The following is a 70,926-nucleotide window of genomic DNA, read 5'->3' as shown; positions in this document are numbered from 1 at the left end:
AGCCAACATGGGTATCCAGATCCCGCTGTTGGTTATTGACCGGAGAGGCGTCTCGGTCATGTCTGCATGCCTCCCGAACCCGTAGGGTCTACACACTTAAGGTCCGGTGACGCTAGGGTTGTAGAGATATATGTATGCGGAAACCCGAAAGTTGTTCGGAGTCCCGGATGAGATCCCGGACGTCACGAGAGGTTCCGGAATGGTCCGGAGGTGAAAAATTATATATAGGAAGTCAAGTTTCGGCCACCGGGAAAGTTTCGGGGGTTACCGGTATTGTACCGGGACCACCGGAAGGGTCCCGGGGGTCCACCGGGTGGGGCCACCTGTCTTGGAGGGCCCCGTGGGCTGAAAGTGGAAGGGAACCAGCCCTTAGTCGGCTGAGGCACCCCCCTTGGGCCTCCCCCCATGCGCCTAGGGTTGGGAACCCTAGGGGGGAGCTTCCCCCTTGCCTTGGGGGGCAAGGCTCCCCTTTCCACCCCTTGGCCGCCGCCCCCCAACCCTAGATGGGTTTTGGCCGGCCCCCCCCTCCCAAGGGGGCCTATATAAAGGGGGGGAGGGAGGGCAGCAACCTACAGCCTTGGGCGCCTCCCTCCTCCCCTGCAACACCTCTCTCTCTCTCTCTCTCGCAGAAGCTCGGCGAAGCCCTGCCGGAGAACCGCTACATCCACCACCACGCCGTCGTGCTGTTGGATCTCCATCAACCTCTCCTTCCCCCTTGCTGGATCAAGAAGGAGGATACGTTGCTGCAACGTACGTGTGTTGAACGCGGAGGTGCCGTCCGTTCGGCACTCGGTCATCGGTGATTTGGATCACGGCGAGTACGACTCCGTCATCCACATTCATTGGAACGCTTCCGCTCGCGATCTACAAGGGTATGTAGATGCACTCCTTTCCCCTCGTTGCTAGTAGACTCCATAGATGCATCTTGGTGAGCGTAGGAAAATTTTAAATTATGCTACGATTCCCAACATCCCCCCCTAGGGCGCACCCACCACCCTTGCCGCCGCCTCGTGGCTCTTCTGACTTGCACTCCTAGTCCCCTGGGTGTCTTCTGGTCCAAGAAAAGTCATCATGAAGTTTTATTCCGTTTGGACTCCGTTTAGTATTCCTTTTCTGGGAAGCTCAAAAACAAGGAAAAACATAAACTGGCACTGGGCTCTAGGTTAATAGGTTAGTCCCAAAAATAATATAAAATAGCATAATAATGCATATAAAACATCCAAAACAGATAATATAATAGCATGGAACAATAAAAAATTATAGATACGTTGGAGACGTATCAAGCATCCCCATGCTTAATTCCTGCTCGTCCTCGAGTAGGTAAATGATAAAAACAGAATTTTTTATGTGGAATGCTACCTAACATATTTATCCATGTAATTTTCTTCATTGTGGCATGAATGTTCAGATCCATAAGATTTAAAACAAAAGTTTAATATTGACATAAAAACGATATTACTTCAAGCATACTAATAAAGCAATCATGTCTTCTCAAAATACTATGGCTAAAGAAAGCTATCCCTACAAAATCATATAGTCTGGCTATACTCCATCTTCATCACACAAAGTATTTAAATCATGCACAACCCCGATTTTATCCAAGCAATTGTTTCATACTTTAGTATTCTCAACATTTGTCAACTTTCACGCAATACATGAGCGTGTGCCATGGACATAGCACTATAGGTGGAATAGAATATGGTGGTTGTGGACAAGACAAAAAGAAGGAGATAGTCTCACATCAACTAGGCGTATCAATTGGATATGGAGATGCCCATCAATAGATATCAATGTGAGTGAGTAGGGATTGCCATGCAACGGATGCACTAGAGCTATAAGTGTATGAAACCTCAAAAAGAAACTAAGTGGGTGTGCATCCAACTTGCTTGCTCATGAAGACTTAGGGCATTTGAGGAAGCCCATCATTGGAATATACAAGCCAAGTTCTATAATGAAAAATTCCCACTAGTATATGAAAGTGATAACATAGGAGTCTCTCTATCATGAAGATCATGGTGCTACTTTGAAGCACAAGTGTGGAAAAAGGATAGTAACATTGCCCCTTCTCTCTTTTCTCTCATCATTTTTTTGGTGGGCTTCTTTGGCATCTTTTATTTTATTTGGGCTTCTTTGGCCTCTTTTATTTTGATAACCTCGCATGGGACAATGCTCTAATAATGATGATCATCACACTTTTATTTACTGACAACTCAATACTAGAACAAAGGAATGACTCTATATGAATGCCTCCGGCAGTGTACCTGATGTGCAATGATCTAGCGTAGCAAATGACATCAAAAACGGACAAGCCATGTAAACATCATGCTAGCTATCTTACGATCATGCAAAGCAATATGACAATGATGGAGCGTGTCATGATAAACGGAACGATGGAAAGTTGCATGGCAATATATCTCGGAATGGCTATGGAAATGCCATAATAGGTAGGTATGGTGGTTGTTTTGAGGAAGGTCGGTGTAATGCACCGGCGAAAGTTGCGCGGTACTAGAGAGGCTACCAATGGTGGAAGGGTGAGAGTGTGTATAATCCATGGACTCAACATTAGTCATAAAGAACTCACATACTTATTGCAAAAATCTATTAGCTATCGAAACAAAGTACTACGTGCATGCTCCTAGGGGAAGGGTTGGTAGGAGTTAACCATCGCGCGATCCCGACCTCCACACAAAGGATGACAATCAATAAATAAATCATGCTCTGACTTCGTTACATAACGGTTCACCATACGTGCATGCTACGGGAATCATAAACTTTAACACAAGTATTCTTACCAATCCACAATTACTCACTAGCATGACTCTAATATCACCATCTTCATATCTCAAAACAAATGCAAGGAATCAAACTTCTCTTAGTATTCAATGCACTTTATATGAAAGTTTTTATTATATCCCTCTTGGATGCCTATCATATTAGGACTAAAATCATAGCCTAAGCAAATTACCATGCTGTTTAGAGAGACTCTCAAAATAATATAAGTGAAGCAAGAGAGTTCAATAATTTCTATAAAATAAAGCCACCGCCGTGCTCTAGAAAGATATAAGTGAAGCACTAGAGCAAAATTGCCTAGCTCAAAAGATATAAGTGAAGCACATAGAGTATTCTAATAAGGGACAATTTCATTTCTCCCCCTAACTTGAGCCACCACCTGGCATTAGCCCCTAATTTTGCGGTATGCTCAAAAATACCCCTCTGCCGTCAAGTCACCTTACAGAAATGCCCTTCTGTGCCGTTACCGTCCGGTCAAAGGGGTTTGATCGTCTGGTGAATAGTAAATTCAAAAAAATAGCAAAAAAATCTGAAATTTTGTGGGATCGAAGATACTCAAGGGAGCAAGGTGTGTGCAAATTTTTGCGCAGTTTGGACATTCCAGCAGCTCGTGCCAAAGGAAAAACTTTAAAATCTACGCTGTGAACAGTAAATAAAAAAATAGCAAGAAAATTCGAAAAATATGAAATTTTTTGGCATCAAAGAGGCTGGGGTGCGCAAGGTGCGTGGAAATTTTTGTTGTGTTTCGACACTGTATGAGCTCGTGGAGAAAAAAGAATTGGCACAGAAAAAAAACTTTGTAAAAAATGCACTATTTTGTTTTTTTGCTAGAGCACCTCGCATGTCATTTGATCACAAAAATTTGCAAGCGCCTTGCGCACCCAAGCCTCTTTGATGCAAAAAAAAATCATATTTTTAAAAATTTTCTTGCTATTTTTTTGAATTTACTGTTCACAGTGTATAGATTTACATTTTTTCCTTTGCCACGAGTTCCTGGAATGTCCAAACAGCGCGAAAATTTGCACGCACGGTGCACCCTTGAGTATCTTCGATCCCACAAAGTTTCAGATTTTTTGATATTTTTGCTATTTTTTCGAATTTACTGTTCACCATGTTACTATTCACTAGACGGTCAAAGCCCTTTGACTGGATGGCAAGGGCATTTCTATAAGGTGACTTGACGGAAGAGGGGTATTTTTGAGCATACCTGAAAATTAGGGGCAAATGCCAGGTGGTGGCTCAAGTTAGGGGGAGAAATGGAATTGTCCCTTCTAATAAATCACGATTCATGCGTGTCCCTCTCAAAAGGTGTGTACAGCAAGGATGATTGTGGCAAACTAAAAAGAAAAGACTCATATCATACAAGACGCTCCAAGCAAAACACATATCATGTGGTGAATAAAAATATATCCTCAAGTAAATTTACCGATGGACGAAGACGAAAGAGGGGATGCCTTCCGGGGCATCCCCAAGCTTAGGCTCTTGGTTGTCCTTGAATATTACCTTGGGGTGCCTTGGGCATCCCAAGCTTAGGCTCTTGCCACTCCTTATTCCATAGTCCATCAAATCTTTACCCAAAACTTGAAAACTTCACAACACAAAACTCAACAGAAAACTCATGAGATCCGTTAGTATAAGAAAGTAAATCACCACTTTTTGGTACTATTGTGAACTAATTCTTTATTTATATTGGTGTAATATCTACTGTATTCCAACTTCTCCATGGTTCATACCCCCCGATACTACCCATAGATTCATCAAAATAAGCAAAGAACACAAGAAAAACAGAATCTATCAAAAACAGAACAATCTATATTAATCAAGAAACTTCGCATACTTCTGTAACTCCAAAAATTATGAACGATTAGGACAACCTGGGCAATTTGTATGTAAATCTTGTTTAAAAAATTTAGTTCAAAATCACGCTTCTGTGAATAACGAAAATTATTTTACTGGGTGCAAAAGTTTCTGTTTTTCAGCAAGATCAAATCAACTATCACCGTAAGCCATCCCAAACGTCTTACTTGGCACAAACACTAATTAAAACTTAAAAACACATCTAACCAGAGGCTAGATGAATTATTTATTGAAAACTAGAACCAAAAAAGCAAGAACAAAAACAAAATTGGGTTGCCTCCCAACAAGCGCTATTGTTTAACGCCCTTAGCTAGGCATAAAAATATAGATCTAGGTATTGTCATCTTTGGCCCTTATCTTTTTAGTGGAGTTATGATCAAATCCGGGAGGTTCTTTGCGTTTCCCATCATCTTCAGAAATCTTTTTATCTAGAGCATCGAACCATTTGTTGCAAAGAGTGATCAACATATTCATGCGGTGGAGATTTCCACTAATATTTTTGAGAGGTTCCAAAGATTTTTGCAAATCAACCAGGTTTTTCTGTACTTCACACAACTTTTCCAAAACTTGTGTTCCCTCTTGGGTATGATGGAATCCCTTTTGTGAGGGTAATGTTCCTACCACACCTTCTATTAGTCAATAAGCAAAGTTGCCATCAATCTCAACAAAATTCTCTTTAGCAGCGAAATCCAAAAGTTGCCTATGGGGCATGGTTAGCCCAATATAAAAATTACGAAGTAAAATCTCAATATCCCCAGTTTTAGTACAGATGATAAGATTCTAACATCCTATACCAAGCATCCATTAAATTTTCTCCTTGTTTCTGTTTAAAGTGAAGGACTTCAAAGTCTGGAGACAAAGGAGGTGTTGCAGAGCTAGTCACAGTGCGAAGATAAAGACAAGGCAAACGAAAAGACGAATGGAAAAAAGGGCGAGTAAAAAGGCAAATCTTTTCAAAAATCATTTTAGAAGTGGGGGAGAGGAAAACGAGAGGCAAATGGCGAATAATGTAATGCAAGAGATGAGAGTTTTATGATGGGTACTTGGTAGGCTTGACGTAGATCTCCCCGGCAACGGCGCCAGAAATTCTTCCTACTACTTCTTGAGCTTGCGTTGGTTTTCCCTTGAAGAGGAAAGGGTGATGCGGCACAGTAGAGATAAGTATTTCCCTCAGTCAAGAACCAAGGTATCAATCAAGTAGTAGAAACGCGCAAGTCCTCAATAGATGCACCTACACAAGCAATCAAACACTTGCACCCAACACGATAAAGGGGTTGTCAATCCCTTCACGGTCACTTGCAAAGGTGAGATCTGATAGAGATAGATAAAACTAAACAAAAGATAAAATATTTTTGGATTTTTTGGTTTATAGATCTGAAAATAAAAGATTAAAAAATAGTAGATCGGAAACTAATATGATGGAAAATAGACCCAGGGCCATAGGTTTCACTAGAGGATTCTCTCATGAAGGCAAATAATACGGTGGGCGAACAAATTATTGTCGAGCAATTGATAGAAAAGCGCAAATTTATGACGATATTCAAGGCAATGATTATGAAATATAGGCATCACGTCCGTGTCAAGTAGACCGACTCCTACATGCATCTACTACTATTAGTCCACACATCGACCGCTATCCAGCATGCATCTAGAGTATTAAGTTCATAAAGAACGAAGTAACGCTTAAGTAAGATGACATGATGTAGAGGAATAACCTCAAGCAATATGATGAAAACCCCATATTTTTATCCTCGATGGCAACAATTCAATACGTGTCTCGCTACCCCTACTTTGTCACTGGGTAAATCGTGCAAGATTGAACCCAAAGCTAAGCACCTCTCCCATTGCAAGAAAAACCAATCTAGTTGGGCAAACCAAACCCATAATTCGAAGAGAAATACAAAGATATCAAATCATTCATATAAGAATTCAGAGAAGATTCAAATAATATTCATAGATGATCATAAATCCACAATTCATCGGATCTCGACAAACACACCGCAAAAGAAGATTACATCGGATAGATCTCCAAGAACATCGAGGAAAACATGGTATTGAGAAACAAAGAGAGAGAAGAAGCCATCTAGCTACTAGCTATGGACCCGTAGGTCTGTGGTAAACTACTCATGCTTCATCGGAAGGGCAATAGAGTTGATGTAGATGCCCTCCGTGATCGAATCCCCCTCCGGCAGGATGCTGGAAAAGGCCCCAAGATGGGATCTCACGGGAACAGAAGGTTGCGGCGGTGGAAAAGTGTTTTCGTGGATGCTTCTAAGGGTTTTGGAATATATGTGAATATATAGGAGGAAGATCTAGGTCAAGGAGTCACCGAGGGGCCCACAAGGTAGGGGGCGCCCCCCCTAGGGCGCGCCCTCCACCCTTGTCGCCGCCTCGTGGCTCTTCTGACTTGCACTCCAAGTCCCCTGGGTGTCTTCTGGTCCAAGAAAAATCATCGTGAAGTTTTATTCCGTTTGGACTCTGTTTAGTATTCCTTTTCTGCGAAGCTCAAAAACAAGGAAAAAACAAAAACGGGCATTGGGCTCTAGGTTAATAGGTTAGTCCCAAAAATAATAAAAAATAGCATAATAATGCATATATAACATCCAAAACGGATAATATAATAGCATGGAACAATAAAAAATTATAGATACGTTGGAGACGTATCAAGCATGAACACCCTTCAAGACCTTGTGAGCCTTGTCAAGTGTATCAAATTCTTCCTTGAGTCTATCATGGCCAGCCCCAAGTGCGACTTTCTCGGATTTAAGCACACGAGTAAGACCAATAGCATGATCAAGATCTTTTTGCAATTTAGCATGATCAACATTGTGCGACTCCTCAAGAGTCAAACGAAGATCTCGCTCTTCATCTAGAGCAATGGAAAGATCCGCAATCTCATCGGCATAGTCATGACTATGCCCCTCCAACTTGGAGATAGTATCCTCATGCGACTCAATGATATCATTGGCCTCGCCAAGTTGTTCCAAGAGAGCAACAAAGTGCTTCTTGGACTCATCCTTGAGCTTGCTCACAAACTTGGTGAACTCATTCTCATCAACTCTCTCCACCTCACTGTCATCAACACAATCTAACAATGAAGGAGTAGTAATGATGGTGGTTTTGATGTTATGAGTTACCTTGTTGGTACCTTTGTCCATGAGACACTTGGCAATGGTGTTTTCGTTGGGGGCGCCTAAGAGAGAGACCTTGGAGGCGGAAGATGTAGCAATGGCAATGGTTGTCGTTGCCATTCCTTCTCCACTTGTATCTTCCTCATCATCATCGGAGGGGTACTCTTCATGTGCCACCAAGCCCTTTGGAGGAGACTTCTTGGTGAAGTTGTTCTTGCTAGGGAAAGACTTGGCTTTGTCTTTGCGAATGAGTTTGCGACCATCGTCTTCCCTCTTCTCGTAAGGGCACTCCGACACAAAGTGACTCACATTGCCGCAATTGTAGCAAGTCCTTACTCGTTCACTGGTACGCGTCGGTGCTATACAAATGGTTTTTAACCACTTTCCGTGATGGCATTTGGAACCGTCGCTAAGTGAGTGTGGGCGATAGGGGGGTCCTTCCCACACGACCGAGAAATCGTCACGGATAGGCCCTCCTGGGACACCAAATGAGCTCGTGTGCGATCGGTGAGGCATCGAAACCCAATCATTTCCGTAGGTATGTACATCCCACACGGTGAATCCCAGAAAAACATTTCTAGGTATGTATATCACACACAGTCGATCCAAGGAATATGTTTCCGTTCTTATGTACATCCCACACAGTCAATCCATGGAAAACGTTTCCGTTTGTATGTATATCACACACAGTCAATCCAAGGAATACGTTTCCGTTCTTATGTACATCCCACATAGTCAATCCAGGGAAAAAGTTTCCATTTGTATGTACATCCCACACAGGTTTATGTGTAGGCTTGTGTGTGAAAGGTGTAACTAGCACACACGCTCTGCCTTGGTTAACTGTTTGCTTTTATCAACTACATCACACACGATTTGATGAAGAAAACTGTGTGGCATTGGGCTATCCATCACAAGCGCTTTTACTGCTAGAACTGTTTGCAAAGTTCCATGACACATTTAGCAGGTTTATTAGTTTACAATTAATAATTCCAGTATTACGCAAATTCATATTTCATATCGAACAGTTGTTTGCCAATTTCATATCAGGCACACAAATATATTATAACATCACAGTACGATAGCTACATGAAAATAGCACAATACAACATATAGCTAGTTCAACTTCATAAGAACAATATTAGAACAATATATTCATTTCCCTAGTCGAGACCATCCAGGCTCGTCTTATCCACCTCTGCTTTCAGTTTAGTAAGAACATGTTTTGCACTGGCCAACTGGTAAAGTGCCTCCTCCTTCGCCAACACCATCTTAGCAAAGTCTGGTTTAAAAAATCTGAGCTCATTCTCCACCTTCCACTTTTTATCCCGCATCTTCAAATATTCTTCAGCGTTGACAACAGTTTCTCTAAGCCTACGTCTGTTCTCTTCCTCATACACGCTCCAGAGCTTCGCCAGGCACATCTTCAAAGACTGTGGCCACTCTTGATCAACCCACTCCAGGTAAGATCACTTCCGTTCATCCTATAATATTTAAAACTAGATCAGTAAAAATTGTAGGGGAAATGGGTTTATAGCAACATAGGAAATCACCAATGCTTATTTTGAAAAACTGAAGAAACATGTTAATTATGACATATCTTCTAAAAAAGATCAATGTGCAAATGAATTAATTGTTACTGAGACAACAACCAAATTCTGGAACATCAGAAGCTATAATTAACTATAACAACGCTACAAGTTCTTACTCATGTACAATAAATAACAAATTGAACATTTTATGAGGAAGGTAAATATAACTGCAACAGCATAGCGACAGTGTTTGGATGACAGCAAATTGATACTAACAGGTGTGTACATGCACAAATTTAGTAACATATAACTAATAGCACTAAGGCCGTCCACTATGTATGCCAAAACTGGTGTAAAGACAACTGTTGCTACATCTCGCACCGGTGCCCTGCACTGGCGAGCCGATGCAGCGGAAAAAAATCAGGGACCCGTACTTCGGAGCATGTAGTTGCTCCGATGCCCAGTTCCCTCGTGCCATAAAGATTTAGTATTTTACTGCTTGGCTACTCGGATGTGTGGACCAAAGTTGGCTGCACAAACTGCTGAAGCGGTGCCAAATAATTTTCTAATGGCACCGCTGATGAGATGGCAACAATTTAAGATACTAGTTACAAATTGTGATACTGTCTTAGGATGTGTTTGGTTGAAGGTGTGGTATGAATGGGTTGGGACCGTGACAGTGTATGAATCACATCTAACAAATGATTTGTAACAACGAAAGAGAGTCTAACCTTCTCTGCACATGCAAGAAACTTCCTCCCACTGTCCACAGATTCAAACGCAACTAGCTTCACGCATGGAGATTGATGGTGACAACGAGCAGATAGATCTTCAGCCACCCTGCTCCATTCGTTGCCACTGATGGTCCTAGGGAGCTACAAGAGGAAGAAATGACTCAAATCGACCGTTGAGTAAAAATCCTTCATTCCAAGTCATAGCCCGAGAGAGAGAAGAGAGGCATACCCGGGTGGTGAAGGAGTCGTCGCCGGAGGAGGAACCGCTGGAGAGGTCTTTGAAGAATACCATGGCGACCCCGACGGTAGGATGCGAGACGGCGAGAGCGAGGAAGCGGCTATAGCGTAGGAAGGAAGGAAGAAGGAAGGAGGAAACAGGGGAAATGTGACTTGTGGTCAGGGAGAAAAGGGGGTGAGGAAGGGGGAGGGGCGGGGGTAGATATTTTGGCGGTAGGCCAAAATTTTAACAATGTCGAGGGAAACTTTGCGCGCGGTGCCGCTGGACCATTCACTTTGAACGATTGTGTGCATCGCAAATGATTCTTCTGCTTTACGCGCATGGGATGAGCTTGATAATTCAAATTTTGGTGGAAATTTCCCCGGGTACGTCATTGCATAATTTAAAATCGCTTGCTAATTTGGGCACACAAAAGAGCGTACAGCAGACAGAGCACACTTACTGAATCGAGCAATTTTAGTAATTAAATAGAGCCAGTTGACCTTAACATTGCTCTAACAAAAGACCAGCATTAAAAACAAAGCCTAAGTACGCATAATTTTAAAAAATCCGCCGCCGCGCCGGCCTATGCATCGCCGGTGTGAGATGAGACGTCGATGATTTCTCCTGGCGACATGCCGCCGTTGGTGGACTCCGCGTCCCCCCTGCTGAAGTCGACCGCATCCTCGTCCTCGTCCTCGGCGCCGCCCTCAAGGTTGTAGTCTTGTAGTAGTGGTTGCGCCAGAGCTTGCGTTGGTACTCCACCACCGATTCCTCGACGGACAGACTCTTCTCTACCTCGACCTCGGCCACGCTCAACTCCTCCTCCCGGCGCTCCTCGATCTCCGCCGCCTCCTGCATCTCCAGCTCCCGCTCAGCGACCTCATGAGGAAGTAGGTGCTTCATGGCCACCGCCGCCTTTTCGGACGTGGGTTGCATGCTGGAGTCCGAGGTGGCCTGGAATATCTTGGCGTGTGCATCCTCGATCTTGGCATGGATGGCCTCGACCCGGGCCAGGGCGACATCGGCGGCACGGACGGCATCTCGAGCGCTCTTGGCGTTTGCAGCCGCCGTCGTAGCAGCAGCTGCAGCCGTCTCAGCTGCTGCAGCTGCCCTGTCGGCTGCCGCAGACGCCCTCTCGGCGGAAGCGGCCGCGCTCAATGCGGATGCGGTGGCACTTTCGGCATAGGTGGCCGCGCTCTCAGCGCGGGCGGCGGCGCTCGGGGGGGGACGCGGCCACTGTACGGGCCTTCACGAAGCGTTTCCATGGCATCATCTTTGCAAGAAGGGGGTGCGGGAATGGGGATCAGGATTCATGGATTCGGGGGTTGCCGGCACTGGAGCAGACGAGCCGGCAAAGCTTAAGGAGGGAGACTTAAATAGACCCAGATTTTTTCATCGCAAACTGTTCCTGGAAAGCAACTGTGTGATGTTGTAGATATTTTTTATTTGCTGTGAAAGACGAATTTGGAGTAAAGTGGCAACGGATGGTGTTTTAAATGTACGAGAAATTTTGTAGTACTAATACAACTGTCATGTCAAATTTTGGAAAATTTCAGGGGTCATTTGACCTTTTAAGACATTTAAGTGATTTTCTAGCCATTTAATGACCGTAATTGAAATTTGAACTACATGTACATGCAACAGCTAACCATAACGGTTTGAAAAGTCATATTTTTTGTACTTGTGTGCGATTTAATTTCATGTGCAGTAAATTGGAAGGAATTTTCAAACATAATGGTCTAACGACTATGACACAATTAAGCATGGAGTGCCATGGCATTGAAATTCCAAAAAATTAAAAAATATCAGAAACACATGAAACCTTGGTTCATGTAATGTCATGCCACCAATATGATGTGGTAAAATTTTTGGCATGTGTGACGAAAGTTTGGACACACACCCCTCACAAACCGGAGCAACTCACTAGAAGGCTCATGGTTCCCAGAGGGAACAATGCATGTTTGATGATGAACAGGAGATAGCTTCCTCTTACAGCCTTCAAATTTTTTCTACGTGTAACATGCACTAATACAATTGTCATGTGAAAATTTGGAAAATTTCAGGGGTCATTTGACCTTTTGAAGACATCTAAGTGATTTTCTAGCCATTTAATGACCGTGATTCAAATTCGAACTATACCTACATGCAACGGCTAACCATAACCGTTTGAAAAATCATATTTGTGTACTTGTGTGCGAGTTAATTCCATGTGCAGTAAATTAGAAGGAATTTTCAAACATATTTGTCTCACGACATGGACACATGCATATGTATGCATGGAGTGCCATGGCATTTAAATTCAAAAAAAATAAAAAAAATATCAGAAACACATGAAACCTTGGTTGATGTAATGTCATGCCACCAAGATGATGTGGTAAAAAAATTGGCATGTTTGATGAAAGTTTGGACACACACACCCCTCACAAACCGAAGCAACTCACTGGAAGGCTCGTGGTTCCGAGAGGGAACAATGCATGTTTGATGACGAACAGGAGATAACTTCCTCTTACGGCCTTCAATTTTTTTCTATGTTTAATGTGCACTACTACAACTGTAATGTGAAATTTTGGAAAATTCTAGGGGTCATTTGACCTTTTAAAGACATTTAAGTGATTTTCTAGCCATTTAATGACCGTAACTCAAATTTGAACTACATCAACATGCAACGGCTAACCATAACGGTTTGAAAAATCATATTTGTGTACTTGTGTGCGAGTTAATTCCATGTGCAGTAAATTAGAAGGAATTTTCAAACATATTTGTCTCACGACATGGACACATGCATATGTATGCATGGAGTATCATGGCATTTTAATTCCAAAAAGTTAAAAAAATCAGAAACACATGAAACCTTGGTTGATGTAATGTCATACCACCAAGATGATGTGGTAAAAAAATTGGCATCTTTGACGAAAGTTTGGACAGACACCCCTCACAAACCGGAGCAACTCACTAGAAGGCTCGCGGTTCCGAGAGGGAGCAATGCATGTTTGATGACGAACGGGAGATAGCTTCCTCTTATGGCGTTCAATTTTTTTCTACGTTTAACGTGCACTACTACAACTATAATGTGAAATTTTGGAAAATTCTAGGGGTCATTTGACCTTTTAAAGACATTTAAGTGATTTTCTAGCCATTTTAATGACCGTAATTCAAATTTGAACTACATCTACATGCAACAGCTAACCATAGCGGTTTGAAAAATAATATTTGTGTACTTGTGTGCGAGTTAATTCCATGTGCAGTAAATTAGAAGGAATTTTCAAACATATTTGTCTCACGACATGGACACATGCATATGTATGCATGGAGTGACATGGCATTTTAATTTAAATTTTTTTAAAAAAATATCATAAACACATGAAACCTTGCTTGATGTAATGTCATGCCACCAAGATGATGTGGTAAAAAAATTTGCATGTTTGACAAAAGTTTGGACACACACCCCTCACAACCGAAGCAAGTCACTAGGAGGCTTGTGGTTCCGAGAGGGAACAATGCATGTTTGATGACGAACGGGACATAGATTCCTCTTATGGCCTTCAAATTTTTTCTACATTTAATGTGCACTAATGCAACTGTAAGGTGAAAATTTGGAAAATTCTAGGGGTCATTTGACCTTTTAAAGATATTTAAGTGATTTTCTAGCCATTTAATGACCGTAATTCAAATTTGGACTACATCTACATGCAACGGCTAACCATAACAGTTTGAAAAAACATATTTGTGTACTTGTGTGCGAGTTAATTCCATGTGCAGTAAATTAGAAGGAATTTTCAAACATATTGGTCTCGCGACATGGACACATGCATATGTATGCATGGAGTGCCATGGCATTTTAATTCCAAAAAAATAAAAAATGATCGAAAAATATGAAACATTGCTTGATGTGATCTCATGCCACCAAGATGATGTGGTAAAAAAATTGGCATGTGTGACGAAAGTTTGAAAACACACCCCTCACAAACCGGAGCAACTCACTAGAAGGCTCGTGGTTTCGAGAGGGAACAATGCATGTTTGATGACGAACAGGAGATAGCTTCCTCTTACGGCCTTCAATTTTTTTTACGTTTAACGTGCACAACTACAACTGTACTGTGAAAAATTGGAAAATTCTAGCGGCCATTTGACCTTTTAAAGACATTTTTTACGTTTAACGTGCACAACTACAACTGTACTGTGAAAAATTGGAAAATTCTAGCGGCCATTTGACCTTTTAAAGACATTTAAGTGATTTGCTAGCCATTTGATGACCGTAATTCAAATTTGAACTACATCTACATGCAACGCCTAACCATAACGGTTAGAAAAATCATATTTGTGTACTTGTGTGCGAGTTTATTCTATGTGCAGTAAATTAGAAGGAATTTTCGAACATATTGGTCTCATGGCATGAGCACATGCATGGAGTGTCATGGCATTTTAATTCCAAAAAATTAAAAAATGATTAGAAAAACATGAAACCTTGCTTGATGTAATGTCATGCCACCAAGATGATGTGGTAAAAAAATTGGCCTGTTTGACAAAAGTTTGGACGCACAACCCTCACAAACCAGAGCAACTCACTAGAAGGTTCGTGGTTCTGAAAGGGATCAATGCATGTTTGATGACGAACGGGAGATAGCTTCCTCTTACGGCCTTCAAATTTTTTCTACGTTTAACGTGCACTAATGTAACATCCCAAATTTTCAATTTGGAATGTTATACATAGGTCATCCATGCATATCATATTTTATCGCATTTCGTTTCACGAATCCTCAAAATTCTAAGCAACTCAAGGACCCACGGAGAGAGTTGGGAATTTCATTATTTTCATATTTGAGTTTTTCTCAAATTTTGAAAAGAGGATCATTTGGTTTAATTATTTTTCTCTTTGAAAATATTTCATATTAAAATATACGAGAGGAGAAAATATGACTTCTCGAAAATAAAAGAAATTTTGGAGGAAAACTGTTAAAATCAAATAAATAATTTTTTATTTGGATTTTCTTGCTATTTATTCGAATTAGGAAAAATATGCGTTTTTCAAAGTAGCATTAGAGGCCCAAATAAATGTTCACTTTGTCTACAATATTATTAGAGGACCGTGAAAATTTATTTCAAGATTTTTGGACTCCGTTTAGTATTTCTTTTTTTGCTTTTCCGCGTCAGGATTATTTAAAAAAACGCGCACCGCCTTACGGGTCGTGTCCGACCGTGACACTGCCGCCCGGGCCTTTTTAAGACGAGGCGAGGCCGGCCCCCAGCCCACCCAGCCGCCCCAGCCACCCCGCGCCCCGCCCCGAAACCCTAGCAGCCGCCGCATCACCCGCCGCAGCCGCCGCCGCCGCTGCTGCCTCCCGCCGTCGCCGGAGCTACCGCTGACGAGTCGGATCTCGCCGAGCTGTCGCCGTTGACCGTTGACCGGTCGGTTTTCTTCAGTTAACCCTAGTTTTCTTTTTTCAGAAAAACCCTAGATCGGTTTTTTTATTTTAGATCGGTTTTGTTCGGTTTTTCTTCGGTTTAGTTAAATAGCGGGCGTTCGTCCGTACGTTCATTTTAACGAACGATGTTCTTCAGTTAGCCACAGACAGCGAACATTCGTTCGTTAGCCTGTTCGTCTCGTTTTATTTTCTAGGGTTTTTCCGCGATTATTTTCGATCGCGATTTCTGCCCTGATCTTCTTTTTAGTTTATCTTTTCGCTCGTTTATCCAAATCAGGTGAAACAAGTGCCTAGATCTTCTTCTTCAAGCCCTCTTTCTGTTTAACCAACTTGAACAAGATTTTGGTACTGTAAAATTTGACTTTAGTCCAGATTAGTAAATGAATCTTGTTTCTTTCATAGATTGAGTTTCGTTGCTCCGTTTGATTTGATTCTTTTTGCAAACCGGAGTTCTTTAGTTGAACTTTCTGGTTAGATCTTCTTATTTGAGTTTTAACCATGCATATTTGCTTGATTGCTTATGTATGCTATTGTTTGTTTGCGATAGAATTTCCGGAGTGCGAAGCGTGCTACTACGAGTCACTAGGTTTTGCGGATCGTCAGCAAGGCAAGTAACACATTGATCATACTCTCTTCATTCCCAGTTTTATGCATTAGTTACAATCCTCAAACACTGCATGATTAGGATGTGATTAACTTGTGGGTATTGGGAAGTAGATGATGAGGTAGAACCTATTACCTGTTTTATTATCAAACCCTTGGGAGTTACTTCTGCGTTATGCTTATATTGCTATGCTATGCTCGTAGACGTGGATTGGGTTTCAGTGTATCCATGACAGATGTGAGTTTGTTAATTAATGGTTAAACTTAAGGTGGCAACTTTAATACACATCTGGGTGGATTGTTGGTTTTGGGCACCTGGGGTTATACCAGTGTTGTCCTAGGAGATCCCGGGGTTATACCGTGTGATCCTCCTATGGTCCGCCACCCAGGCTCAAAGGGATCATAAGATTATTCATGCTAGAAACTTCCGTGTGCAGCCACAAGCTATTATGGGCTCTAGCATAGTTGAGTAGGTTGCATGACCTCTTCTAGTGGTAGGCTAGCAGATGTAGGGGATGTTGGTTGGTACTATCTACCCGGGTTAGAGTTAATGCTTCTGAAAGACTGTGTCTCGGTCATCCGTTTCTCAAACACCATGTAGTGCGAGAAATCCAACGGAGGAGATCGAGTCTTGTGGGGAAAAGTGCGCAAACCTCTGCAGAGTGTACAAACTAATCATGGTTAGCCGTGTCCCCGGTTATGGACAACTTGAGTATCTGGTAGTTGAATTATTGGATTGATCTCATCACTCTAAATTAATTTGTTGGGTTGATAATTACTTTTTAATTGGGATTGAGATGGGGGTACCATTCTCAATGTTTCAACTACCATGATAGTTAAATAAAACATATTCCTTTGTTGTAGGGAAAATTGGCTTTTCGCAAAACAATATAACCATAGAGCCTCCACCAACCATATTTGCATGTAGTGATAGCATTTATCTGTTCATTGCTCTACTATGTTATATTGCCAGCATATTCCATGTGCTGACCCGTTTTCGGGCTACAACGTATCATGTTGCAGACTTTTCAGACGAGGAGTAAGGTGTGCTAGGTCGTTTGTCGTGCACTTGGCTATGCCGCTGGAGTTGATGGACTCACTTTATCTTCCAAAGCCTTCCGCTGTTATCTTATTTAGATGGCCTTAAGCCATATTTATTGTAATAAGTTCTCTTATGAGACATTCGATGTAATAAGTGTGTGATTGCTACTCTGTTATAAATCCTTCGAGTACTGTGTGTGCAGCATTACCGATCCAGGGATGACACTAAACACAGAGATTTGACCGTCTGAGGTCAGATCGCTACAAGATGGTATCAGAGCACACGCTGAATGTAGGACACGACCATTAAGATGAGCCATAGGTCACTCTTCTCTACTCATTTCTGACTCCTCTCCATTTTCTACTCTTTAGGATGACGGACTCAAGGAACAAGTTTGCACAACCGGATGAAGACACACCTTTGGACGACACTTGAAGGAAGTCACTAGGTACCTGAACATCGGAATACCAAGCTTCACCGAGACCTACACCGCCACTTTGCCAGAAGAGGAGCGCTGGATGATTCGAGTTCAAGTTCCAGGAAGGACATTCACACCAGTCACTGAGCCCATAGAGTTTTCCTTTGATGCACCCACCTGGAGTCTAGGCAAGAGCATGGCAGCCCACATTGCTATGGGACGAATTGGAGAAGTCTACAAACAAGAGCTGAAGGACACTATCTATCAGATATGTGGGTGCTGAGATGAGCAATGGGAGATAGTCAGCACCATGAGGGATAGGTCTATTGCAGTTTTCATCCAGGAGCTAAACCAGCATATTCGTCGGCAGGAGAATCAGATGTGCACAGGCATGATAGACCTAAAGAAGGCAATGACCAGGATTTCAAAGCTAGAAGAGGAACTCAAGTCTACACGTGATGGATATGAGGAGGAAATGACGATACTCGTGGAGAAGAATGACGACTTGACAAGGAAGCTAGGAGTTTTTATGGGAGACCCCGTGCCAGGAGGAGATGACGACGAACCTAAGGAAATACGTTCTGAAGACTACATCATCATCGACAACACCGACTCCGACCTCGACGATAGTGATGATGATTATGAAGACGAAGCTAGAGCGGATATCATGGAGTCTTCCACCGATCAAAATTTCTAGAACGACCACCATATGATTAGTAGTATTCCCCCATGTATATAGTAGTAGTCCGAGCACTTTTGTAACGATAGTTCTAGACCGATTGTATGCCCTTGCTTGAATTGATTTGGTGTGATATGATCGTGTTTGTCTCATGTGCATATGGGTAGTGCTTTCTCACTAGACCTCATTTCTATTCTAATCTCTCCCCTCTAAACCCATCAGATGCCTCCGAGATGTGACACCGGATTTGTCTTCCCACCTGAGATCACCCAGTTGATCCAGCAGCAGAATGCCTTGATGCAGATATTAGTCCAGAACCAAGGCAACAACAACAACAACAACAACCCGCCACCACCACCTCCAGTTGACAACTTAGCCCGTTTTCTGAGGTTGCAGCCGCTGGTGTTTTCCAGTAGCACCGAGCCAATAGTTGCGGATGACTGGCTACGCAGGATTGGAAGGGAGTTGACCACCGCAGGTTGCACAGATGCAGAGAAGGTGCGTTTTGCCGCACATTAGTTGGATGGACCAACAGCCTCATGGTGGGAGAATTACACGGCCACTTTCCCTATAGCCAATGTCACTTGGGATCAGTTTCAGCAAGCATTCCGCACTACACATGTCTCAACTGGAGCTATGAACATGAAGAAGCGTGAGTTTCGCAACTTACGCCAGGGTAACCGTACTGTGGCTCAGTACGTAGATGAGTTTAGTAAATTAGCTCGCTATGCCCCTGATGATGTGGCCACAGATGCCGCGAAGCAGGAGAAGCTTATGGAAGGGTTGAATGATGAGATGAGCATGCAGTTGATGGTAGCAACATTCGCTAACTACCAGGAGTTGGTAGACAGGGCTCTTATGATTGAAGGGAAGCAACAGCAGATTGAGAGCCGCAAAAGGAAGTATGGACAAGGGAAGTACAATTCAGGAGCTCAGCAGAAGCCTTGATTTACCCCAAACTCGGGAGGGTATACCCATAACCATGGAGGCCACACTCACAATGGAGGAAGTACGCATAACCACAGTGTCCCCATGAATGGAAACGAGAATGGAGCAGGCAGCAATCAGAACCGCTCTAACCCAGCCACACCCGCCAAGAAGGATCAAAGTCACATTACCTGTTTCAAGTGCGGGAAGACTGGGCACTATGCCAATGATTGTCCGGAATTGAAGAACGGAAATGGCAATGGAAGCGCTGGGAAGAAGCCCAACCCTTTCAACAGGGGACAAGTGAACCACGTGAACGTGGAGGAGGTTGAAGAGCAGCTGATGCTGTTATCAGTAAGTTTTTGGTTAAGTCATTTACCGCTCTTGTTCTATTTGATACTGGTGCATCGCATTCATACATTTCAAGGGGATTTGTGGAAAAGTTTAAGTTACCCACCGTAGCCATTAGGACACCCTTGTTAGTAAGCTCACCAGGTATAGAGTATATGGCCAGCCGATGGTGCGATCGGATACCCTTAACCATTGGTAGCCATGTTTTCCCCTCGGACCTAATAATTTTGAAGTCACAAGGATTGGATGTGATACTGGGAATGGATTGGTTATCGAAGTATGGAGGAAATATTGACTGTGCTAGTAGGTCTATTCTACTCACCACCCTGGAGGGAAAAACGATCAAGTATGTATCCAGGCATGCGCCGAGGAGAACCCAAGTAAATTCTCTCACGGGAGTTGTTCAGGAGGAAGTGCCCGTAGTGAAGGATTACCCAGATGTATTTCCAGAGGAGTTACCAGGCATGCCGCTAGATCGAGATATTGAGTTTTTGATAGAGATATTGCCAGGCACCGGACCAATATCGAAGAGACCATACCGAATGCCCGCAAATGATCTGGAGAAGATTAAGAAGCAGATTAAGGAGTTATTGGAGAAAGGTTACATTCGACGAAGCTCGTCACCATGGGGAGCCCAAGTGCTCTTGGTTGAGAAGAAGGATGGATCATTAAGAATGGTTGTTGATTATCGTGTGTTGAATGAAGTGACAATCAAGAACAAGTACCCACTGCCGATGATCAATGCTCTATTTGATCAGCTGCAAGGAGCTAAAGTATTCTCCAAGATCGATCTGTGATCAGGATAGCACCAGCTGAAGATTCGAGAACAGGATATACCTAAGACAACTTTTACCACAAGGTACGGGCTATATGAGTATACGGTGATGTCATTTGGATTGACTAATGCCCCTGCCTATTTTATGAGTATGATGAACAAGGTGTTCATGGAGTTCTTGGATGAGTTTGTTGTGGTGTTCATTGATGATATTTTAGTATACTCGAAGAATGAAGAGGAACACAAGGAGCATTTGCGTTTAGTTCTCGAGAAGCTCAGGGAACATCAGTTATATGCCAAGTTCAGCAAGTGTGAGTTTTGGTTGAAGGAAGTTGGATTTCTTGGACATGTTATATCAGGAGAGGGTATAGCAATGGATCCCACCAAGGTTCAGTCTGTCACTGAGTGGTTGGCACCCACCTCAGTTGGAGAGATCCGTAGTTTTCTGGGACTCGCGGGATACTACCGGAGCTTCATTGAGAATATTTCCAAGATTGCGAAGCCTATGACGACATTGTTGAAGAAAGATACCAAGTTCCATTGGACTGAAGAATGTGAAGCAAGTTTCCAGGAGTTGAAGAAACGTTTGGTTACAGCCCCAATGCTGATTTTGCCGGATATACGCAAGGATTTCCAAGTGTATTGCGACGCATCTCGCTTAGGACTTGGAGGAGTACTTATGCAGGACGGAAGGGTTGTTTCACATGACTCACGACAACTTTGACCGCATGAGTTGAATTATGCCACGCATGATTTGGAGTTAGCAGCCGTAGTGCATGCGCTCAAGACCTGGAGACATTTCCTTATTGGAAACCGTTGTGATGTGTACACAGATCATAAGAGTTTTAAGTACATTTACACGCAGAAGGAGCTGAACCTCAGGCAAAGGAGATGGTTGGAGCTCATAAAGGATTATGATATGAAGTTGCACTATCACCCAGGCAAGGCCAATGTCGTAGCAGACGCTTTGAGTCGGAAGAGTTATGCCAATATGCTCGTGAGCGGAGGATTACCAAAGGAGTTGACCGAAGATCTCAGGGAGCTTCGTTTGGAGATAGTTCCTAGAGGTTTTGTTGCAGCAATGGAGGTTCAGCCAACGTTATTGGGACAGATTCGAGAAGCTTAGAAGGATGACAAAGAAATTGCAGAGATAAAGGAGAGAATGAGCAAAGGAAAAGCCAAGGGTTTTCATGAGGATGATCACGACACCTTGTGGTTCGATGACCGTGTATATGTTCCCAATAATGCCGAGATCAGGAAGTTGATACTTCAGGAAGCTCATGACTTGCCATACTCAATACACCCCGGAAACACCAAGATGTATTTGGATTTGAAGGAACATTCCTGGTGGACTGGAATGAAGAAGGATATTGCCGAGTATGTAGCCGTATGTGATGTATGTTAGAGAGTGAAGGCAGAACATCAGAAGCCAGCAGGGTTACTGCAGCCTATGCCGATACCCGAATGGAAGTGGGACAAGCTTGGCATGGATTTCATCACTTGATTGCCCAGGACCCGATCAGGATATGATTCTATTTGGGTAGTAGTGGATCGCTTGACCAAAGTAGGTCACTTTATCCCAGTGAAAACCACTTACACCAGTGCGAAGTTGGCCAAGATATATATGACCAGGATCGTATGTCTGCACGGAGTTCCGAGGACCATCGTATCAGATAGAGGAACACAGTTTACTTCAAAGTTTTAGCACCAGCTGCATCAGACTTTGGGTACCAGGCTAGAGTTCAGTACAACTTTTCATCCGCGGACAGATGGACAGACCGAGAGAGTCAATCAGATTCTGGAAGACATGTTGAGAGCTTGTGCGATAGATTATGGATCTAGTTGGGATGACAATTTGCCATACGCAGAGTTCTCATACAACAATAGCTACCAGGCCAGTTTGAAGATGGCACCTTTCGAAGCTTTGTATGTAAGGAGGTGCAGAACCCCGTTGATGTGGGATGAAGTAGGAGACCGTCAGTTGTTTGGTCCGGATTTGATTAAAGAGTCAGAAGAGAAGGTTAAGCTGATTCGAGATAGACTGAAGGTAGCTCAGTCCAGGCAGAAGAGTTATGCAGACTCAAAATGCAAGGAGGTAGTCTATGAAGTCGGAGACAGGGCATATCTTCATGTGTCACCTCTGCGAGGAGTTAAACGTTTTAGAGTAAAGGGAAAGTTAGCCCCGAGATTTGTAGGACCATACCGAGTTTTGGAACGTATGCGAGAGGTAGCCTACAAGTTGGAGTTACCTGAAGGACTGTCAGGAGTTCATGATGTGTTTCACGTTTCCTAGTTGAAGAAGTGCCATGCTGAAATGGCCGATATTCCTCTGAGAGATACAGTGCCCCTGGAAGCAATTCAGTTGGATAGTCATCTGACCTATGAGGAGAAACCAGTCAAGATTCTCGAGTTTGCCAGCCGAGTTATGCGCAGCAAGGTTATTAAGTTTTGCAAAGTTCAGTGGAGCCACCATACCGAGGATGAAGCCACCTGGGAACGAGAGGATGATCTACGCAAAGACCACCCACACCTATTTTCTAGCCAACCAGAATCTCGAGGACAAGATTCATCTTAAGGGGGGTAGGTTTGTAACATCCCAAATTTTCAATTTGGATTGTTATACATAGGTCATTCATGCATATCACATTTTATCGCATTTCGTTTCGCGAATCCTCGAAATTCTAAGCAACTCAAGGACCCACGGAGAGAGTTGGGAACTTCGTTATTTTCATATTTGAGTTTTTCTCAAATTTTGAAAAGAGGATCATTTGATTTTAATTATTTTTCTCTTCGAAAATATTTCATATTAAAATATACGAGAGGAGATAATATGACTTCTCCAAAATAAAAGAAATATTGGAGGAAAAATGTTAAAATCAAATAAATAATTTTTATTTGGATTTTATTGCTATTTATTTGAATTAGGAAAAATATGTGTTTTCAAAATTGCATTAGAGGCCCAAATAAATGTTTACTTTGTCCGCAATATTATTAGAGGACCGTGAAAATTTCAGGATTTTTGGACTCCGTTTAGTATTTCTTTTTTTGTTTTTCCGCGTCAGGATTATTTAAAAAAACGTGCACCGCCTTACCGGGCCGTGTCCGACCGGGACACTGCCGCCCGGGCCTTTTTCAGACGAGGCGAGGCCAGCCCCCAGCCCACCCAGCCGCCCCATCCACCCCGCGCCCCGCCCCGAAACCCTAGCCGCCGCCGCCGCTGCTTCCACCGCCGCGCCGCCGCCGCTGCTGCCGCCCGCCGCCGCGCCGCCGCCGCTGCTGCTTCCCGCCGCCGCGTCGGATCTCGCCGAGCCGCCGCCGTTGACCGTTGACCGGTCGGTTTTCTTCGGTTAGCCCCGGTTTTCTTTTTTCAGAAAAACCCTAGATCGGTTTTTTTATTTTAGATCGGTTTTTCTTTGATTCAGTTAAATAGCGGATGTTCGTCCGTATGTTCATTTTAACGAACGTTGTTCGTCAGTTAGCCGCAGACAGCGAACGTTCGTTCGTTAGCCTGTTCGTCTCGTTTTACTTTCCAGGGTTTTTCCGCGATTATTTTCGATCGCGATTTCTGCCCTGATCTTCGTTTTAGTTTATCTTTTCGCTCGTTTATCCAAATCAGGTGAAACAAGCGCCTAGATCTTCGTCTTGAAGCCCTCTTTCTGTTTAACCAACTTGAACAAAATTTTGGTACTATAAAATTTGACTTTAGTCCAGATTAGTAAACGGATCTTGTTTCTTTCGTTGATTGAGTTTCGTTGCTCCGTTTGATTTGATTCTTTTTGGAAACCGGAGTTCTTCAGTTGAACTTTCTGGTTAGATCTTCTTATTTGAGTTTTACCCGTGCATCTTTGCTTGAGTTCTTATGTATGCTATTGTTTGTTTGCGATAGAATTCCCGGAGTACGAAGCATGCTACTACGAGTCACTAGGTTTTGCGGATCGTCAGCAAGGTAAGTAACACATTGATCATACTCTCTGCATACCCAGTTTTATGTATTAGTTACAATCCTTAAACACTGCATTATTAGGATGTGATTAACTTGTGGGTATTGGGAAGTGGATGATGAGGTAGACTTATTACCTGTTTTATTATCAAACCCTTGGGAGTTACTTCTGCGTTATGCTTATATTGCTATGCTATGCTCGTAGACGTGAATTGGGTTTGAGTATATCCATGACAAATGTGAGTTTGTTAATTAATGGTTCAATTTAAGGTGGCAACTTTAATACAAATCTGGGTGGATTGTTGGTTTTGGGCACCTGGGGTTATACCAGTGTTGTCCTAGGAGATCTCGGGGTTATACCGTGTGATCCTCCTATGGTCCGCCACCCAGGCTCAAAGGGACCATAAGATTATTCATGCTAAAAACTTCCGTGTGCAGCCAGAAGCTATTATGGGCTCTAGCATAGTTGAGTAGGTTGCATGACCTCTTCTAGTGGTAGGCTAGCAGATATAGGGGATGTAGGTTGGTACTGTCTACCCGGGGTTAGAGTTAATGCTTCTGAAAGACGGTGTCTCGGTCATCCGTTTCTCAAACACCATGTAGTGCGAGAAATCCAACGGAGGAGATCGAGTCTTGTGGGGAAAAGTGCGCAAACCTCTGCAGAGTGTACAAACTAATCATGGTTAGCCGTGTCCCCGGTTATGGACAACTTGAGTATCTGGTAGTTGAATTATTGGATTGATCTCATCACTCTAAATTAATTTGTTGGGTTGATAATTACTTTTTAATTGGGATTGAGATGGGGGTACCATTCTCAATGTTTCAACTACCATGATAGTTAAATAAAACTTATTCCTTTGTTGTAGGGAAAAATTGGCTTTTCGCAAAACAATATAACCATAGAGCCTCCACCAACCATATTTGCATGTAGTGATAGCATTTATCTGTTCATTACTCTACTATGTTATATTGCCAGCATATTCCATGTGCTGACCCGTTTTCGGGCTACAACGTATCATGTTGCAGACTTTTCAGACGAGGAGTAAGGTGCGCTCGGTCATTTGTCGTGCACTCAGCTATGCCGTTGGAATTGATGGACTCACTTTATCTTCCAAAGCCTTCCGCTATTATCTTATTTAGATGGCCTTAAACCATATTTATTGTAATAAGTTCTCTTATGAGACATTCAATGTAATAAGTGTGTGATTGCTACTCTGTTATAAATCCTTCGAGCACTGTGTGTCAGCATTACCGATCCAGGGATGACACTGAACACAGAGATTTGACAGTCTGAGGTTAGATTGCTACAACTAATACAATTGTCATGTGAAAATTTGGAAAATTTCAAGGGTCATTTGACCTTTTAAAGACATTTAAGTGATTTTCTAGCCATTTAATGACCGTAATTCAAATTTGAACTACATCTACATGCAACGGCTAACCATAACAGTTTGAAAAATCATATTTTTGTGTACTTGTGTGCAAGTTAAAAAATCATCAGACGATGTAAATATCTGGTGTTCAATAAAGAAAATGTAAAGATCTGGCAAGATAATCGGCCCCCACACGATTGGCACTCTATCTCGCGGCTCGAGGTTTGGTAGGTGAGTGGAGGAGATCATTAATCAAACATGGTTCTGTATTGGAAACCGTCGGCTATTATGTTCACACACGGATTTTGCTGCGGGAATCGTGTCTAATTCAAACTACAGTACTCGTAAATTCCGGTGACCGGCGTGTGTACTGTTCCCGTCGATCTAGATTCCGGCCGCCAATAAATACTACCTTGCTCACGTCGTCCTGCCTGCATTCTCATCTACATCCTCCCCTCGCTCGCCCTCTCTCTCTCAAATCTCTGCCATGGCGCCGCCGGTCTGCCCACGCGTCGACGAGGAGTCGCCGCCCCCCAAGGACGCTCACTCGAATAGCAGCAACGAGGACCCCTACGCGCCGCCGGACGAGGTTGTGCCGGACCCCCCAACTTTGGATTGGTTTTGGGGCCAGTACAATCTTTGTCTGTGGAAGTCGCTGCCGCCGGCTGAGAAAGCTAGGCAAGTGGCGTTCAAGAAGGAGATGGCGGAGGAGGAAGCCAGGTACCAGGCGGCCTGTGAAGCCCGTGATGCCGCCTGGAAAAAGGAGGTGGCGGAGCTTTGGGGGCGGGCATGTCGTCGTGCGGAGGAGGTGTACAAAGATGGGTACTTCGCGAGGAAGGTCATAGGCGCTGGGCGCCTCATCGCTGCATGGAGGTGGGCCCATAAGCTCCAGCGTGCCACCGATGAGGAGCTCTGGTGGGCGCCCAACGAAATGGCAAGATCATTCGCATGCGTCCGCCAGCAAGAGGCAGATCGGGACGTCAAGCGCTGCGAGGCGGAGGAGGCAGAGTACTGTCTCCGCACTGGGAAGACGCCGCGTACCAGGGAGCTGCTGGCGAGGGGCTGTCAGAATACTGGCCCCAGGAAGGATTATTAGTTTTAGTATTGTTCGTTTTCAATTTTATGCATTGTACCTAGTAGTTAAGTATCATCACGTATATGTGATGATATTATATATATATATATATATTCTGTGATGAACTAATGAACAATTAATATATATATATATAATGAATTCCGTTTTCTATCTATTTTTTATACTAATTTGAATCTAGCTGTTTTCATCCACATATACAGAATGGAAAGCGTATATACACACATTGAAACAGAACATATAAGAACGGAAAACAGAGTACACACATTGAAACAGAGGAATAAACAGAGCAATACTATGATTGTTGTGAATACATAGCTATCCACGTCGAAATGACTCAACAAAATAAACGCGTCCATGAGACCATGACCAGCAGCCCTTGCCTACGGTAGCTCTTGGCTCTGCCTGAACTCGTGCAGGCGTTCGTCCAAGTGGTCAACATGCTCGCGGTACATCTGGAGCGCGATCTCGAGCTCCAAGTTGGCTATTTCATCGGAGATCACCAGCTCGAGGATGCGACCGCCATGTTCCTCTATTGCGCCCAGATGGACACCTGGGCCAAGGAGGCGGTTGAGCCTATGGACCAGCGCGTTGCCATCCAGCGGGCCATGGACAAGGCGAACGGCGCCACCCATGCGAACGGCGCGACGGGCGTCCGGTGCAAGTACGGCGCTGAGGGCCTCTGCCCACTCCTGGCGAGGAATGGGGGTACTGACGGGACGTGTACCCAGCTGCGACGCCGTGTCGACAGCAGGCAAGCGCCGATGGATCCGCTCTTGCTGTGCGGCGCGCCGCGCCTCTAGCTTTACGGCGCTCCAACGGTATCGCCGTGCGGCGAGCGGCAGCCTATCGGCGCGGATGCGCCTAGCTTGCTCTGCGGCGCGCCATCGATCATGTTGTGCGACGAGCTGCAGCCTGTCGGCGTTGACATGCCTATCTTGATCCGCGGCGCTCAAGCGCCATGCACCAAAGGTCTGCTCAACCCCTGGCGATGATGCGCATCACGACGTCTTCCATCGCATTGCTGGGGAGCGCCTCGGCCTCGACGGGCCGTGGCGCCTACTCGTTTTTCTCGTCGATGAGGTTGATGGCAGAGGCGGCGCTTTGGTGGGTTGGCATGCTTGGAAAAGGTGGATGTGCTACAGGCTGCGCTTGTCGCCTCCGTGCATCGCGTGCCGCCTAGGTTTATGCGCAATACCGCTGGGTGGCGGGAAACAGGCGAGGAAATGGCGGGAAACGGCGGCGTGTTCATAAAACGCCATCAATTAATGGAAACTTAGCATAGAAGGAACATCGAGCTAGCACAAGAAGTAGATGATGATCAGATGAACACGGACCACACTAGGGAACCCGTCGGTGATGAATTCATCAATCGCAAACGGTTGAATACTAGCAAGCGTTTGCCCACAACACACACGGCTTATTCCATCACAAACAGGTCAGATGGATCAACTGTATGCCACATATCGCACATTGTCAAAAAGTAATGCGGTAGACCTTCTTTAACATGTGTTAAAAAATAAAAATAAAATAAAAAAGCAAGGACCTCGAGGTTAAATTAACTGATGGGATGGGTCGTATCAGTCATTTAATTTGACAAATACGACCCATTCTATCAGTTAATTTAACATCAACACAACTTCCCATCCAGTCACCCATATGATGGCTGCTCCAGCCTGAGCACACTTAACTTGAGAGTTCTCTTACATGAGCTACTGGTGGAACAGCTAGTCCTTGCTGATATAGGATGCCTCTTCGCATCCTTATGGCGTATCCGGGTGACCGCCCGTCCCCCAATGACCAATAGATGTTGTGTAGACAGAGCATATCACATACGTCTTGTTAGAAGCAATCGTCTGTGTTATTATCGGTCTTCGCACACATTTCTGATTACACACTTGTTTGCCGCGTGTCACACACATCTTGATATATTGAACCATTTTTGTTCTCTTGTCTCAACGCAAACAGTTCATCCAGGTGAACCGCATGCCGTATATCGCACACACCTTGATCTGGCTGACCGCTTCTTTTGTGTTGCCTAATCACAAACATTTCACCCGAGAGAACCGTATGCTGTATATCGCACACACCTTCATCTAGCTGCCCGTTTTTTTGTTCCTCCTCATCGCAAACAATTAATTGAACTAAACTGTATGCCCTGCATCGCACACGCAACTAAAATCTGAACTGTGTTTGATGCATCCTCCATCGCAAACGTTTTGCACCTTTTTTGACGTTTTTTTACACCACCGTTTGTGATTATTGCATCGCACACAGTTTCGTCGAAGGGTCTCTTATCGTAGTGTCGCGTTAGCAGCATCCTGCAGTAGTGGTTGCTTATTCTTTGAGCCACTTGAGTTGTTCTTGCTGAAGTTGGGACTTGAGTTCCTCTTGTTGCCCCAAAATTGCCTTGATGCAAGAGCCATGTGCTCATGGTAAGCATATTTGGTATCCTCAGGGTAACACTCCTCTTCTTCCTCCTCTTCCTCTTCCAGAATGGCCTTGGCCTTCAAATCGAGAGTGGTTGAGATTTTCTTTGACCGGACACGATCAAGAGCATTGTCGGCGGTCTTGTTCATGATGTTCATGGCAATAAGCTCATCCAACACTTCACTTGAGGTCAAGGTGTGAAAGTCCGGCCTTTGACGAATCATGGAAGACATGTCCTTGTTGAATGGCATGATGGCCTTGAGAAACTCGCGCTTGATCCAAGTGTCATCCGTATCCTTGCTCCCATGATCTTGGAGAGCAACCGCAAGACTTGTCACCCTTCGATAGAGATCACGCGGATCCTCATGTTCTAGCATCACGAATTAATCGGCCTCATCAAGGACCACTTCAAAGTTGGATTGTTGGATGCTTGAGCTCCCCTTGTACATAGATACAATGTGTTCCCAACAATCCTTTGCACGAGTGAAGGGATGTAAGTGGGATAGATCTTTGGGTGGGACCGCATCTTGAAGGATGAACAAAGCGGAGTGATTGTATTGATTGTCCACTTCTTCTCTTGGGGTGAAGTTGTTTGGATCATGCGGGTAGAAGCCTTCCTCAATGATTCTCCAAAGGTTTGTTGAGCTGTGATTCAAATGAGACTTGATCGAAAACCCCAATTAGCAAAATCACCTTTAACAAGCTTGGGAGGAGGACCATGATTATTAATGCGAGGTGTAGGGACCGGTCCACCATAGACCGGGGAGGGGGAACCGAGGCAAAGGTTCCCATCCCGTTCTTGTCATGAGGGGAAGAAACATGAGTACCTTTAGCCGCTTCCTTAGCGGAATTGGCCTCTGACTTCGATGTGGTGGGATTGACCACAAGCAAGCGATCGGGTGAAGCTTTCATCCCTCAAGCAATTCTTTTAGCATGGACTTGACTTCGGTCATCATAGACGTCTTAAGTGAAGCCATAGCTTCATTTAAGTCGTCTCGTGTGATCGAAGTCAACTCCACAGCCTCGGGCACTTCCTCCTCGGTGTCAACCATACTCTTCGGGTGGTGAAACCCTTAATAAAGAGGCGAGGCTCTGATACCAATTGAAAGGGTCGATATGGTTGACTAGAGGGGGAGTGAATACGCAACTACCAGTTTTTAGCTTTTCTTAACAAATTAGGGTTAGCAACAAAGGTTGTCTAGATGTGCAACTAGGTGAGCAACCTATATGATGCTAACAACAACAACAACGAGTGCAAGCAAAGGATACAACACACCAATAGCTTGCACAAAGTAAAGGTAAGAGATAACCACAAGTGGAGCCGGTGGAGACGAGGATGTGTTACCGAAGTTCCTTCCCTTTGAGGGGAAGTACGTCTCCGTTGGAGCGGTGTGGAGGCACAATGCTCCCAAGAAGCCACTAGGGCCACCATATTCTCCTCACGCCCTCGCACAATGCAAGATGCCGTGATTCCAGTAGTGGTGCCCTTGAAGGCGGCGACCGAACCTTTACAAACAAGGTTGGGGCAATCTCCACAACAAGCTTGGATGCTCCCAACAACACCACGGAGCTTCACCACAATGGAATGTGGCTCCAAGGTGACCTCAACCGTCTAGGATGCTCAAACACCCAAGAGTAACAAGATCCGCAAGGGATTAGTGGGGGAATCAAATTTCTCTTGGTGGAAGTGTAGATCGGGGCCTTCTCAACCAATCCATAGAAAATTAACAAGTTTGATTGGCTAGGGAGAGAAATTGGGTGAAAATGAGCTTTGGAGCAACAATGGAGTTTGGGAAGGGAAGAGGTAGGTCTTCTTGGAGAAGAAGACCTCCTTATATAGTGGGGAATCAAATCCAACCGTTATCCCCACAACTCAGCCCGCAGCGAGCGGTACTACCGCTCCTCGCAGCGGTACTGCCGCTTGGCCCAGCGGTACTACCGCTGGGGCTGCGCACAGCAGCTCACACGAACGAAGGGGAGAAGGAGCAGGAGAGAAAAACTAGGAGCGGCACTAGCAACGGTGGTAGGGCGGTACTACCGCTCATGAGCGGTACTACCACACCTACTGCCGCTACTACTGCCGCAGAACCCGACACGAAAACAAGGCGTCCCGAGTCGGGGCGGTACTAGGGCGGCACTGAGCGGAACCACCGCTTGGAGCCATGGGCGGTACTACCGTTGTCACAGCGGTACTGCTGCCTGTGGGTCTTAGGCGGTACTACCGCTGTCACAGCGGTACTGCCGCCTATGGCTCTAGGCGGTACTACCGCTCTATGTCACGGTACTACCGCTGGCCCCCTTCTCCAATGCCACTTCCAAGATAACGACGGATCCTCCAAAGATGCGCGAAAGAGCTGAGGGTGCAAAGGAGACGTGTACGTGTTAATTCCACCCTAACCTTTCCGATACGGACCCCCTCTTAATAGTACGGTGTTTCCTATGACTCTAAGTCCACCAAAACTGAAATGATGGAAACAACACCGTCTTCTCTTTAAACGCCGAGGGGCAGAAATCGTCTCGTGCCATATGAATGAATATTTGAAACGCTCAATGCACACGATTAGTCCGTAAACGTATTGTCATCAATCACCAAAACCACTACGGGAGAAATATGCCCTAACTATCACGTAAAACATACGTAGCTTTGCGTGGGTGTAGCATTCCTCACGGTAGTATCATTGGGTATGTTTGTCGGCCTGCCACCGCGGTCGTCTGTAGGTGTGCGCTTGTCCAGCTGTATGCAAGTTTGTAACGCCTTTCATCCGGTTTTCCGTAAATTAACTGCGCAACTATCTTCTTCTAATCTCTTTTTGAGTAAATTTATCCAATGATGAATTTGTGATTAACCAGTAACCAATGCACACGCAGCCGCGTCTCCTCCTCCCAAAAAACTATGGTTCCTCTGTCTTCTACCGGTGCTCCCTCGGTCTGCCTCATCTCCGGTGGCCCTATGTGATAAGCGCTGGTCTTATGTGGCCTTAGCACGACGACTTTCCGACTATCTACTGCAACAAGTTTTGACTGACTGACAAGGGAGAGGAGATAACGTCGGCCCGTCTTCGGCTCGCTTCAGTGCTGGTAGTCGTCACTAGGTGGTCCACGGATCTGGATGTAATTTTTTATTATTTCTGATGTTCATCGTACTACCATGATTAAGGATGAATAGGTTGAAAGTTTTTCTGACAAAAAAACAGTAACCAATGCCATTCTCTAGGATCTAGGAACGGGCCTGTATATATGTCTAAGAACAAGACTTTGAATGGTTCGCCTGTGTTTTCTAAAAAAAAAGGGGGGGGGGGGGGGGGGGGGGGGGGGGGGGGGATGGTTCGCCGTGCAGCTGGTGAAAGCGAGCGCTAAACAGAATAGCCATCATTTTCCAATCGAGGTGCAGCACTAGAGCGCGCGCACCCCATCCATTCCCCAATCCACGACAGATATCGTTTTGCATGCGTCTCCGAGAGAGAGTTGAGCCAGTAATTGAAATCCGCACTTCCGCGGTTCTGGCCAGTGACCTCCTCCGAATCGCAGAACGCAACGGAGGGGTGGCGCCACCGCCGGACGGCGACGCGACCGAAGGCTAGCCGTTTGGCGTTTGTCTCGCTCGCGCGGGAGGAGAAAGGCTGGTTGGTGACAGTGGAGGATGGAGAGCTACGAGTCTACGACCCGCGACGGGTGGCTGGGCGACGCCCCTGCCGGATTTGATTCCACGAACGCGCGGATCCCTCCTCCTGCGGTGGCGGACCTGCAAAAGCAGAAAGGGAAGGGAAAGGTGGCGCGTACACACGACACGACTCGGCCCGGGGTCAGCGCTGCCCGTCCCGTCCGTGCTACCAGCCGAGCACGGAAAGCTAGCACTGCTCCATTGGCTTCAGTACACGTGGCACAAAATAACATGACCTAGATTTTGGGCCTAGATACCTCTGCACCCGGCTGCTGTTTGTGCAGCCAAAGGTGCACACACATAGTGATACAGGCACTACCTCGGGTTAGGCGTTGCCGGCGCTGGCGCTGGTCCACAGGTGGTGTGCATAAACCTATGCCGAAAAGCCCTTCCACTACAACCGCGTGCGCTACACACGGCGGCGCGCGCTAATCAGGCGGCCGAACGCCGATGTGGCGCGGAGGTGGCGCGCGCGGGGCCCCGGCGCCAGGGTGCGCGGGCGCGTGCCGGCGGCGCGACGGCCACATGCGGCCGCGTGCGTCGCGGGCGGGCGTTGTGTATGCACGGGTGCACCGTGCACGCCCACCACCATTGCCCACTGCTGATCGTAGGCGAGTAGCGGCAGCGATCTGTCGCTCCATACGGTCCACTCCCACTTGGCCAACGGACGCGCACGGCGAGTGGCACGCGTGCACGCAACGCAGCGACGAGGGAATGCAGACCGGTCGATCGATGGAGGTCCACACCAGCATGCATGCGCGGTATCGTTGGACGGATCGAATATCGATCGATCCATCGTGCCGTAGGGTCACTGTTGGAGAGATGCTCTAGTCAGTGTTATTACCTGATACGTGGACGGCCGGCGTGAGACTCAGCAATTTTACTCAACCAGCGACGCGCATTATTGACGGTATCGTCAACGATGCAGGGCCCCAAATCTCAAGCTATTGTCATGATTTGCTTCTGCTGGCATGATGCATGCATGGAAGCTGCGCTAGAGCCCAGTAAAAACAAATGAAAACTATTTTATCCACACGGTCTTCATAATAGTGCTCATGGCATCTATCCAGTTTACTTTTCAATGCATGGTTGATGGATGGGTTCACTTCCTCTGTTCTTCACATGACGAGAGAGGACAAGGGCACCGGAAAGCTGGCCACCTTTAATCGCCGATCCCCATGTCAAAAGCGTCTCCGATTGGTACCTGCCGGCGACGGCACAGTAGCCAGCGGTCCTTCCTGTGCATGACGTCCTCTTGTTGCAGGCGGAAGAAACAAGCAACGCCCATGCATGCATGCACCGCGCGTGGCCGCCACCCATGTCCATGCGCGCGCGCGCGCTCGCTGGCTCGAACCGGATGCCTTCTTCCTACACCCTCCACTTGTGCCTAGCTCGATCCCTCGGCTCCACCCGCTGATATCGAGTACAAAATCCAAACCCTCTTGAACAGTCCTGTGGATGACACGAATATATCAATATTGTAGATATTTGGTTTGAGGCGTGAGGCTTGGGGAATGCATCCTTGCTTTTTTAGGCGGGAGCATCTAAATGATCCGGATGAGGCAGAGAAGAGAACAAAGGTCGCTCGGGGCATGTGAAACTATCATCAGACACGTCAAGCATGCCAAAAACTTTAGCCGGGACGCTTTTGACGACACCTGATTCCCGCTCAATGCCTAAGGTTTCGTCTCGAATTATTTATCGAGGGAACTGATGTTCCCTGTTTCCGGACCATGAATTAATACATACACGACGTTGCTAATTGTTTTACTCAATGTATATATACTATGTCACATCTAAGCTCATGTTGTGTCTTAGTTTTTTGTTTTTGTTTTTTGTTGCTGCATTATATATTTGTGGAAGCTTAGATGTGACATTCTTAAAAAAACATCTAGATATGAATTAGACAAACTGTATGCTGATACTCTGAATACGGGCCAACATTGAGCAAGTACGATCGACGCCTTGCTATTAAGGCACAATCGCCAATTTGCCAGTGTAGGACCGTGGGTTAAAGGTGCAATGCTGAGTAGCCTGGATCCCTCCGCTACGAAACGACCCACAATAAGCTGCGCAACTGACAGCCCCGTCTCACCAATGTCGTCGCGCATTGCACGATCAGGGCCAGGACTAAAAAGCCACTTTCCTAAAGCACAAGAGCAACCCAGCGGCTTTAACGACTTTCACTGGTAAGAACCCCAATCAGCCGAGCGCGATCACACGAAGTGGCAATGCACGATGAGTCGTGTGCCACGGCGCGCCGCGCGCGTGCCGCCGCGCGCCGGGGGTTAAGCCGGCGCGTGCCCGTCGGGGTGCTCTGCTGGCCGTTCGTCTGCCGTCCGATCAAAGCCACGGACGGCCATGATGGGTTTCCTTTGCCCAAACCCAAGGCGGCGGCAGGGGTACGAGGAGTGGAGGGAACACGGAGACGCGAATGTGGAATATAAATTGGGACGACCAGAGGTCAGACGCTACCATCCAAGAATCTCCGCAAGTGTACTGCCGTCTCCACTCCACCAGGGATAGATACGAGCAAATCATTGTAGCTTCGTAGCTCGGGGTCGGGGGCAACCACGTGTGTGTGTGACAGAGGAAGAGAGAGATGCCGTCGACGAAGCTGCCGGCGGCCGACGCGACGGGAGGGAAGGCGGCGGCGCAGGGGGAGGGGGAGGGGGAGCGGTACCCGGTGGAGGAGGTGGCGCTGGTGGTGCCGGAGACGGACGACCCGGCGACGCCGGTGATGACATTCCGGGCGTGGACGCTGGGGCTCGCCTCCTGCGTGGTGCTCATCTTCCTCAACACCTTCTTCACGTACCGCACGCAGCCGCTCACCATCTCGGGCATCCTGGCCCAGATCCTGGTGCTCCCCGTCGGCCGCTTCATGGCGTCCGTGCTGCCCGACCGCGAGGTCAGGCTGCTGGGCGGCCGCCTCGGGAGCTTCAACCTCAACCCGGGGCCCTTCAACATCAAGGAGCACGTCATCATCACCATCTTCGCCAACTGCGGCGTCTCCTACGGCGGCGGCGACGCCTACTCCATCGGCGCCATCACCGTCATGAAGGCCTACTACAAGCAGTCGCTCAGCTTCCTCTGCGCCCTCCTCATCGTCCTCTCCACGCAGGTCCGATATCTTCTTCATCAGTCTCGTCTGTTCAATTTCCTGGACCATGGTTAATTAGCGTCATTCACAGAATCGAATGTTCAAAAAATTATTTTCAAGTTCTGTTGATCATTTGTCAACAAGTTGCTAGCATACGCATCAAGGAATTGACAGTGCTCTCTGTTCCGTTTGGTGTTCGATTCCACACGCGAATGCGACGGGCACGACTGGCACGAGGCATCTAGCTAAGGACTAGGAGATGTGACCAACACTATAGATGTCTGGCTGCCAATCGATGGTGTGATGTTTTGGTCCGCGTAGAGAGTTACCGCCAATGATTCTTCGGAGAAAGGATGGAGGAAAATCTTAGCGCGTCAGTGAGAATCCATGGCCCTAAGAATAATTGGCGGAATTCTGTTCTTCTTGCGTATGCATGCACCATGCCTCTAGTGAATTTCATCGTGGTCAACTTTGAAATTCTGTCAGGTTGCGGTCATCAGTGCAATATTGCATCGTGGACGTATATTCTCCAAAAAGAATATTACATCATGGATGCACTGTCATGTCATTAAGCGATTATTAGTTAAATATAATCCAAAAGAAAAGTGTCTGTGTTTTTACTCATGTGATGTGAGTACATACAAAAGCAAACACTAGAGAAAGTGTACTTTTTTTTTGAGTAACTGGAGAAAGTGTACTGACTTGTGCAAAACTACATGCAGATTCTGGGCTATGGCTGGGCTGGCATGCTGAGGAGGTTCCTGGTTGACCCTGCCGAGATGTGGTGGCCTTCCAATCTCGCCCAGGTCTCCCTCTTCAGGTAGTGATAATCTTTGCAACGCGAGGAAGATTCTGCAGTCCAAGATTTTTTTCTCGAGAAAATACACTGTTAGTTGGTGCTAATCAAGCGATCGTCGGAATGCAGGGCGCTGCACGAGACGAAGGAGGGCGGGAAGCCGTCGACGGGCCCGTCGAGGATGCGCTTCTTCCTCATCTTCTTCTTCGCGAGCTTCGCCTACTACGCGCTCCCCGGCTACCTGCTTCCCATCCTGACCTTCTTCTCGTGGGCGTGCTGGGTGTGGCCGCGCAGCATCACGGCGCAGCAGGTCGGGTCCGGCTACCACGGCCTGGGCGTGGGCGCCTTCACGCTGGACTGGGCGGGCATCTCGGCGTACCACGGCAGCCCGCTGGTGGCGCCGTGGGCGTCCATCGCCAACACGGCCGTCGGCTTCGTCATGTTCATCTACGTCATCGTGCCGCTCTGCTACTGGCGCTTCAACACCTTCGACGCCCGCCGCTTCCCCATCTTCTCCAACCAGCTCTTCACGGCGGCGGGCCAGAAGTACGACACCACCAAGGTGCTCACCAGCGACTTCGACCTCAACGTCGCCGCCTACGACAGCTACGGCAAGCTCTACCTCAGCCCGCTCTTCGCCATCTCCATCGGCTCCGGGTTCCTCCGCTTCTCCGCCACCATCGTGCACGTGCTGCTCTTCCACGGCGCCGACATGTGGCGGCAGAGCCGGAGGGCCATCGGCGCCGCGGCCAAGCTCGACGTGCACGCCAGGCTCATGCAGAGGTACAAGCAGGTGCCGCAGTGGTGGTTCCTGGTGCTGCTGGCGGGGAGCATCGCCGTGTCGCTGCTCATGTGCTTCGTGTGGAAGGAGCAGGTGCAGCTGCCATGGTGGGGCATGCTCTTCGCCTTCGCGCTCGCGTTCGTGGTCACCCTCCCCATCGGCGTCATCCAGGCCACCACCAACCAGGTATGGACACAAATGTGCATGGTTCTTCTTGTTCTTCAGTGTCTGCGCTGCACTGATCATCAACCGATTCATCGTCTGATCTGCTTGCAGCAACCCGGGTACGACATCATCGCGCAGTTCATGATCGGCTACGCGCTGCCCGGCAAGCCCATCGCCAACCTGCTCTTCAAGATCTACGGCCGGATCAGCACCGTGCACGCGCTCTCCTTCCTCGCCGACCTCAAGCTCGGCCACTACATGAAGATCCCTCCACGCTGCATGTACACCGCCCAGGTACGTGACACTGACAGAGATAGATCTCTCAGCCTCCACAATGAACTAGGTGCTCATCACTCGCTGAACTAACCGACGTGCGCTTGCCCGGTGCAGCTGGTGGGCACGGTGGTGGCCGGCGTGGTGAACCTGGCAGTGGCGTGGTGGATGCTGGACAGCATCGACAACATCTGCGACGTGGAGGCGCTGCACCCGGACAGCCCCTGGACGTGCCCAAAGTACCGGGTCACCTTCGACGCGTCGGTGATCTGGGGCCTCATCGGGCCGGGGCGCCTCTTCGGCCAACACGGGCTGTACCGGAACCTGGTGTGGCTGTTCGTGGTGGGCGCCGTGCTGCCGGTGCCGGTGTGGCTGCTGAGCAGGGCGTTCCCGGAGAAGAAGTGGATCGCGCTCGTCAACGTGCCCGTCATCTCCTACGGCTTCGCCGGGATGCCGCCGGCCACGCCCACCAACATCGCCAGCTGGCTCGTCACCGGCACCGTCTTCAACTTCTTCGTCTTCAGGTACCGCAAGGGGTGGTGGCAGAAGTACAACTACGTGCTGTCGGCGGCGCTCGACGCCGGCACCGCCTTCATGGGGGTGCTCATCTTCTTCGCGCTCCAGAACGCGCACCACGACCTCAAGTGGTGGGGCACCGAGGTCGACCACTGCCCGCTCGCCACCTGCCCCACCGCGCCCGGCATCGTCGTCAAGGGCTGCCCGGTCTTCTGAGCACCAACTAAGCTCGCCGGAGCAGCATCGGACACTGCCCGCCATGTATGTAGCTAGCAGCGATCGTCGTCTGGATTGACAGAGGAAGCCATGAATTCAACCTCTCTGCATCAATTACCCGATGCAGCCGCCCGCCCTGAGTCACATTGTGAACATTGTGTGTTTTGTTTTTCTCCAAGGAAATCAAATGCCTAGCTTATATAAAATCATCGCTCTGAATATACTCACAGGCAAATCACACCCTTCACTATTAGTGTGATGAATCCACAGAGAAATGGTCAATGCAAAGTAGCAAGCAAATCAATCCCAGAGAATACAGGAATACACACAATTTAACAGAAGAGAATGATAAGAACAGAGCATATTCACTATTCTCAATTGTCACCTATCAGGCTATCAGCAGAGTGACATGAGAGGGAGGCACCTGTGGTCATCGTGGGCCGTCGGGCACGCTGGAGTGGATGGTTCAGAGCGGCAGCTCGAAGACCTCGTCTCCTCTCGCGGCGATGTGCTTCCTGCAGACCCACCCAATGTGGCCGTCGTCTCTGTACCTCACGCGCCACAGGCCAAACCTCTGCGCAATGTCCATCCCTGTTAGAACTCCTTGTCCTCTCAGGAAATCCACGAGCCACTGCCTGGCCGCTTTCATGTCCTCCCCCATGTCATTGGCGCCGCTGTTCCTCGCCCTCCCGTACATTGCTGCCGCGCCTAGAGCCCCCACCGACGCGGCGCCGTACATGGCTGAGGAGTCGAGCAGGTGCACCACCTCCCTGCTCAGGTCAGGGATCATCTCCCCCATCCCGACGATGAAATGTGCGCCGATCTTCAGGGCGAATGTCAAGAGCTTCATGAACTTGCTCATGTAGGGCAGCAGGGACTGCACCGCTTGGTTGTCCACCTGGATCAGATCGCACCCGATCTGATCCTCCACCACATGCATCTCTCTTCGGAACTCGCACAGCATGTGCACCCGCAGGGATCGCATGCCAGGCAGGATTCTTGTGACCAGCTTCTTGGAGCGGTTGTCTAGGCTGACAAGGTAGAACATCTGGGGCACTTTTCGGTCTTCCAGTTGAATGCTGTAGTTCATCACGTAGTCCATCTTCCTGTGGAGCTCGGTCACAAGGTGATACTCGTAGTACCTCAGGCTAGCAATCTCTTCCTTCAGGTCCCTTATTCCTTGCTCTATTATCTTCAGTCTTTGGAGAACCATCTCGACACCTCTCGCGATGCCCAGGATGGAGGGATCGACCACGTCTGCTTCTGGGATGGTTTCAGGCTGCTGCAGATTGTCTGGGGTGACGGCGAGTTCAGTCGCGAGAAACTGTAAATCATAGTACCTACGGTGCAAAACTTCATGGAAGTCATCATCTGATAGCAGATCTCTGGCATGGTCTGATCCTGATCTTAAGATGAGCCTTTTATTGCTTTCAACTGCACTCCAGGTATGCTGATAATCATATATACTTTCTGCCGGCAGTGACAGTAGAATTTGCTTAATTTTTTTCAGAGGGAGCTGCTGAGTTGCACGGAACCTTCGCGGTATGAGATATTTCACACAGTCAGGCCTGAGAATGCTTTCCTTGAACGTCATATTGGGAGACAAGTTCAGTATCGCTGGGATTACAAACTTGTGGAGTAGCCTCACCATGTCCGTAATATTTCTATCAGAGCATGCAAGCACATCTATGGATGAGCCAAACTTCATTCCCAGCTCCACCTTTACATGGACACCATTAATCACTGTATAAATAAGGTTTTTCTCCAGGTTATAAACTGCTTCCTGCTGCCCAAGACACATGATTTTGTTATGCAGACGAACCTGGAAAGCAAAATTTCCTTTAGAAAATCGAATCTGTATCTATACTACACTGAAGCAATATCCAGGTGTAACCACCAGTCAGTATATATGTTCAAGAGTAAATATCAGAAAAAGCACAACAACTGCGGCATTGTTTTTGCAAAGCCTCAACTTCTAAAAAATAAAGGATCTTGCAATATATTGGCAGCTACAAACTACATTAGTAATTAGCTGTTGGTGTATGTTTTTACCTGCAGTCTTGGAAAGAAGTCACTTGTCAGGAGCATGTGTATATCTTCACATTCGAGACGCCTTCCAACAAATCTGCATTCCGGCATAGTTAACTGCCATTTCTCAGCCCCTCCTTTGTTTTCCTCAAGAATGGCTGGTAGTAAGAGTAATGTATGTGGGTTCCCAGGGTCCTGTTCATAGCATAATTCGAGTTCCAGCAATATATTTATGATGTCACTGGCCTGTAAGGATGCACCAGTTCTCCAGTTTGACCTTGGAATTTGGTTGCGCAGCTTCTCTTGCAGCATCTTCTCCAGCTCCTCTTTGTGGACAAAACCACCACTACTCTCTATCTTGATTGACTTCAATGTAGCTAGTTGGCTGAGGACATCTCGGCAGAACCATTCACAATTCATCACCAGAAGTCCAAGTTCCTCAAAAAATACTATTTCACCCAAGGTATGCAGTGATCTGGCAACAGCACGTCTCCTTGTGTCCACTTTCTCCACATTATCACGCCTCGATCTCAATCTTAGCACTGGAATGTTGAGCTGGCATATCTCGCAGAACTCAGCCCACCTGATCACGGCTCTCTTATTCTTCAACCTCCAGTCATGCAAAATCTTGATCAAATCATTACATACTTCATAAACTTGAGGAACTTGTTGGGTTATTGTCTTTGTTGTCTTTCGCAAGTGGTGAGTGAGTTTGCTTACTGAAACCAACGATCTTGAGTCAACAGCGAAAACAGTGGGGTAAATTTCTGCATGTGATTGGAAGTCTTCTCTGAGCCTTTGTACAACGGCAGCAATTGGCTGTAGCCCTTCTGGTAAATGAGATACCTTGTCATAATGGGTGAGAACTATAGTTACACAGGGTCGAAACGAGTGTGATACTCTCCGCCTATAATTTGAAATCAAGAACCTCAGCCAATATATGAGTTCCCATTCAATCTCGTCTATGCCTTTTGGATATTTAGTAGCAGGCTTTCCAACCAAACTAGACACAATCATGAAAAAGCTTGGACCACCAAGCACCACGAACATGAAATCATGCAACGCAAAACTTCCTTCATTTCCACCGAGATTACACATTGTCAACTTTGTGTTGCCATCAAAGATTGAGTTCATCTTATTCTCATCGGTGAATGGCATCTGCTCAACTGGAGTCTTCAGAGTTTTTCTTGCATCCATGCGAGGCAAATTCATTGAATTCATGCACTGATTCATGGAGCTACATAGCGTGCTTTTACCTGAGAGCACATGCAAATTGAAGCATGTTATAACCAATTCTCGAACATAATGAGATTTGTTTTTGTAAAGCTGTCATGTAAGGTACAGATATTTTATAGTGAAGTCAACAAAATGTAGGTACTAATTTAGCAGGCCCACATATCATGTGAATGTGAAGGAGATTGCATCAAAATGATATTTGACATGATCAGAAAATTCACAGGTTATTAAAATTGTATGCTGGACAAAATAAAACTAGTATTGCCTTATTTCTGCCTATAGATTAGCAAAAAGGAGGGTACTGATGGGTGAAACTGCACCTGCTAATTCTTGGCCACACAGAACAACTCGGCAGCATGTAGGAGCACTTAGTGGCAAATCAAGCAAATCATTTGGCAGAACCAAACTCCCGTTCTGGCCAAGTTTCTCATAAATTTGGCCTGTCTTGCCTGCAACATGCAAAGGTGTTTCATGAAGATCAATTTCTTCAATCCATGGATTGACCTGCAAAGTATTCATAATGGTCTGTAAGACTGCTTCCCCCTCAACTCCCTTGCACCCTCTGAATGACAAAATTCGAAGAGTGGCATTCCTTTGTAAGGTTGTAAAGATATTGACAACATCACTTGATCTCAGGCTTGCATCATCACATATTGCCAGCTGAATAAGGCTCTGGTTTGTCTCCAACATCTGCAAGATTGCAGCCACACCATATCTACCTATATTTGTTCTCTCTCCCCCAAAACTCAAAACCTTCAAAGTGGAATTGGCTTGTGTCTGAAGTGGTGAGAATGTGCTAAGAGGGCATAACAAATGCTCCAATCCAACTCCACCAAAGCGATTCCCATCCAAAGTCAAGCTCTCTAAATACTTGTTCTTGAACAGTCCTGCAGCTATATACACCACTGCTTTGTCCCTGAGGCAACACTTGGTAAGTTTGACAACTTTTAGGCTCCTATTCCGGTCGAGGACCTCTCTAAGTTCTTTGGTCCATCTGGACTTCAGAGGGACACCTGTCATGTCCAATGTTGTCACCGTGGTGTTCCACGCCAAAGCACAAGCAACCCGTTGCAGGCCTGTAGAATTGATATTGCTGTAAATCCTCATGTTTCCAGTTTCTGGCAGGAACTCAACAATTTTACAGTTGTTCATGCCACCTCTTGTATCACGACCGCGTCCCCATATATGCACCTCCACTCTGCGGTTGCGTGCCAGCACAGCAGAGATAAGCGGAGCCGCTGGAATGGAGTTGTTGTCAAGTATAATCAGCAGCTTCAACATATAGTTCACCTCAATCATCTTGGAGAGTTCTTCTGCTCCCTTGGAGCCCATGGAGTCTTCCCATACTTGAAACTCTTCCACACTTCTGTTCTTTGCCAAAGCTGACGCAAGCAGTGTCGCTCCAGCAGCTCCAATTCTACAATCATTGAAAACAACTGCTTTCAAGGTGTTGTTCCTTTGGAGCATTTCCGAGAGTGGGACTAAAGCAACAGCTGATTTTGTGCTAAACACATTTTTTTGGAACTCCACATGCTTCACATTCGAGCCTGGGCCTAAGTATGAACAGAGAAGTTGGATTGCTTCAGGCTGCCATTCAATACCATGAAAAAGGAGATTAGTCACGCCTCTGTAGCTCTCTTTCGAATCCACAAGATGATGCAGAAACTCAAGCAGAAAGTTGACACCATTCTGGTCTGTACAAATATGGATCCTTAGTGATCTCTCACTTTCCATAGACAAGCCCGATCCAGAGTTTGCTGCAACCTGGTAGAACGCGATGTTCTCAATGTCCTTGTACTCCTGTAAATCAATTTCTGCAACATCTCTGATATACTCCTGGTTAGATGGTGATGGTGCCATGATGATCCCATCACCCATACTTGGAGGTGTCGATGAAGAGCAGTTGAATGAGGGACGGGAAGCAGAGGTGAAGGTTTACCTTTACCATGCAAGTAGAATTCAGATGTATATAGGTGTCTGAACAAAACAGATTTCACAGGCAGATGTCATATATGGCAACTGGAAAGAAAGTTTTCTAAAGAAAACGAGTGCAAGGCAAGGTCAGGCATCAGATTCCTGGCTTGTCTAGGGAGCATGATAAAGAAAGGAATAATCTTTATTTTGCTTTGCTTGTCTGAAGGAACATGATTGGCAAAGCTAATAAGTTCCAAGTATACGGAATCACTTGCGTAGTTCCACGTACTAAGGTATCAAAGTTGTATGCTGAAAGCCTGAAAATATCAAAGTTTTGCTTTGATTATCAACTTTTTAAAGCATCAACCATGACTCCACTATATGTATGATCCATCCTAACTACGTGCACCCATCCAGATATAACACATAGATATTGCAACGCCAGCACAAATTTTGACAGGAAACATCTACATTGTCAAACAATAAACTTAAAATTTTGTTCACTTGTTTCATTGCAGAATTCAGGAAATAAAAGAAGATTTACTTCCCATTGTCTTACATCACTGGTAATCAATTTGCTTATTTCTTAATTTTAACATTATATTGCAGTGTGCGCTTTAATCAGAAAAAGATTCTCAGAAGTGTCCAGGAAGTAAAGAATAAGTGCAGGATGCCTTTAATATTCAGATAATAAAAGTTAGCCCATCCTTTTCCCCTCTTAATGTCTACAGAGACTGAGCCTTATATGAGCTTCACACAACTTGTAGATTTCCATCAAACCAAGCACATTGTAGAGTTACTTAATTGTTAAGGTGCTAGGAGTAGAAAGAAACAAAATGCATACATACTTACCACCAAGTGCAGCCAGAGTGAAGAACTGCTATCTGAAGAAGCAAGCAGTAACAAGGCTGATACTGCTACTTTATTTTATCCTTCACTTCGCCACAGTTTCGGCTCAGCAAGGTATGAAAATAACTTCTGGCTCCTGATTCCAAAATGCTCATGCGCTATTTAGTCTTTATTTTCCATTTTTTTAATCTTATTATTTCTAATCATCCCAGTGTTTCTTCTTTCAAAATTCTATTAACATAAAATCCAATCTCAGAGTAAGCAATATAGTAAAGACTAACAGTCTGAAACATGCCGTATGGTAGCTTGGTAGAGTGAGGATATGTGCATATCTGAAATAGCATATACCGAGTGATTTAACTCTGTTACTGAAAACAAAGATATGCAGACTTTAAACCATGTAAACCCGGGGAGGGGGGAGCCACTATTGCCAGATCCACTGCTCAAAGTTACATAAGCAGATTTCTGTCAGAATCATTAGTGGGTATATTTATTGCTCTTGAGATACAAAAACTTTTGAGCCTGAGAAATCATGGCCTCATTGCTGTTCATACTTAGATTCATGGGGTGCTATGCTAACAAGATAAAGTCAACTGTAACCTTGACCCCCTAGTAAATACAGAAATAATCACTGAACATTGAAAAGAACCATCCAGTAACTGAAATAGTGTGATCTGAATTCATTTGTCTCCCAGATAAATCAATGAACCACCGAACCATTTAAGGAATTTGAAGAAATACTTACACCTATAAATTTTCAAGCAGAGGATCGCAACTGGGAGAAGCAATGGTGCATAGCGGATGAGCAAACACCAGATGATATCCTACAGATTGCTCTTAGCTGGGCATGTGGTCCTGGAGGTGCAGATTGTACGATGATTGAGCCTAACAAATCATGTTACCTTCCCAATACAGTCAGGGACCATGCATCTTATGCCTTCAACAGCTACTGGCAAAAATACAAGAAACATGGTGGTTCTTGCTACTTCAGTGCAGCTGCAATGGTCACCAACCTAGATCCAAGTATGTTCATAACCTAAACCATCATTAGGGCATACACTTTTGCAGGTTGAAATTCCACTAGCAAGATCAAACATGCAGAGCACAAGCACGCACCACACACACAAGATACCCGCACGCCACAAGCACACACACACACGCACGCACGCACGGACGTAAGGAAGTTCTTTTCTTTGGAATCAGCGTGTACTCTTAGAGAATTTAGGATAGCATCCAAATATAAATAACTTATCTTACTCCTTATTCATAATATAAGCAGTTTTTGAATTTGTGCTAGTCAAACATTTTTAGGTTTGACCATCGATATAGAAAGAATTACCAGCTTAGACAATATGAAACTGACATGAATATTGTCATAATTATATTTAGGATTTGTTTGAAACAACATATTTTTGAGAAAATTATGATCAAAGTGTTACTTTGAGAACCGTGTAAATGGTCTAGGCTACTTATATTGTGAATGACAGGGAGTATACAAAAACATTATTGTTCTCAGCCATGTCATTCACTTCGTGCTGTCATGCCAATGCAGGTCGTAAGTCATGTAACTTTGAAGTGGTGCCCTGATATAACGGTGGGCGAAGCACTGAAGATGCATGCATTCCTGGTTTTCTTCTACTGATCCTTCAGGAAAAGAATGGAAAAAATGTTCGGCACATTTTCCGTCTTTGTGGAGGGGATGCCATTACTCGAATCAGGAGGGCAATGTCTAATATTGCTCCATACTTCAAAATGTGTCAACTCTGTGTCTCATCGTAATCAGACTCTTTTCAATTTTAGTCATGTACCTGGTTTTGTATCAATAAAAGTTGAGCAAGTTTTTATATGGTGTGTAAAGGGGTAGAGACCCAAACAGCTAGGATATAATCAAGCAATAATCACTATGGTTATCTGACACTTGTAGCGCAAATAGATCAAATCATTGCTACACTAAGTAGCGCCCGTGCCCGTGCCCGTGCCCGATCTCTACAATGTTAAATAAATTATAATGATACAAGTTACGGGAGCACGGTGAACCAAACTATAACCTGAAAATGAGGATATTTTGTTGATGGATGGAAGCAGAGAGATTGACAGACAGAAATCAAGCTGACCATGTTTGCAAGGACAACCACGAGAGCCAAGATCCCGTGATTGTCATGGAAAAAGTATTGGCATTAAATCTAAAGAAACAAGAGACGCAGCTTCATTGGCATGAGCAATTGATCGGACTGTTAAGCAGGATGTACAAATGAGGAGGTGCGAAACATCAAGGGAACTGTTTTATTTTAATTATTCTCTAAAGGCATGAGAAAGATGTGTGCCACAGCAGTACAATCATGACCTAATAGAGCGACTGATACAAAGCCTTGTGTAAAGTAGACATAGTTTTCACCCGATAAAACACAATACAATCAGAAGAGCAGGCTGGCCCAAGCAGCAATGAATGCAAAGCCACCGATCGGTGCTGGTGAAGAGAACTTCCTGTCTTCAAGGTAAGCCACAGTGTAGCACCTAGAAATGGAAATGAGCAACAATCATTGTGCAATCCCATCATTCCAAACAACGCAAACGAAATCCAAGACCAGCGGTCCTCATTTTCTTTGCATCCCACGAAAACTCACAGTGCAATCTAAAGACAAACACATACACACACTTACGTTCCAGAGAAGAGCACAATTCCAGTTGTCAGAAGCCCTCCGAACTGCATGCACAGCAAAGAACCGCGTGAATTAGCGCGCAGCTAGATAAAAGAAAAAAAGCGAAAGCGCGATGCGGGCGTTAGTACTGACGATGTTGGGGCGCTTCGTCATGGGAGCCCCGAGCAGCGCCGCGGTGTGGACGAGATGGTACAGGGAGGCGGTCTGCCAAATCTGTCAAAAAATTCCCCACAAGCCACAACTGTAAGACGCAGATTGATTCATGATTTGGAGGGACGGGTCGGAAGTGGGACGAGGGAGCGGGCCGGGATAGATGGACGGAGAGTGGCCGGGTGTACCTCTTTGTATCTAGGGTTCTGCGGGCGGAACATGTGCGCTCCGTAGGTGCCCAGTCCAAGAGCAGCGACCCCTGCTCGACCAATTTCACCCAGCCGTCAGAGTGCGGAAGCAACCGGAGGAGGAGGAGGAGGGGAAGAGGGGAGGGGGGTGGGGTTACCGGAGACGGCGGCCACCTTGTGCCATAGCATCGGGTCCGTCGGCATCACCATCTTCTTCTCCCTCTTCGGGTCGTCGTCTCCGTTCGCTCGGTTGCTTCTGCTTGCGCTTTCCTTCCCTCTCCGCTGGTGGTTGGCGTTTTTTTAGGGAGTTGGCGTTTTGCTGCCAGCAGTCAACTATTTTCTGTGGCCAAATCGGTCAAAACAGTTGTGAGACGTTGGATACTTGGATGAATGGCCAGCAAGGCGCATTGCTTAGAACAACTCCATAAAATTAGGTGTTGTATAATTTAAATCATTAAAAAGTGCATTTTACATCTTTATAAAAGAGTCAACTCCAACAGATGATATATATTGGTGATGTAAGTCTTCAACTCCAATAGATGATGAAAATAAAGATGTAAACGCGGCTGTGTACAGCCACTGTACAACCGCATAAATTAAAATGAAAACATACCGAGTCGAACTTTAAATTTTCACATGTCCACAATATTAAATTATTACATAATCCTATATACCTAAGAGATTCATCTCCACTAACCTATTTATCTAAACATGCAGGCTATCCAAGTCATCATGTAGGTCCCACATATAGAAAGGTTTTTCTTCTCTATGTAATTTTCCTATAATAATTTCTACAACAATGCTACATGGCACGTATTTGTAACTCTTAATGTGCAACGTTTCATTACCAGCGTCCGCCTATACACCTGCCTTCTCTTTGTTTCCACTTCCAGCCGTAAAGCACGGACATATCTCTTCATTGGAAAAAACACAAAAAGATCGACCCCTCTGTCCCCCACAAAAAAGAACAACAGTTTTCTCACCTCGCTACGGCGGCTGCTGGGAGCCGATCCGATCTCTGCATCAGGGAACTGCTGCTCTCTTCGGCGGCTCTCTAGGAATCTCCTTGCCGGTGTATTGCGATGCGTGCGCTGGTCCTCCACTCCCCGTGTTTTTCTCCGTCGTGACTAGGTAGCTGCACAGCCATTGGGGAGGTCGATGTCGGCCGGTTCCAGCAGAGTCAGATCGGCGGCCGGTGGGTTTCTCATCTGAAGTTGGCTTTCTTTTCATCCTCGGAAGGAACTCGATCATTGGTGCATCGCTGGGCAGGGCCTCAGCAATGGCGTGGAGGTATTTGTTTTCTGCCTAGACGGAACACCCGGTGTACAGATGAGTCCACCGGGTCACCATGTCATCTAATTTTCATTTTTTTCCTTTTCATCATGGAAGGAACACATTGGTGTGCCGCCGGGCAAGGCCTCAACCATGGCGTGGAGGTTTTCTCTTTTTGGCCTGGAAGGAACGCCCATACAGGAGTCCACCGGGTCACCATGTCATTAAATTTTTAATCTTCTTTCAGAACATGGCTACTCTCCGTCTCCTATGTAGTCGAGACGCTTCTCCATGCAATAGAAACGAATCAATACAACGATTCTGGCATGTAACCGACGACGACGAGGCAGGCGAGCAGTCGACTTCCTATAAAATTAAAATCTCCTGCTCACCACCTCCATGCCAAAATAACGTTGTCCTACTATACCAAGGCAAGCTGCTCTTACCTCTTCTTCCTGCCTCCCATTCCATGGTGGCCACCCAAACCCCAACCCCGGTTGTGTGCATGCCTTCACGGTTCATTCCCGAGTCCCGCCGCACCGTCTGCTGTATCGCCGTGTTGTACACTCACTGGTCCAGGTTACCAATGATCTGCCTCTTTTCACACAGACTTCACGGAGATGCACTTTCACTTGGACATAAGGTAACAAATATCTTTGTTGATTATACATTGTTTGATTGCTAATATATGTCTTTGTTTTCTTATGATTTTTTTACCAATTACTAATGTGTAATGGTGTGATGCCTTCCTTCACAATTAGGTCTTTCAACTTTACTGCCTTAGTTGCTCATTATTTTCCGTCATATTGATAGATGTCCCTCCCTAAGAATTTAAAAGTACGAGATATGTGTCTAACAGTATGCGAGTTTGTAAATTGCTCCATTGAACAAGTTAGTACACAAGTGCTCTTCCCAATAGGTTATCATATAAGTGTTGCAACTTCAATCCATCGGTCGGTATGCCTTTGCAAAATTAGGATAGACATAGAAGCATCAGAATTCAACATCTATACATATCTTAAACATGTTATGATTTTTTGGAAGTCGAAATATGTTCGGATTTTGCCTCTTCACGGAACACATATAAGTAGATTCATATTAACCGATTCATGAAATGATTTACCGATGTGGCCGAATAAGTTATTTCATGCAGTACAAATATGTTCTTCTTTTTCTCTATTAATAGTTTGTATGCATTTAATCTTGCCAGATGCATCCTGCCCATTTGGAGGAGGTATATTAAAATATTACCATGCCAATCTATTTATTGCCATTCATCTATACGATTGTGTTTCGCTTTGTTTTCTTCATCTTTGTTACAAAATGCACCCTATTCACCCTTAGGCGAATTTTCTTGCACTTATTCCTTGCAGAATGTGGCAATAGAGAACAATATATATATATATATTTGGTTGTTGCTTATCTAAGAAGAACCGTTGAACCGTTTCAAGATGCTAAGGTTAGCTTTCAATTTTAGATATTTTTCTTTAGTACTATATATGGTTTAATGGTCACATCTTATAATTTCTTGATCTACTATTGGTTTCACAACTAAATTTATGTTTAGTTCACATCCATGCAGTGGGAACACGGTGCCAGTGATACACATAATCTATGATGGTTATCATGTCTGATGTGCCAGAGGTAACTCATCCATCATTTGTTTGTGAGTCCCCTTGACTAAGGTGATAATTTTTTTCCACTGATTTGTTGGAGATGCTTCTTGCAAATTTAGTGTTCAGTGCAGTTGTTTCGATGCTTTAGGATATGTCATGTTTCACAGCCAAAACAAGTTTCAGTTAGTGTTACTATAAAAAATGTTTCACTTTGTTATTTTGTAATATTTCCATAAGATACATATGCTGGTGGTTATCAAGTCCATTCCTCATTTTCTGTCATACGTTGCCATTTCAAGATGTCAATTTTGTCACTAATGCGGTTCCAAATTAATTGTGATGGTTATTTGTATTGATTCCAATTTCCTAACCAAACATAGTTCCCGTTTATATATACTTCGATAAAATGTGGTTTTCACATTGGTGAGGACGGTTATGAAATGCAAAGGATCAGTACAATTGATTATCATCAAAATATATATCAACCAGTTCCCGCCGCAACGCGCGGGGTATCATCTAGTTTATCAAATTCACAACATCAAATGCAAGACAAATACAATGAAGTTCTTGCACAATACAACAAACAAATAATGAAACTAGTCAGTTCTTTCGTCATGTCATTTCTAGTACTCCTCCATCAAGTCTTTCTGAAGTTCATTGTGCGCATCGGAGTCTCTAATCTCATTGTACACCTACATGAAACGTCTGATTCGCTCCTCTTTTCTCATCGGCATAACACGTACACCCATCAGATCGTAGAAGGTGTAATCTAAATCTTGTCCACGCTCATTCTTAATGATCATGTTATGCATGATCACGCAAGCAGTCATGATATGCCAAACTTTTTTATCCCAGAATCTAGATGGTTCTCGCACAATAGCAAATTGGGGTTGCAAAATCCGAAATGCCCTCTTAACATATTTTCTAGCCGCCGCTTGAGCATTGTGAAAGTAGAGTTCTTTCTTACCTTAGGGGGTTTGGATTGGCTTCACAAAAGTACTCCACCTCGGGTAGATCCCATCCGCAGATAGTATTCATAGTTGTATGTGCGGCCATTTGCTTCAAAGGTCACCGGTGGTGCTTCTCCATTGACTGACTTCACAAAAAGAGGTGATCAGTCGAGCACATTGAGATCATTGCAGGATCCATGCATCCCAAAATATGAATACCGAAACCATGTTTCTTGATCGGCAACGGTCTCAAAGAATGATGGTGGCATCCTTCCCGTGACCCTTGAACTGTCCGTGTCATGCTTTAGGACAATTCTTCCACTTCCAGTGCATGCAATAGACGGACCCTAGCATACCTGAAAACCCACGGGCTTTGTTCATCTCCAAAAGCCTCTAAGAATCTTGAGCATTGGGTGCTCTCAAGTACGGTGGACCAAACACTTCTACAATAGTCGTTGCAAATTGTTTGACATAGAAGATAGAAGTGCTCTCTGTCATCACCAAATTGTCATCAATGTAGTCTGCTGTCACAGCCCTAGAATATTGCTTGTAAATAGTTGCATTCATGAGCATCATCATGCACCATTTCAATTTAAAAGGAAATTGAATTGAGGAAATTCTCAAAGCCTCAGAAATATTCTAAAAATGATCAACATTAAAATCCTCTTCAAACAAGTCCAAGAAAATGTTCCTGTTAATATATAAAAATATTGGCAAGAGTTAAAATTCAAGCAAATATTTTTGGAATCTCAGAAATATTTATTTTGGGCATTCGAGTTAATCCAATAATTACTTGAATTGGATTTATATTTGTTATATATTAAATATAACTCCAATAATTCTGAAAGTTTGTGAGTGGCTTTGAATATATTTTAACACGCCACATAATAATTTTCAGAAGTTTATAAAATGATTTGGTCCAGTAACCATATTCAAGCAAACATGCAAAATAAAAAAACATAAAGATATAAAAAAAGAGAGAGAGGAAACTACCTAGGCACTTACCTGCGGCCTGCTACTGTAGCTGAGGTCCAGCCCACCAGCGCCAGAGAGCAACTAGTTAACGAGCGCTCCTTCGGGAGCCTCGCAACGATCAGCGTCACTTGGCGCGCTCTCAGCCATTCGCCACGTGTCGCGCTCTGGACGCTCCCTCCGGAATTTTTTTTCCGCACGCGTTTTCGGCTTTTAAAACGGTTTTTCTCGGGCTTTTTCGACGTTTTGGTTTTCCCTGGTCTTTCTTAGCTTTTCGATTAAAAAAAGTTTTGAAAAAAAAATTTGCATGAATAAACGCGTTTTTTTCTTTCGCGAAAGTCACGGTTTTTCTTCCGCGAGAGGCACGATTGTGCTTTAACGAGAGTCACGGCCGTGCCTTTCGAAAACGGAAAAAAGCGCGTTTTCTGTTTTTTTCTTTCGCGACAGTCACGGTTTTGCTTCTGCGAGAGGCACGGTTGTGCTTTCGTGAGAGTCACGGCCGTGCTTCTCGGAAAGGGAAAAACAAAACGCGTTTTCTGTTTTTTTTTTCTTTCGCGAGAGTCACGGTTTTGCTTCCGCGAAAGGCACGGTTGTGCTTTCGCGAGAGTCACGGTCGTGCCTCTCGGAAAGGGAAAAAAATACGCGTTTTCTATTTTTTTTCTTTCGCGAGAGTCACGGTTTTGCTTTCGCGAGAGTCACGGCCGTGCCTCTCGGGAACGGGAAAAAACACGTTTTCTGTTTTTTTCTTCCACGAGAGTCACGGTTTTGCTTTCACGAGAGGCACGGTTGTGATTTCGCGAGAGGCACGGGCGTGCCTCTTTCGGAAAGGGGAAAAAAATCGTGCTCCCGGTTCGTTTTTTCGTCTGGTTTTTTTCGTCCGTTTTTTTTCATAAAAAAAAAGTTCATCAAAACCTATCAACATGGGATCTAGTTTTGAAGATCTCGACGCGAGGAATCCAATGGTGAAAACGGTTCGAGATTTGGACGCACGGTTTTGGAGATAAAACGTTTTGAATAAACGGATCTACAAAAAAAGGGAAAACTTTCAGATTGCGACAAGTGCCGCACTGCATGTGCGCCATTTGTCGCGACCTGAGAAAGTGAAGTGTTCTTTGCAACGAGTACTCCTTAATTAGTGATTTCGCCGCCTTCAGAGGCGTGTCGAACGCACGCGCGCGTGAGCCCTCCTCCTCCATGCCTGCTTCACGCCCTCCCCGTCCCACAATCCCCTCGCCCAGGAGACATGCACGACCCCCTCGATCTCTCCCCTCGCTCTCTGGCCTCTCTCCTCCTCTCTGGCACTCTTTCTCTCTCGCATCCCCAAGCGAGCCCGTCGCCGCTGCTCGCCGTCCGCGCGGCCTGTGACCAACCTTGTCAAGATAGCATGTCCAGGAGGTTCCTCGTGTCTCCCTCGACCTCTACGCAGGAGCATGCGACCAGAGTCGCCCTGCTTCATCGCCATCGCCGCCGTCTTCCTCGCCACGACCGCCGCACGACTTCGGTCGATTTGCGTCGTACCGAGCTTCCCCCGAGCCGCCGACCTGCCCATTGGAACCGCAGTGAGCTTGTCCCCCTTTTCCCTAACCCCTCGTCCTCGCGTGTCACCTCTAGCCACCGTTCCTGTTGCACCCGTGAGCTCGCCGGCGCTAGTCTTGTTGCAATCATCGCCAGAGCTCACCTATGTCGTGTCCGAGCATGACGTTGAACTTCTCGAGTTCCCAGGAGCCTGTAGCGCGCTTTTTACAGCCTCCCCGTGTCCTGCAGCCTAGGGAAAATTGCGGCTATGAGGAAGTGATAAATAATGCATGGATTGAGGCTGGCCTGCAAGAAGGAAACAGCACTTCACGAAAATTGTAGTGGCTCGAGAACTCAAAGACTAGGACACCAATGTTCTAGGTGAACTAGATAAGAGGATAAAAGAGCTTAAAACTGAACTAGAAGTGGTAAGAAGAGGGGACATCTCAGGAGCATTCCTAAAAGAGAAACTAGAAAGACTAGAGAGCCAGAAGGATATATATATTGGAGGCAGTGAGCGCATGTCAAATGGCTTGAATCCGGGGATAAGAACACTGCTTTTTTTCATGCCTTTGCTTCCGAGAGAAAAAGAAAAACACTATAAGCAAATTAAAAAGAGAGGATGGTAGTTGGGTGGAGAACGAAGAACGACTAAAAGATCATATCGCAGGTTATTTCTGAAACTTATTTACCTCAACTACAAACCAAAACAATGAGGCCATCTTGCAGATGATCACTCCGAAAGTCCACCAAGGCATGAATGAAGCTCTGTGTGCGGAATAAACGGAGGAGGAAGTAAGAACAAATCTTTTTAGCATTGGAGATCTAAAAGCACCAGGGCCTGACGAAATGCATGCAATTTTTTAAGAGATTTTGGGATATTGTGGGAAACCAAGTAACAAGAGAGGTGATGCATGTTCTAAATGGAGGAGATATGCCAGAAGATTGGAACAACACGACAATTGTGTTGATCCCCAAGACACCAAGACCAGAAAGCGTGAAGGATTTAAGACCCATAAGTCTTTGCAACGTCTTATATAAAGTGGTATAAAAGGTAATTGCGAACAGAGTCAAACTTGTCTTACCTGACATCATCTCTCCAAATCAAAGCACATTTATACCAGGCCGCATGATTTTTGATAACATTTTGCTTGCCTATGATCTGACACACTTTATTAAGAGAAGAAGATCTGGACCAAAAGGTGTTGCTGCATTAAAACTGGGCATGAGCAAAGCATATGATAGAGTAGAATGGAAGTTTCTTGAAGACATGATGATAAAACTAGGATTTAGAAGGGTTTGGGTCCAGCTGATAGTGAGTGCATAACTAGTGTAGGATACCAAATTAAGGTAAACCAGGGCAAAACTGATGTGATCGTACCTCAGAGGGGACTACGCCAAGGAGATCATTTATCCCCATACCTAATTTTGTTTTGCGCTGAAGGTTTCTCTGCAATGTTGAATGAAGCCGAAGCAAATAGAAGGCTCAGAGGCATAAGAATATGCAGAAACGCCCCTAGTGTTAGCCACCTCCTCTTTGCAGATGACTCATTATTGTTAATGGAGGCAAGTGAGGAAGCAGCACAAGAGGTAAATAGGATATTAAGTACATACGAATAGTGCTCAGGCCAAATGATAAACAAGGATAAATCATCAATATTCTTTAGCAAAAATACGGATGAGGGACGGAAAAACAATATGAAGAGGATCATGAGCATCAAGAGGGCTAGGCCTTCCTACATATAATGGCAAAGGAAAAGCAAAGAATTTCAGCTATATTCAAGTGAAGGTCTGGAAAAAGATACAGGGATGGAAGGAGAAATTGTTGGCAAAAGCAGGGAAAGAAATATTGATAAAAGCTGCAGCGCTTGCAATTCCAGTGTATGCAATGGCATGCTTGGACCTGACCAAAACCTTCTGTGACGACCTGAGTGCTCTCATAGGACACTATTGGTGGAGCCAAATGGACAAGACCAATAAAATCCACTTGGTTAGTTGGGAAAAGCTATCAAAGCCGAAAACAGATGGAGGTCTGGGTTTTCAGAATCTGCACTATTTCTTTTTTTTTTCCGGGAGAAACTTCCAATCTATTCCTCTTCAATCATGGCAGTACAACGAACACCAGAAATAAAAATTACATCCAGATTCGTAGACCACCTAGCGACGACTACAAGCACCGAAGCGAGCCGAAGGCGCGCCGCCATCGTCGCCCCTCCATCGCCGGAGCCGGGCACAACTTGTTGTAGTAGACAGTCGGGAAGTCGTCGTGCTAAGGCCCCATAGGACCAGCACCTCAGAACAGCAACCGCCGCCGATGAAAAATAACGTAGATAGGAATGATCCAAACCGAAGACACACGAACGTAGACGAACAATGACGAGATCTGAGCAAATCCACCAAAGATAGATCTGCCGGAGACACACCTCCACACGCCCACCAACGATGCTAGACGCACCGCCGGAACGGGGGCTAGGCGGGGAGACCTTTATTCCATCTTCAGGGAGCCGCCGCTGTCTCGCCTTCCTACGTAGGACACAAACCCTAACAAGATTGAAAAAAACGACTAAAAACGGAGCCCTCCCGCCGGCCCTTGCCAGGATCCACTGCTCCTCCATGGCCCTAGGGCCACCGGAGACGAGGCGGACCTGCGCCGGCGCCGGCGAGAGGCACGAACCCTAACTTTCTTTCTTGCAGGAGGAGGAGGAGGCGGAGCCCTGGCAGAATCTGCACTATTTCAACCTAGCTATGTTGGCTAGACAGGCATGGAGGATTCTAAAGAACCCCCATTCCTTGTGCTCCCAAGTGCTGGCTGCCAGATATTTCACAAATGGATCAATGCTTGAGGCTATTCCTTGTGCAGGTATTTCCTATACTTGGCGAAGCATAATAAAAGGCATACAATTACTGAAGAAAGGGATGATAGGGAGAGTGGGAAACGGGGAAAGGATCAAAATATGGACTGATCCATGGATTCCTAGAGGAAACACACGGAGGCCCAATACACCAAAAGGTAACCATCTAGTGGACAAAGTAGCTGATTTGATAAACCCGATAACAAACCAATGGGCTATGTAGCTGGTACAACAGACCTTATCGGCTGAGGATGCAAACCTCATAATGCGAATACCCATTCAAGAAGATACGTGTGATTTAATTGCATGACATTATGATAAAAAAGGATCATTTTCTGTTAAATCGGCTTATAAGGTGGCTGTAGATAGTGCAGCTAGAGATTCTGTATCAGGGTTAACTTCAACTTCCATTGCAGAAGGGGAAATCTCAAGCTTCAACTAGAAGAAGTTATGGGCGCTCCCTCTACCAAACAAAGTACTGCACTTCTTATGGAGAGTTGTGACGTATATCCTTCCCTTGCGAATGAAACTTCACGGAAAAGGTATTCCTGTTGATACTAGGTGCCCTCTTTGTTATAGATTGGATGAGGATGGAGGCCACCTCTTTTTGAAATGCAAAAAGGTTAAAAATCTGTGGAGAGCGTCTCAACTTGAACATATCATACTAAAGTTAGTTGAATGTCATGACCCAAAGGAAGTATTCAAAAACATTCTCACTTTAAAGAAAACCGAGTGCTTGAAAGTTTGCTTACTTTTATGGTTATGGTGGCATGAAAGAAACAAAGTAATAAGGTTGAACACACACGAAGTATACAACAAATATCATCTTCAACTGACTATCATCTGAACATGTGCATGAAGGACAAGACGAAGAAGGAAGAGATGAGCAAGCAAGCAAAACATAAGTGGAAGCCACCTCCGAAGGGAATTCTCAAGATAAACACAGATGGATCCTTTACTGAAGAAACACACTCAGGTGGCTGGGGTTTTACCATCAGGAATGACCAAGGAACACTCCTGGCGGCTTGTGCAGGGAATCTGAATCATGTCTCCAATCCATTGCATGTTGAAGCTTTGGCCCTTCAGCAAGCAACTATTACTACTACTCATTTGGGCTGCCATCAAAGTGATATTTGAAACAAATTCCACAACGCTGAAGGAAGCAATAACAAGTAACAACTATGATCTTTCAGCTTTAAGCACTTTGTTTACAGATGTGAAGTTTAAGATGTACGTAGGTCTAAATGTTGCAAGTGTGGATTATTATAGCCGTGGTTGCAATAAAGCAGCACATATGTTAGCTGCGAGTGGAGTCTGTATGGAGAGTGGCTGCTATGAGACCTGGCTTGGTCACTTTCCGCAACCTGTACTAGATGTTGTTGTTGATGATATGGCCAGCGAGTAATCGTAATAGAAATCTGTGTTTCCTTTCAAAAAAAAGAAAAGAAATATGTATGCTTCTGTTCAGCCGAACATATTTTCAAGTGTTCTTCGTGCACTACTGACAGGTGGTCAGATTTTCTTCTACTTGGCGAACAATATAGCGCTGCCACATAGTAATATAACCAGCAAAGGTTACCACAATGGCGTACCTATGTTGAGGCCGGGGGGGCCGCTGCCCCCCCCCCCCCCCCCCCCCCCCCCCCCCCCAGCCTTGGGTCATTTTCTGAAGAAAAAATTTAAATAAGGCTTAGATTGAAAAAAAAAGCATTCGGCCCCCCAAACACTGGATTTTCGGCTAGCTCCGCCACTGGGTTACCAACAACAAGAACCATCAAATTTTATTTCCTCCAATACGAACCGTGAGACAGTTCAAACTAGAATATCCTGAAAGTTGACTGCAGCAAGACACATATAGCGGGAGGTACAAGCGTTCACTATTCAATCATTGGTGTGTTTTAGACCGGAGGGAACGCCACCAGCATCTTCACTTCTTCAGCCTGGTGTAACGCTGGGAAATTTACACGATCCATGACCTGAAAAAGGATTATAAGAATTCTTATTAGATGGTGGATAGTTGGATGGCCGCGGTTCCTAAGTTAGTTTCATCATGTTTCTACAACATATAGGCAATAAGTAGAACACACATTCAAATGTGCAATGTCATTGGCACATTTCGAGTGTATTTATAGTAAACTTCTGAAAATAATTTCTGGAGCAACATGTAAACAAGGATGTAAGGCGAAAGAATGGCTCACTGGGATCGACGGTCGTCTCCACGGCGAGGCCAGCGAAGTAGCACCACCCGCCGTACTGCTTGCTGAACCTGTTCCAGTGCGCGCTGAACACGTAGCTCGCGTGCGCGGCCACCGTGTCCGGCAGGTGGCACTCGCCGCCGGGCCGCACGGGGTTGCACAGCCCGGCCTCGTCCGCGCACGCCGTCGCCACCTGCTCCCTCACCGCCGTCTCGTTCGCCACCGCCACGTGGCGGTCCGTCCTCGCCACGCACCACAGCTTCCCGGGGTATGGCAGGTCGTTCGTGGCCGGCGGCAGCGGAGGGTACGGCGCCGCCGGCCGGCGCCCCGTCAGGTCGACCTCGTACACCGCGCTCCCGTTGGGGTAGAAGAGGCCCCAGTGCCGCTCTGTGCCGGGGCCGCCCTTGAGGTTCTCGTTGAAGAGCGCGAACACGAGCGCCGGCATGCGCATCCCCGGCCGCCGCGGCGTGCCGGCGCCCGACGCCAGGTGCCGCGCCACGTTGCGGTTGTACGTGGCCGCGTTCCGCACGTTGGCGCCGAACTCGTTGAGGTCGCCGGCGTTGGGCCAGCCGGTCTCGGCCAGCGCCAGCCTGACGCCGCAGTAGCCCGCGCGGCACATGGCGGCGACCACGGCGTCAAGCATGTGGTCGAGGAGGTTGGTGTACGACAGCCCCGTTCCGGGGTCGTGGTACTGGAACCCCGGCGCCGGCGACGGCTCGAGCAGCGCGTAGGTGAGCGGCACGATTGTGTGATTCGCCGACCAGGTGAAGTAGGTGTACGCGTCAAAGAAAAGGTACGAGTCCGTCCGCTCGAGGAAGGCGAGGAGCGGGCGCACGGCGACGTCGATGATGTCGGGGCGGAACACCCCGGCTGACGGCGGGAACACGTTCTGGCCGACGAGAGCGTCCATCCCGAGCGTGGTGCTGACCTTGACGCGGCTGAGGCCATGTCGTCGGAGCGCGCGGCGGAGGTTGGTGATTGCGGGGACGAGCCGGGACCAGCGGGACTTGGTGGTGGGGTCGGAGAGCACCTCGTTGCCGACGAAGAGGTAGCGGAGGCGGCGGTTGCGACGGAAGGGGAGGAGCGTGGAGGCGACCCACGCGTCGGCGGCGCGCTGGGAGGCGGCCAGGGAGACGATGAGCTCGTTAGGCACGGCCGGGACGAAGCCGAGGCCGGAGGATGCGGCCGCGGCCAGGAAGGTGGCGTTGGCGTCGTAGAACCTGACCGCGGCGGCGCCGGCCGAGCGGGCGAACTCAAGCGCGATGTGCGGGGGCGGGAGGTCGTCGCCAAGCCTGCCGTAATTGACTCCCAGAAAGTGCTGCGCTGTCCCCGAGGCCGGCTCCGCGGCGGCAATGGCGAGGAAGATGAAGCTGAGCAGGACGGTGAGGGACGATGATGCCATTGCCATGGCGGAGGTGAACCCTAATGGTATGGCATGGCATAGCATAGCGGGAGACTTCTGTTTATAACGTGGATGTAGCATAACGCAAGCACAACTTGCAGGATTCCAGCGATAAAAGTAGAGAAATTTGGTATAATACGATTAATTTTTGAGGAATACGATAGAGGCAGCAGGTGAAGGCATCGATCTCAAGACGCCAGCGGCCATTGTTATTGTCCCACTACGCACAAGCAACGACTCAAGGTCGTAAAGAAAAATCAGATAAAATTCATGCGCGTTTGGATCAAGAACAATGGCGTTCTTTAGTGTGACTCGTGTTTCGATCACTGCTCGCAGTCACCGATAGTTAACTTATGGACAAATACCAACGGCACTTCAGGGCTCTAGAGTAGGGATGCAAACGGGCATCCTGCATAAGCCCGCAAAAACAGGAGTTTAGTTTAAACTGAACTAAAGCTGAACCTGGAGGATTATAACTAACTTGATCTACTTTGACTACAAAGTGGGGCGGATCGGGCGCCGCTCTGCATCCCTACTCTAGGGTACGTAACTATACATATGACTGCATAGTACTCCCTCCGTTCAGTAATATAGACGTTTGTCAATGAGTTTACATAGGGAGTAGAAGCTATCCAAAGCGTTACTGCGGAAGTTAGAGACAAATCTTTTCCGGTGCATTGGTGTTTTGGTGAGGTCCTAATTTCCCAAATGCATATGTGATTAACTTTTGTAGCTAATCTTCCTTAACATGCATTGGTTGGTAGCCATTTTGCATAGGTTCACGTGCTTAACATCATTTCTTTCCGAGGCATCGTAATGCTTTCACTCCTCTTTAATTGCTTTCTCACATCAATGTTTTGCCTATGTGGCACCCTTAGCACCTGCACACCATGGAGCACCATGAAGGACCTAAAATATGAATTGTAAAATGATACTTGGGTGCACAAAAATATTGAATATAAATACAATGATGATCAAACTGAACTCATATAAACTTGTTACATTATCATCAACTGGGGTCTAAAATTCTATAAACATGATGCATCTCTAGATATTAAGAACTCGGAACCATTCAAACATCTTACATGTGGTATGATTCATGAGAGAATATAGAAGTAAAAGATCCTAGCCCATGTAAGAGCCATTGTTGATGTTCCAGGGCTTATCGTATTCATATCATAGCAATGTATGTACATCACATGTCTTAGATTTTGGTGAACTCCTGAAACAAAATTGAATATAGCACCTTTCGTATGTTATTCTTGACAGTCCCGCTCAACAACGTATAAGAGATGATCTAGGTTGATTAAAAAAATTAACTGGATATGAAAGGAGAGCAACAGATGGTGAGTGACATACCATGAAAAAAGGGCTCGCGAGTCAATAGAGCAACACCCGATACTTAACAAACAATTAAATTCCAAGCATCACACCATGTAAACAATGAAAGAAAGAGATGATATCACATGGGAATAATAAAAGTTAGTAATTAGTACTTATCGAAAATCTAATCATATAAAGGTGAACTCGTCGTCAATGGGCAAATCACTAATGTCAACACACCTATCACTCGCACCCAAAAACTTGGTAAGCGGATATAGAAGCACTTGGTCCACAACTTCATTGGTTCAGAGCGCCAGTGTTGTGTGGGGCAAACAAATCTATGTAGGGATGAGGAAGGATGGTGCTTGTGTGACGTCATGCATGCGAGCAGTATGGTCACCAGAGTGCATGAAGACCCAAGCTGAGGAACTCCAGTTGGCGCGTGGTGACTGTAGGAGATATGCCCTAGAGGCAATAATAACAGTTATTATTTATCTTCAAGTTTGTAATTAATGTTTATGTTTTGTGCTTTAATTGCAACGGCCCTTGAGCCCATATATTCATAAAGGATCAGAGGAAAACCTATGTGCATGTATGGAATAATAAATGGTAAAAATATATTCCTAATCGTGCCTCTAAGACTAGCTCAAGTGATGCATGATGGTCACGTTTTCCTGATCATTGGCATAATATGCCGACAACTTTGAGGACACAATGTTAGAAGAACACTTGTGTTGAATTGACCCAATTGATGTTATGCTATGAGATACATTCGTCATGAGTTAATGGTTTTATAACACAGAGAAAGTTATACGTTTGCATAACTCCTTAAACCATGAGAGTATCGAGTCCCTTCATACTTGCTTCGTGAACTTTGGGGTGTGTAAAACGACATCTGTAACAGGATGGCTATTACGGCGGCTTACGGATTCGTGGAAAAGTATGACAAGGAATTAAATAGTTCAAGACTGGGATTTTCTCCTCCGGTGATGGAGAGATATTCTTAGGGACGTCTCGGTGTTACAGTATCCATCATTGTCTGGCCAGATATAGTGTGATTGGATCACATGAACGTTGGAACGCGGGAGCGAGAAAAGAGAACAAAATAGGCAACGAGGTAACTCCCATTGTGAACAAGTTGTTGATACACGGGGATGCCGTTAAATGTCACCTCGAGTATTTGTAACATATCACGAAGCAATAGGAACAACATTCGGTAACTACAGGTTCACTCGAATATTTATTCGTATGGGTATAGCCGTATAGGGGTTAATATGGATGTCCACAGTTCCATTATTGATCTCGGAAGGGATTCCGATCATGTCTATATTTCACCGAACCTATACGGTCACACACTAAGGGTCATCGATCTGCTGAGTACTAGATAGGGAGTCCGAGAGATAGTCACCAGAAAAGTTTCAGAGACGAGAAAAAGTTTCAAAGAGAAAACCTGAAGTGTGTCGGAGAAACCAAAAATTGTTTTGGAGTAAAACCATCATACTAGAAATGTTTGGGAACGCATCCAGAATTATTTTAGAGGCCGCCGAAAATGTTCTGGACCTTCTAGATTTTTTTCGGAGAGAACGGTCGCGGAAAAAATCTTGTCTCAGCGTGAGGAGACAAGATCCCATGATTCGTGGGAGTGCTTTTTGGGAAAGCCCCCTTTGGGGGCAGCCCCCTTTTGATGGCTTTTGGTTGGGTAAGAAAGCCCCCCTTTGGGCCTTTATCTCAAAGATAGTGGAGCATGTTTTGGGAGGGGTGGGGCCCCCATGAGGGAGTGATACGTCTCCAACATATCTACTTTTCCTAACGCTTTTCCTCTTGTTTTGGACTCTAATTTGCATGATTTGAATGAAACTAACCCCGGACTGACGCTGTTTTCAGCACAACTACGATGGTGTTGTTTTTGTGCAGAAATAAAAGTTCTCGGAATGGAACGAAACTTTGCAAGGATTTTTTATATCAAATAAGAGAATTTCTGGAGCCAAGACCTACCGAAGGGGGGCACCTGGGTGGGCACAACCCACCAGGGCACACCCCCCCTCACTAGGCGCGCCCAAGTGGGTTGTCCCCACCTGGTGGCCCCGCAGACCCTGAAACCGACGCTATAAAATCCTATTTTTCCAGAAAAAATTAGGGAGAAAGAATTATCGCGATCCACGAGACGGAGCCGCCGCCAAGCCCCGTTCTTCCTCGGGAGGGCGGATCTGGAGTCCGTTTGGGGCTCCGCAGAGGGGGATCTTTGTTCTTCGTCATCACCAACCCTTCTCCATCGCCAATTCCATGATGCTCCCCACCGGGAGTGAGTAATTCCTTTGTAGGCTCGCTGGTCGGTGATGTTGCTATGACATTGCCATGCTTAATGCTTGTCACTTTGGGCCCGGGTGCCATGATTTAAGATCTGAACCGTTTAAGTTATCACCATTATATCCATGTTCTAGATCCGATCTTGCAAGTTATAGTCACCTACTACGTGTTATGATCCAGTAACCCCGGAGTGACAACAACCGGGACTTCTTCCGGTGATTACCGTAGTTTGAGGAGTTCATGTATTCACTATGTGTTAATGCTTTGTTCCGATTCTCTATTAAAAGGAGGCCTTAATATCCCTTAGTTTCCAATATGGACCCCGCTGCCACGGGAGGGTAGGACAAAAGATGTCATGCAAGTTCTTTTAATAAAGCACGTATGACTATTTACGGAATACATGCCTACATTATATTGACGAACTGGAGCTAGTGCCGCATCGCCCTAGGTTATAACTGTCTCATGACGAATATCATCCAACAAGTCACCGATCCAATGCCTACAAATTTGTCCTATAGTGATCTTGCTAAGTTACTACTGCTGCTGTTACTGTTACACTTGCTACCAAACTACTTCTACTAGAAGAACGCCCATGCGTTGCAACGGGGCCACATTAACTTTAAGAGTTCAATATTAATATTCTCATACATATCAAGTGACATTGGCGACCTTTTTTACCATCAAATCCTCACACACACACTCTATCTCTCCCTCTTCCTCACTCTCTCTCCCCCTCTCCCTCTCTCTCTCTAACACACACACACATATTCATCTTATTGGGTACGTGTCGTGGAATTGTCACGGCAGATGTCCTCGAGCAAGGACTTAGTCATAGAGCCATCGCAGCTAGGAAGCTTAAAGGGGTTAAACGGGACAAGGAACACGAGGGTTATACTGGTTCGGCCCCTTACGGTGAAGGTAAAAGCCTACGTCCAGTTGAGGTGGTATTGATTAGGGTTTCGATGACCAGGAGCTAAACCGTCCTGCCTGGTTATCGAGTTTGTCTTACCTCCTTCTAAACCGCTGCCGGGTCGCCCCTTTATATAGAAAGGTTGACGCCCAGCGGCTCTCAGAGCCCCGGCCGGCTCATAACAGCGTCCGGCTCGGACTCTTAACTATTCTTGCCTTACACTACAAGTTTCACCCTAACGGCGGTTAACACTACGGGCCTTAAGCCATCTCCGGGTCTTAAGCCCATTATTGACCCGCCGTCTTCAAGTTTGGTGCTGGGCTTCGCGTGATGACCATTATGACGTAACCCGGCCCCTCCTGGGCGGGTGACTCTAATGGTTATATCCTCAACATTAGGCCCCAGATTGATTTGAACCGGTTCATGTCAATCTTCAATCCCTTTGAGAGAAAATCTTCCAGCTTATATTTGTGCGAAGGCTTTAACCCGCCGTGACGTCATCTTCTGGATTCCTGATAACCCGCCATGACGTCATCTTCCATTAAGTTCATTTTTTTATTCTGTCATATCCCAACAGATCTTATCTTTAATGGCCATCCCGAAAATCGAGGCGCTTTGGTGGCGAGATAATCACGCCGTGGCCTCCTCGTTTCTCGCGCCCACTTATTAACCGCACCTTATAAATAAGCCCGGCCCATGAGTCTCCATTCACCTGTCGCCTCCATCGTCTTCCTCCTCTCGCTACTGTACTGCCGCTCGAGCTCCACCGCCGCCGCCGCGGATCTCCTCGTCTTCACCAACTCAGGCCGCTGCATCAACCTGACTTGACCAGAAAAACGTGACGGATCTCTGCAGTAACTCTGCATCTGTAAGTTTTCCCCTCCCTGTTCCTTAGATCTGCATTAGTGATCTTCGAGTTCGTCGGTGTTCGTCACCGTTCGTCACGAACACTTGATGGATTCCACCTTTACCACCCTTTCCTGATCTTTAGACAGTATGAACCCGCTGCGGTAATCGTTTCGTACCCGTTTCCGAATGCACATAGATCCTTTCCATTGCATAGAGGCCCCGTTCGAGCCTATGAACTTCATCTGTGTCAGTTCTAGGTCTAGAAATTTTTCTTTTTAGCCGATCGTTTGATCCAAAATAATTACTGCGATCTGTGAAACTTGTTTGCGCCACACTTAGTCAAAAATTGCATCTGTTTAGCTATGGCGGCTCATATCTCCGGCTTAAAAGAGGCCACGCGCTGTAATCTTTCCGGCTCATTTATGATAAAGCTGTAGACAACTTGAATTACTCACGACGCCCACAGCGGCTTAGATAACCCGACACAATTAGCCATATGTCATTAGGCCCCTTCATAAGCCGCCATTTTGAGTGCTGAACCGTAAACTTCTTCCGGCTTATAGTTGAACCGGGCATTTCCTTTTGTCATAGGCTTCATATTTCACAATGCCGCCCAAGGCTCCCAAGGCACCCATTACGTGCAACTGGATGAGATCCAATGTCACTGATGAAACCTTAGCTGATTTCGTGAAGACGGGTTACCTGCCCAAGAAGGAGGTCATGTCTTATCGTGCCCCTGACCCGTCAGAGGAAAGACCTCAACCAAGAGATGGTGAGGTGGTGATATTTGCTGATCACATGAGCCGGGGCTTCGCACCTCCCGGCTCAAAATTCTTTAGAGATGTTCTGAACTTCTTCGATCTGCGGCCGCAAGACATAGGACCCAATTCCGTGTCAAATATTTGCAACTTTCAAGTATTCTGCGAAGTATATCTTGGAGAAGAGCCCAGCCTACTGCTCTTCAGGGAGCTGTTTTATCTGACCCGCCAGAATGAGTGCGCCAACGGGCCTAGCTTGGAGCTTGGTGGAATCTCCATTCAACGACGGAGAGATTGCCTCTTTCCTTACGCTGAGCCGCCAAGCCACCCAAAGGACTGGAATCAGACATGGTTCTACTGCCAAGATACTTCTCCGGCTGATGAGAACCCTCTGCCCGGTTTTCGTGCTCTGCGTCTGGAGCCAACTCACCCCCGCTAGACAAACTGTCTCAAGCCGAACGTCAACCACTGATCCCTACCATCAACAAGATTAAGGCTCTTCTGGGAAATGGCCTTAACGGCGTTGATCTGGTCCGGTTCTGGATTTCTTGGCGGGTGATTCCCCTGAGCCGCCGCCCCGGCTTAATGTGTAATTACACGGGCCGGAAGGATGACCCTCTGCGGCACAGCTCCAACGATCTTCCTGAGGACGTCGTGGACGACATGACCAAGTCTCTCTTGAATGAGAGCTTAGCCGACTGTGGAAGGACCGGCTTAAGCCCCTTCTGCTGAGCTAACCCGGCTCCGGCGGTGAGCCACTAACCTGAGCACCTTACTTTCCCTTTTAATAGTTTTCATCCGAACCTTAAGAAATCTTTGTCGTATTTTTCAGGCTAATGATAAGTCTGGAAGGTCAAGTATGACCATGAGGCGGCTAAAAAGGCCAGGAAGGCTAAGAAAGCCGCCAGGAGAGCCGCTCCCCGTAAGAAGGGAAGTAGGCCTAGCGCCTCAGAGCTGCTTCAGTTGGATGATAGCTCCGAGTCAGAGGTAACCCTTGATTCGTTAGGCTCCTATTCTGCTTTTCGTCTGTTTTTTAACCACCTTATCGACTTGATTATCCGCAGGATGATACCGGAGCGAGTAACCCGGTGACTGAAGAGGTAACTATACTTTGCTCCGACTCAGATCCCTTGCCAAGGCTGAAAGTCCGAAGAGTAACCCGGAAAGTAAGATTTTCGCATCCTTTAGCTTATCAAGATCCTCAATTTATTTTGAAGCAACAGATTCATGAGAGCCGGAGGCAAACCCGGGCCAGCAAGGATGCAGACCTCTCCTCCGGCTTACCCGAGGCATCAAGAAAGCGCCGGACCGAGGTTATCTCCAACTTATACCCTTTTCATCCTTTAGCGGGCGTTACCCGTCAACCGCTCAATTCGTCTGATTCAAATTATCAGGAAACTTCACCTTCCTCTGGTGACTCTATGCAATCTAACTTGCCGGCTTTCAAGACCGCACCCGGGTAATGATGATCATCTTATGTTGTGCTTATCTTTACTCATGCTTTTGTACTAACCTTCTGTCCTTTCAGTGCTCAAGCAAAGCTCAGCAAGAGGGCGAAAAAGAACAAACCGGTCGAAGAACCGGTCCTGACTGAACCGGAGGCTTCTGCTCAAGAGCCGCCATCTGCCTCAGCTCCTGAAGCCACCGCTCTGACTGACGAGCCAGTCATAGAGGCTTCCACTAACCCGGAGATCCCCAGCCCAGCGCAGCCGGCCGATGACCCGGTCGTTGTAATCACTCGGACAGAATTTGTCGAACCGGGGAGACCCACTGTGCTGGCGAAATGCTCTGCCAAAGAAGAACTGCTGGAGCGTCGCAGGGCCAGACTGGAGATTACTGACTATGCGAATTTGAGCATTGGAGACATTGTTTCGGGTTACATTAGTCAAGTGCACAACAGCCGGGACCTGGAGATTGATATGGTGAAGCAGCTACAGCAAAAATCTGAGGTACAACTCTCTTGCTTACTCCATAATCATCCTTACCATGCTAGCCCCCAAGTCTATTACTTATGATAGAATAGGTTGTAGACTTAACTTCCGGCTTACCTTCATGAACCGGCAATTATAAATAGAGTCTTTCTACATACATTAGCCCCCAAGTGCCAAGTGTCTTTGCTTTGCAAAGTGCTTGGGACTTTAATGCTGCATGATAATTATTCACACTGTAATCCGAAATTTGTACAGGCTGCCTGCAAGACATTTGAATCTGAAATCTCTGAGCTGAAGAATCGCCTGAAGACTCAGGAAACTGAGACCCGGAAGGCCAATGCTAAATTCGAGTTCAGTGTTGCTGCACAGGAAAAGCTGAAGAAGAAATTTGAAACAGAAAGAAAAACTTGGGCCGAGGAGAGAGCCGCCTTGCTGAGCCGGGCCGAAAAAGCAGAGGCTGCCCTAACTGAGAGAACCGCCGAACTCTCCGGCTTAAAACGCCATGTGTCCCAGATGGTCTCCGCAATCTTCGGTAAGTCATTCTGCAAGCTTTTAACAAGTTTTCATTCTTTATGTCTCATAAGTCCCTACTACTGCCATCGGCTTATCTGACTTTGTTAAACAGGTCCCAGAAGCTCCAACCTTAACCAGAATGTTCTGACCAAGCTGAAGGCCGTGTACACCTTGGTGGAGCAACTCTATACCGGGTCACAGCGTGCGTTAGCCGTTGTGGCCCTGTCCAACGAGGTTCCGACTCACCTGGCGGATGTACTCAGGCGGCTTGCCGTTCTTCCTCAGCGCTTCCAAGAACTAAGACGGGCCTCTGCAAGAGCCGGAGCTATAGCTGCACTGAGCCGGGCCAAGGCTTTTCTCCCGGAGCTAGACCCGGCCGACATCGCTCTTGGATACCCCAGCCTGAAGGAAGACGGCACCCCCTTCGACCAAAAAGACTTTGCCGCCTGTGTGAAAAGCGTGCGCCCGGTGGCTACCATGATCGAGAACGACACAGATCTTACCAAGTATCAGCCGGGTTATGACACGGAGAATCAGAGGATCCCAACTCCACGCTATGAAGCAATCAGCCTGATTCCGCCGACTCGTAAGCACACCTTTGCCCCAGAAGTTGACCCGGCCGGGTTAATTGATGATGAGGCTCAATTCGAGGCTTTGAGCGGCATTGACTGGAAATCATCAACCTTCCAGGTCATGGGAACAGCCGGAGAAGCGGAGAGGGATGAGTCGGAAGCTTCGACCCAACAAGCTCCTTGATCTGTTAAGCGGCTTACAGACATGCCTTAAAAACAATGCCTCATCTTTGGACTCTGGGAGTCTTGTAATAGAGTAGGACAAACACTTAACTTTGTCGTGCCATCGTGCATGTTTTGAATGCTTAACTCCATTGAAGCTGCTTCTTTATATTCCTCCGGGTTACAATTGACCATTTATTTTCCTTATGCTTGAAGAACTGTCTTTAACCATCCTGCATAGAAAACAAATCACAAGTCTCTAGGCGGCTTACCGCACTGAGAGTCCCAGACCTTATATATATAACCCGGAATATGAACCAAAGTCACCAAAGACTGGCCCTCAATTATATCCTCGACGTAACCATAATAGCATACTTACAAGCCTTCAAATATTCTGCCGGTTTATGTAACCCGAATAATGAGGTTGACATCTCAACTCCTGTTCACCAGCATTGGTAAAGCTTATTGCGTGTTACCAAAGTTAAGCCGGCAGAGCCAGAACCGCCCTTGCACACGGTTGACATGACCAAAATAACTTGTTGTAAACCAAAATATCCAAACTTAAGGGCTTCTGATTCGAATACGACCAGAGAACCGTCCCAAAGGGGTTAAGCTAAGATTCGAATGCGATCATATAGCCCCCAGTGGGTTTGGCGTTGCCAATCAAGAGGGTACCGACAGCTATGTTCTCTTTGGTTCGAATACGACCCATGTTTGAACAGGAAGCCCCCAAATGACCTTAAGAGTTGTTTAACGACGCTGATTCGAATACGATCCACGTCGGTTCCCAAAGGGGGTTGAGCTATGATTCAAATATGATCAAAGAAAACTCCCCAATGAGCTCGGCAATTTGCCAATCAAGTGGGTATCGACAGCTATGTTCTCTTTGGTTCGAATGCGACCTATGTTTGAACAGGAAGCCCCCAGGTGATCATATTGTTTACGGCTAGATTCGAATACGATCATAAGCCGGATCCAC

At 46.1% G+C, this 70,926-nt stretch overlaps 5 protein-coding genes across 5 annotated transcripts; 2 read left to right on the top strand and 3 right to left on the bottom strand.

Annotated features, from left to right (window-relative positions):
• Positions 1–34,976: 34,976 nt before the first annotated feature.
• LOC109751041 (oligopeptide transporter 3) lies at positions 34,977–39,029 on the top strand. Its single transcript, XM_020309957.4, has 5 exons — positions 34,977–36,097; positions 36,799–36,896; positions 37,002–37,839; positions 37,930–38,112; positions 38,209–39,029. The coding sequence occupies exons 1-5, from the start codon at positions 35,579–35,581 to the stop codon at positions 38,821–38,823; spliced, it is 2,253 nt and encodes a 750-aa protein (XP_020165546.1). The 5' UTR covers positions 34,977–35,578; the 3' UTR covers positions 38,824–39,029.
• LOC109751025 (protein TORNADO 1) lies at positions 38,986–44,472 on the bottom strand. Its single transcript, XM_020309939.4, has 3 exons — positions 42,408–44,472; positions 40,876–42,107; positions 38,986–40,645 (listed from the first exon to the last, which is right to left on the bottom strand). Exons 1-3 carry the CDS (start codon positions 43,963–43,965, stop codon positions 39,290–39,292), a joined length of 4,146 nt encoding a protein of 1,381 aa, XP_020165528.1. The 5' UTR covers positions 43,966–44,472; the 3' UTR covers positions 38,986–39,289.
• Positions 44,473–44,710: 238 nt separating this feature from the next.
• Positions 44,711–46,661, top strand: LOC109751051 (glucan endo-1,3-beta-glucosidase 1). The gene is made up of 3 exons (XM_020309965.4): positions 44,711–44,964; positions 45,616–45,873; positions 46,403–46,661. The coding sequence occupies exons 1-3, from the start codon at positions 44,838–44,840 to the stop codon at positions 46,435–46,437; spliced, it is 420 nt and encodes a 139-aa protein (XP_020165554.1). The 5' UTR covers positions 44,711–44,837; the 3' UTR covers positions 46,438–46,661.
• Positions 46,662–47,119: 458 nt separating this feature from the next.
• On the bottom strand, positions 47,120–48,181 carry LOC109751062 (uncharacterized). Its single transcript, XM_020309975.4, has 5 exons — positions 48,007–48,181; positions 47,849–47,919; positions 47,643–47,723; positions 47,511–47,554; positions 47,120–47,364 (listed from the first exon to the last, which is right to left on the bottom strand). The coding sequence occupies exons 1-5, from the start codon at positions 48,056–48,058 to the stop codon at positions 47,265–47,267; spliced, it is 348 nt and encodes a 115-aa protein (XP_020165564.1). The 5' UTR covers positions 48,059–48,181; the 3' UTR covers positions 47,120–47,264.
• A 10,595-nt stretch (positions 48,182–58,776) lies between these two features.
• On the bottom strand, positions 58,777–60,641 carry LOC109751078 (probable glucan endo-1,3-beta-glucosidase A6). Its single transcript, XM_020309989.3, has 2 exons — positions 59,224–60,641; positions 58,777–59,001 (listed from the first exon to the last, which is right to left on the bottom strand). Exons 1-2 carry the CDS (start codon positions 60,626–60,628, stop codon positions 58,961–58,963), a joined length of 1,446 nt encoding a protein of 481 aa, XP_020165578.1. The 5' UTR covers positions 60,629–60,641; the 3' UTR covers positions 58,777–58,960.
• Between the last annotated feature and the right edge of the window lie 10,285 nt (positions 60,642–70,926).

The sequence above is a fragment of the Aegilops tauschii genome, chromosome 5 (genome assembly GCF_002575655.3).
Source record: "Aegilops tauschii subsp. strangulata cultivar AL8/78 chromosome 5, Aet v6.0, whole genome shotgun sequence".
Taxonomy (NCBI): Eukaryota; Viridiplantae; Streptophyta; class Magnoliopsida; order Poales; family Poaceae; genus Aegilops; species Aegilops tauschii.
The sequence above is the reverse complement of the archived record's forward strand: the minus strand, read 5'-3'. Positions and strand labels throughout refer to the sequence as shown.

Bases quoted from the DNA above. Each gene is read 5' to 3' on its own strand.
- LOC109751041 (XM_020309957.4), top strand. From the start codon at position 35,579: ATGCCGTCGACGAAGCTGCCGGCGGCCGACGCGACGGGAGGGAAGGCG. The intron at 36,098-36,798 runs GTCCGATATCTT...AACTACATGCAG, and splicing joins TCATCGTCCTCTCCACGCAG to ATTCTGGGCTATGGCTGGGC. The intron at 37,840-37,929 runs GTATGGACACAA...ATCTGCTTGCAG, and splicing joins TCCAGGCCACCACCAACCAG to CAACCCGGGTACGACATCAT.
- LOC109751025 (XM_020309939.4), bottom strand. From the start codon at position 43,965: ATGGGTGATGGGATCATCATGGCACCATCACCATCTAACCAGGAGTAT. The intron at 42,108-42,407 runs GTGCAGTTTCAC...ATGTGCTCTCAG, and splicing joins GTGTGGCCAAGAATTAGCAG to GTAAAAGCACGCTATGTAGC. The intron at 40,646-40,875 runs GTAAAAACATAC...TTTGCTTTCCAG, and splicing joins ACTTCTTTCCAAGACTGCAG to GTTCGTCTGCATAACAAAAT.
- LOC109751051 (XM_020309965.4), top strand. From the start codon at position 44,838: ATGCATACATACTTACCACCAAGTGCAGCCAGAGTGAAGAACTGCTAT. The intron at 44,965-45,615 runs GTATGAAAATAA...ATTTTCAAGCAG, and splicing joins CACAGTTTCGGCTCAGCAAG to AGGATCGCAACTGGGAGAAG. The intron at 45,874-46,402 runs GTATGTTCATAA...ATGCCAATGCAG, and splicing joins GGTCACCAACCTAGATCCAA to GTCGTAAGTCATGTAACTTT.
- LOC109751062 (XM_020309975.4), bottom strand. From the start codon at position 48,058: ATGGTGATGCCGACGGACCCGATGCTATGGCACAAGGTGGCCGCCGTC. The intron at 47,555-47,642 runs GTCAGTACTAAC...CTGTGCATGCAG, and splicing joins TGACGAAGCGCCCCAACATC to TTCGGAGGGCTTCTGACAAC. The intron at 47,365-47,510 runs GTAAGTGTGTGT...TTCCATTTCTAG, and splicing joins ATTGTGCTCTTCTCTGGAAC to GTGCTACACTGTGGCTTACC.
- LOC109751078 (XM_020309989.3), bottom strand. From the start codon at position 60,628: ATGGCAATGGCATCATCGTCCCTCACCGTCCTGCTCAGCTTCATCTTC. The intron at 59,002-59,223 runs GTGAGCCATTCT...ATCCTTTTTCAG, and splicing joins GGAGACGACCGTCGATCCCA to GTCATGGATCGTGTAAATTT.